General features: G+C 44.4%; 2 protein-coding genes across 2 annotated transcripts in view; both read left to right on the forward strand.

Moving 5' to 3' along the window:
- Positions 1–24,436: 24,436 nt before the first annotated feature.
- Positions 24,437–42,246, forward strand: Mcm3 (minichromosome maintenance complex component 3). Its single transcript, XM_041655789.1, has 17 exons — positions 24,437–24,569; positions 26,920–27,032; positions 27,400–27,608; positions 28,093–28,223; positions 30,642–30,880; positions 31,270–31,378; positions 31,834–31,987; positions 32,314–32,445; positions 32,967–33,175; positions 34,578–34,752; positions 35,086–35,212; positions 36,321–36,471; positions 37,883–38,023; positions 39,118–39,221; positions 39,667–39,743; positions 40,152–40,221; positions 41,582–42,246. Exons 1-17 carry the CDS (start codon positions 24,492–24,494, stop codon positions 41,778–41,780), a joined length of 2,418 nt encoding a protein of 805 aa, XP_041511723.1. The 5' UTR covers positions 24,437–24,491; the 3' UTR covers positions 41,781–42,246.
- Positions 42,247–66,569: 24,323 nt separating this feature from the next.
- The window catches only part of Il17f (interleukin 17F), a 5,660-nt gene continuing 559 nt past the window's right edge, over positions 66,570–71,670 (forward strand). Inside the window, exons 1-2 of the mRNA XM_041655197.1 lie at positions 66,570–66,596; positions 70,683–70,906. Of these exons, the coding sequence (XP_041511131.1) occupies positions 66,570–66,596; positions 70,683–70,906 (251 nt within the window). The remainder of the gene's footprint in view (positions 66,597–70,682; positions 70,907–71,670) is intronic.

Raw genomic sequence — 71,670 nt, forward strand, 5'->3', positions numbered from 1 at the left:
TAGATAAGATCACCTGCCAACACACACCCATTGCTTTTCACCAGGACACTCCCTAGACAAAAGTCAGCCAATCAGGGGTCCTGAACCTTAGAAATCCTTTGCTACTACAAAAACCCAACCCTAACTGAGCTCTGGGCTCTCCGGTCACTCCAATACGTTGGACACACAGACAGTTGGAGTTTGTAAACTTGTATAAGAATAAAGGCTCTTGCTGGGCGATGGTGGCGCACGCCTTTAATCCCAGCACTCGGGAGGCAGAGGCAGGCGAATCTCTGTGAGTTTGAGACCAGCCTGGTCTACAGAGCTAGTTCCAGGACAGGCTCCAAAGCCACAGAGAAACCCAGTCTCGAAAAACCAAAAAAAAAAAAAAAAAAAAAAAAAAAAGAATAAAGGCTCTTTGCTTTCACATACAGGACTCGGTCTCCTAGTTGGTTTTGGGGGGACTCTGTGATCTGGGCATAACAGGGTGAACCAGAAAGTTGGATGAGGATCATGGGAGCCCTGTGGAATGTAGTGCTGGTCTTAACAAACCAAGTTTTCAAGTTTTCAGGATTCTTTCCTTTAGAAACTGCGAAACTGCTGCAGTAGGAGCAGCATGTGGGAAAGTGGATCCAACCTTTCGGAGAAGGGCCAGGGTACAGCAGGCAGCACGACGGGGAGCTGTGGACCAGCCTTTGTGAGCAAAGCTGTGAAGCGGAATGAAAAGAGGAAAAGTGGACTTCTCACTTGTCCATCCAGCTCCTCCCCTCTCCTTTTCTCCCCTCCCATCTTTTCCCTTCATTTCTCCTCCCCTCCTTTCTCCTTTTCTCCCCTCCCCTCTCTTTTCTCAAAGCTATCTTTAGAGCCCATGCTTTTGCTATCTCTGTTCACCAAGAATTAAGTACAGAGATCTTATTAACAGGAGAATTTTCTCAGAGGAAGAATATAGAGCAGGGGTAGGGGCAGACACTAAACTGGAAACACCCACCCCGTTCTCCCTTGCATATGGACCCCAGTTAGAGCGGTCTAAAACCAGGGAGACAACTTGAAGGCTTTGTGGAAAGATTTCTTGCTGTCTAGGATGGCAAGTTGAGTGAAAGACCCCAGTTGCAGGGAGACTCTTACTCAAGTCTCGGGATAACACGACCCCCTCAGTAACTCATGAGAGACTGTCCTTGCTGCAATCACACAAGGTTTATTTGACAGGTACCAGTGCACTGGGGCTGAGACTGATAACCCAGGCAGGGGAGGAGTTCGACCCCGAGTAGCTGGGAGAAGGGGTATTTAAGGGAAGAAACCACAACCCAGTAATCCAAAGGATGTAGGGAGGGCATCATTGGAAAATTCTGAAAATGATCACAAGGGGGCAACTCCCTGTTTCTCAAGATTATAATCTAACTCTATCTTCAGCTAGTTCCAGAAACAAGTCATTGAACCAGCTAATCCTAGATTTTTGGCTTTTCTCTTCCTGCTAGAGGGCTCTGGATTTATCCAGGTCTTTCACTAGCAGGAGCAGAAACAACTAACTTGAACCATCAAGATGGCTCTGCAAGCCGGGCAGTGGTGGCTCACGCCTTTAATCCCAGCACTCAGGAGGCAGAGGCAGGCAGACCTCTGGGAGTTCGAGGCCAGCCTGGTCTACAAGAGCTAGTTCCAGGACAGGCACCAAAGCTACAGAGAAACACTGTCTCGAAAAACGAAAAACAAAACAAACAAACAAACAAAAAACAAACCAAAAAAAAGATGGCTCTGCCAGTAACACCTGCTGCCAAGCCTGGCAGCCTGAGCTGGATTCCCTCAGACCCACATGGCAGGAAGGAGAGTTCTGGCTTCTCTGGGTTGTCTTCCGACTCCCACACATGTGCTTTGGCACACACATGTGAACATTGAACGCCCCTGCAGTAAGTAAAATAAATGTAATTTTAAAATGTTTTAAAGATGTGGTTTGAATTTTAATGTGTGTATATGAACGTATCTGTATATAGGCATATACACATGAATACTAGTGCCCAAAGGAGTCCAGAATTGTCAGACACCCAGCTCCTAAAGCCCCTAGGAGCTGGAGCTTCAGCCAGGTTGTCAGTTGCCTGATGTGGATGCTGGGACTGAACTGAGGTCCAAACTCTTAAGCACTGAGTCACTTCTCTGACACTAACAAAAGAAAGTCTTTAAATAAGCAATGAGTTCATTTGTCCAAGTCATGAGTTAGGTTAGGAGAAGGTGCTGATAAAGGCTGATGAAGGAGATCTCAAAGAAGGTAGATTGCAACCCTGCATGTCCTCTGGATTGATCGTGGCAGTCATATTCATATTCAAAGGGAAGAGACCAAACCACAGTAAAATCACTGTGCGGACAGTGCAGTGAGCCCCAGGCCATAATAGTGACTAACAGTGTTTCCTATGTTGATTGTTTTAGGATATGTTTACTTGCTGCATGCAGTGACTCAACTAAGTCAAGAAGGGCCTGGGTGCCAGAATCCAGACAACCCTATGATGTAAGGAACCTCTGTTTAACGAGGCTGCTTGTTCATCCCGGCTGCCCAGAACCGAAATAATCACACAGAAACTATATTATTGAAATCACTGCTTGGCCCATTAGCTTTAGTTTCTAATTGGCTAGCTCTTACTTATTAATTTAACCCATTTCTATTAATCTGTGTATCTCTACATGGCAGAGGCTTACCAGCAAAGTTTCAGTGTCTGTCTCAGGCAGCGGGGCTACATAGCTTCTCCCTGACTCTGCCTCCTTTCTCCCAGCATTCAGTTTAGTTTTCCCTGCCTACCTCTACTCCCTGTGCAGACCCAAGACAGTTTTCTTTATTAACCAATGGTATACACAGCATACAGAGGGGAATCCCACATCAAACGTCTCCGATACGAGGCATGAACAGCTGTCCAGGAAAGAATGGTGCAGTTTCTGTGTGTCCCTTTCCAAGTTGCCGATGCAGTAACCCACAGATAAGTTAGTGGCTATAACTACTGACTTACTGTCTCCTGAGCCTGTCATAATGCTGGACACTAGAAAGACTCAATTAGCACGTGTGGAATGCACTCTTGAATCCTATTAAGTAAACTGTATAGGAGACCAGTGGTTTGAACTGAGCTCCAGCCCTGAGCTGGACAGAGTAAATCAACCTGTCCTAACCTGTCTAGCATGTGCTATCCTCATCACATCAAAGTCGGACGAACACAAAACAAGAATGGTTGAGTCTTAAGCTGGACCCACATCTCCAATACACACAGACACACAGACACAGACACACACACACACACACACACACACACACACACACACACACACACAAACATCCATTTGATTGTCCAAGAAAAGAGCAAACTGACAGCTAAAAGACCAATCCTCCATCAGCTCGGTTTCACAGTCTCCTCTCCTTTAATCTTATAAGAAAACTGACCTTGGAATCTAAGTTTTGTCCTCTGTTTCTACTCTCCTCGTTTCTGTTCTGAGTGTGAGTCCAGGCTCCCCTGCTTAGCTCACTGGAGAGTCCGCCTTGTTAACAGAAGGATGTGATACCATTCTAGACCTGTCAGTAGAGGCCATTTAAGATCTTTAAAGACGGAGGCTGGTGAGAAGACTCTGTTTAAGAGGTCTCGAGGATTCAAACTCAGTTCCCAGTGTCCCCATCTGGTGGCTTACAACTTGTCTAACTCCCTAACTACTTAACTTTAGCTGTAGTGGATCTGAGTGAACCCTCTTCTGGCCTTCTCTGGTACCTGCACTTATGAACATGAACTGTCCCCCATCCCACCCCCTCCACCCCCCTCCACACAGGCGCACACTTACTAAATCTTTATCTTGTTGTTAGTTTGTTTTTTTCTGAAACAGGGTTCCTTTGTGTAGCACTTGTTACATTCACTCTGCAGACCAGGCAGGCCTTGAACTCAGGAGAGCCGCAGGCCTCTGCCTCTGGAGTGCTGGGATTAAAGGTGTATACCACCATGCTTGCCTTTATAAAAGATATTTAAGCTCAATTTGCTTCATTTTATCTTTTGGTAATTCATAATACCTATTATATTATATTATACTACAATCTCTAAGTTGCTGAGGTAAAACCATTTGAGCTGACATCCTATGAGAGTTGACCCTTTCACTCACAGGCAGGAGACCCCTCTCCCCCAAAAGGGACCTATCTTAGGGACAGAAAAGCCCAACCAACTGGTTTCACAAGAACACTAACCACAGAGAAACCCTGTCTCGAAAAACCAAAAAAAAAAAAAAAAAAAAAAAAACACTAGAAGCACAGAGGAAAGTTGTTTCGTAAGTACAACAAATGGATGAAAAATAAAAATGAACAGAACTAGCCATTTCTTCATGTGCCTCCTGTGTGCTCACAAGTAGATTACGATTTATTAGTTGGCTTGTTTCACCTGACACTGGCTGGTCTCACAGTGGTTGTATGCAGTCTGGGGAGGCCCCAGAACAAACGGGGAAATAATGCAACTCTAATCTGACAGGGAAAGCCTGGCAACTCCCAAGAGTTACTGCTGCGAGTCTAAGCTGCAAGGTTCGGGAAGCATGAGGAGGGTGTCTGTGGGTGATCGCAGCCCTAAAAACTTCCCACTCAGGAAAAGCTGAGCACAGGTGCACACGTATGAGCTGTCCCCTTCTTCCTCTTTTTATTTCACAGGGTCCCCAGTCTTTGGAAGACCCCCCTCATCCAGGCATTCAGATCACTGAGTCATACACCCTACTAGACACAAGTGGAAATATTATTTATCAATTTTCTAGGCATTTGGCATTTCTTTTCTTTTCTTTTCTTTTTTTGTTTTTGTTTTTTTTTTTGTTTTGTTTTGTTTTGTTTTTTCGAGACAGGGTTTCTCTGTGGTTTTGGAGCCTGTCCTGGAACTAGCTCTTGTAAACCAGGCTGATCTCGAACTCACAGAGATCTGCCTGCCTCTGCCTCCTGAGTGCTGGGATTAAAGGTGTGCGCCACCAACGCCCGGCTTTTCTAGGCATTTCAATCCAATTGGTTGGACAGCTAAGATTAGTTACCATAGCACCGGTCAGTGAGGCCCAGCTGATGAACGATGAACTCGCTTCTTTTTTTTAAAACTGTGACTTCAATGTGTGGGAAGGGAGTTCATGGAGTTTTATTTGTTTTTGAGTTGTGGTCTCATTGTGTAGCCCAGGCTGGGTTTGAACCCGCAGTAATCCTCCCTCGATCTCTGGAGTGCTGGGATTGCTGGAGGGCATCACCACATCCAGCTTGTCCAAGCATCGGTTTGCTGAAGAGGGTGAGAAGGCTAGGAGAAACGGAAAGTCCTTTAAAAGGGACCACTCAGGAGAGGATGTCTGCTTGAGAAAAAAGGGACACAATCTGTCATTCAAACTGAGAACTAATCTAACCTGTATGTTTTAACTGACAACTGAATCTGAATGCAAACTGATGAAGACCCAGACATGTGGTGACACCCTTTTTTATATTTATACCCATGGACAGTTCATGGTGGAAGACCTGCTATTCAGCAGCTGTTGCAACCTTGAGTTTCCTGGTACCCACACTTACCCGAGTGAAGGCACTCAGAAAGGCACTAACCCAACCCAAGCATCCATACACAGTACTTTGGGTCAAACCCAGCAAAGGCTATAAACTGTCCTACAAATGGGAGTGAGTTGCTACTAGAGGCCGAGATTAGGAGGCTGAGGGGCAGCCTAAAGCAAGCCCTCCTTCATCCTGGCAGGACCCAAGTGAATTCTCAGCTCTCTGCTCATAGAGCCATGGATGCCTGCTGTCTTGAAAAAGAACCCAAAGGGCCAGGCCTGTCCCTATATCATCTCATCCTTGTCAGGACCACTGGAGAGGCGCACTATCTGTGGTAGCCAGAGTCAAGCCTTTTGGATGTCTTAGGAGACATTTTAGTGCATCTATGAAAAGCCAGCCCTGTATCTTAAAGGAAAGTCACCCATACCTTTCTTCTTGCGCCTGAGAAAGTAGCTTTTAAATATGTCAGCTGGCCTCTCCTTTCCCACTCTTTCTTGATCAGCAGTTAGATCCATCAGCGAGGTCAGAACTACTGATGTCTTTTCCATGGGATTGTGAACCCCATCTTGGACATGTGTCTGCTATCCTTTAATACCTCCTGGAGAAAACCAGCGTCGCATGCAGGGGGTCTTGGAGATTCTGGTTCAAATCTGGCTTCAGGTGTAGGCTGCAGATACCAGAGGAATACATATTGGGATAGCCAGCATAGACTAGCAGGATAAAACTGACCAGAACTGATATCGAGCAATCCTTCTATCCACAGCTGGTCTTTGACCTTTGCTTGTTTCAGCCAAGAGTTTTTGCTGCCTTGGACCCAGCATAATTCTCATGTGTTGAAAGCCTGTCTGTAAATGGATTTTTTCTTTGGACTGTCAGCTCACAAAAAAAAAAAAAAAACAACATGGAGATTTATTATTAATTTTGAAAGCTTGCCCTATAGTTTAGGCTTATCCCACTAGCTCTTATTACTTAAATTAACCCATTTTTATTCATCTACATGGTGACATGTGACTCGTGGCTTTTACCCTTCTTCTTGCATGTCTTGCTCCCTTTCTCTGCTTCCGGCTAGCCACTGGCCTTTCTTCTTCCCAGAGCGCTCGCTCTGTCTCCAGAAGCCCCACCTGTACCTTCTGCCTAGCTATTGGCCATTCAGCTCTTTATTAAACCAATCACAGTGACACATCTTCAAGGAGTGTAAAGGGATATTCCACAACACCAGCCAGCTTTGCTGTAGAGATGGCACAGTTACCACCTTTCCGCTATATAAAGGACAGGCCCTTGTGGGTGGCAGAACATACCTTCTGTGTTGGTTAATTCTTGTCAACTTGACATAAGCTAGGGTCATCTGGGAAAGGGGAACTGTACTTGAGGAATTGTCTCCACCAAACAAGCCCAGGCAAGCCTGCAGGGCACCCTCTTAGGTAATGATTGATGTGGGTGGTCCAGACCACTCCAGGTAGTGCAATCCCTGGGCAGACAGTCCTGGGAGGTACGAGAAAGCAGGCTGAATAAGCCATGGAGAACAATCCAGTAAGCAGGCAGGATTCCTCCATGTTCTCTGCATCAGTTCCTTTCTCCAGGTTCCTTGAATTCCTGCCCTGACTTCCCTTCATGATGGACTACAAGATGTAAGCAGAAATAAACTTTCTTCCTCAGGTTGCTTTTAGTTATGGCTCTTATCACAGCAATAGGAGCCAAACTTGGACACTGGTAACTCCAACCCCTGTTTACTGAGCAGTTGGGTGGCTCTTGGTTGTCTGGGGGACACAAGTAAGCTTTAGATAGCGGAAAATTAGGCAGCAATGTTTCCAGACAAAGGGCATTGTGTCAAGCAGTGCACACCTGGCAATACAAAACAGCGTTCCCAGACCTTCTTCAACAGGGCATGGCTCTCACTCATGAGCATTGTCTGTTCCGTCAGAACTTTAGGTGCTGTACTGCCCTGTTCTGCCCTAAGTTCAGTGAACAAAAGGAGATTTCCTTGGTTTCCCTGGATCCTCTTCTTTAACATGCCCTCTTTCATCAGCAGAGACTGGGCTTCAGCAGTCCGGACAGAGACTCAGAGTTTCCAAAAGCGAAAGGAAAATTGTGGACGGAAATTCTGCATGAATAACCATTGGGTTTCTCCTCATTCCGGTTTACTCTCCATCTCTCATGCTGTTTCCTCCAAGTGGGGGTACTAAGGGAGGATTTTCAGATGAATGACTATAACCAAATTAGAATGTTCTAGCTAAAAATAACTTACTTTTAAAACCATTTGAGGCACTACAGAGGTGTCTCAGTGGTTAAGGGCTCTTTCTGTTATTCCAGAAAACTGGGGTCTCTAGCACCCACATCAGATGCTCACAGTTACCTGTTTGTAACTCCATCTCCATGGGGGCCTTTTCATAGCCTTCATGGGAGTGTGAAATACATTCAGACAAACACACACACATAGACATAAAATAAAATGTAGTTTAACTACGTGGTGTGTCTATATATTCTTTGTCTGCTTTAGGAATTACAGGTCACCTTGAGTGGGGAGACTGAGGACAACCAATTTGCACACACACACACACACACACACACACACACACACACACGAGAGAGAGAGAGAGAGAGAGAGAGAGAGAGAGAGAGAGAGACAGAGAGAGAGAGACAGAGAGAGAGAGAGAGACAGAGAGAGAGAGACAGAGAGAGTGTTGAGGGGAAACATATGAACCATGGTTCATGTGTGGTGGCCAGAGGACAACTTTTTGGAAGCAAGTTCTTTCCTTCTGCCTTGCTTGAGATTGAGACAGGGTCACTCTTGCTCCTATCAGTGGACTTCATCCTCTAGCTTGTCCACAAGCTTCCGGGTTCAGGGTCACAGGAAATGGTAGCTTTTGTGCTGTTGAGATTATAGTAAGTTTTGAGTAAATCCTAAACTTTGGGAAGCTTTGCCAAGAGCCACAAAGTTCTACAACTTCTCCACGTAACCCTCTCTGCAACATGAGACAGTCACACCGTGACTAGCAGGTCTGATCCTTGCTCTAATTTCACATCGCTCCTGGTAAGGAAATGGCGTCACTGTGTATGCTCTTTAAAGAGCCCTGGGTATTCTCCGAGGCTTCAGAGAATTTTAAAGAAATATCAAAGTTGCTCTCAGTTCTTGTACTGGGACGTATCAGCAGTGTGGCAGTTGAAGAAAGGCAGGGTGGGAATCTGCTTCTCCTGTCTCTTGCCATTATTAACTGTCTAGAACCTTGTAGTAGAAGGCTGGCTACCCATAGGACTGGGTCATGGTCAGAGGGCAAAGCCCTCGTCTAAGAAGGGAACTGAGCAATCTACTAGAGGTTGAGAAAGTCAAAGGTGCAAAGAGAAGATTCTCCAATGGCATCATTACCAGAGGCAGCCTCCGCACCTAGTGAAGAACACATCTCCCTGAGTATCTTCAAACATCCTCTTAAAGCACCTCTCCTCAAACATCAGTTAGAAACAGGCTTTTAATGGGCTGTGCGTATTTGTAACTCTTCCTGTTTTCTTTTCGAGATTCTAGGCCAAGGGGGCATTCTCAGTAGGCAAAGGTGCCTGCCACCAAGCCTGAGCCTGATGATAGTTTAGTTTCTGGGACCTACATGGTAGAAGGAGAGAACCTATTCCCACCAATTGTCCTCTGATCTCAAAGACGCTAATGCCTCCGCACACATGGATGAACATGTGTGTACACACATACATAATTAATTAAAATTAATACATTTTTTAAAAGCCATATTCTCACTTCATCCACAAGTAATGGAAGGGCTAAGGAAGATGAGACCTTTGTTTATAATGACATTACTAGGATGTGAATATGGTTTGTCCCCACCAAAATTTACCTGACTTTAATTCCCCAAGGCATAGGATCAGGGTCTTGGGGAAGTCATTCAGGCATGAAGGCACTTCCCTCATGAATGGACGGATGTTTGAATAAAGAGACTAGCTTCTTCTAGGAATAGGTTAGGTGTTGCAGGCCTAGCTCAGTTCTCACAGATACACTTGGTTAGTGAGTCTTGGTTTGTCTCACATTTGCATCGCTTGTACCTACTTCCTTTTTCTGTTTCCTCTCGTGATGCAATGCATCATGAGAACTTTACCAGAACCTTAGATGATAATGGCTGCCTAGCTTTGGATAAACCTATTTTCCTTACAGCTTATCTAACCTCAGACATTTTGTTACAGCACCAGAAAGTACCAGAAACCTAAAATAGATGCTAATCCATACATGAGCATTCTGCGCTCATGGCTGAATTACCTCTCAAGAACTGTATGCCTTTAGACCATCACATTAGGGGTTAGGTTTCAGTATAGGAATTCTGGGGTACCACAAACATTCTAGCTATAACACAATGAAATGAAAACACCCCTTTGTCTCCACCCCAATTCTAGCCTCCAGTAACTGTTGTTCTACTACATATACATATATGTAAGATATAGATGTATTCTATACATCCTCTATACTTGTAAATTTTCCTGGGGGATGCATTAGCAATTGCCATTTGCCTCAGGCATTAGATAAAACTAATGATTTAATCATTAGATAAAATTAATGCTGCCGCCCAAATCTACCTTAGTGAACCAATGAGTTTTTTGAAGGATACTTATGGAGTATACCACCTTGGGTTACTTCTTGGAGTGTGGGTAACCCCAATCATTTGCATTAACACAAAATCCCATCTCATCATGAAGGATAACCTCATGGAAGCTGCATCATGGAGTTCTGCCTTCAGTGAATTTTTGTTTTGTTTTGTTTGTCCAGGGTTTCTTTGTGTAGCCTTGGCTGTCTTGGAATTCATTCCATAGACCAGGCAGGCCTCGGGCTTAGGGATCTGCCTGCTTTTGCCTCGTGAGTGCTGGGATTAAAGGCATGTACCACCATCACCCAGTGACCTGCGGTTAAACTTCTAACTCAGTCTTACATCTCGTCTACCCTCAGTTTTTGATGGTACAGTCTAACATAGCTGCGAAGGCAAGGCAGATGGAGCAGCGTGGTCTGTGTTGGTGGGAGCTTGGAGTGGGGCTTGGGCACAGCTTGGCAGAACTGGAAGAACAGAGACTCAGGTCACCACCATAGACCCTCAAAGTCCATCCCAGTGACGGTCTCCCACTAACTATGTCACAATCCCAGAAAGTTCAACAATGTTCCAAGACAGCACTACAAGCTGGGGACCAAACACCCCAAACAGGAGACTGTGGGCCCTTATGAAGCATTAAAGTCAAGAAGGCATAATTTTCATAAATGGACTTTGTGTCCTTATAGAGGGACCAGAGGATACTAGAAACCATCCTCTTCTGCTTTTCTGTCTTTGCCAAATGAAAACACATTATTAAAGATGCCATCTTGAAAATAAAGATGGGGCTTCACCCAACGCTGAATCTGCTCTTGTGAACCTTGATCTTGGACTTGGAGCTTCTTCTGTTGCTGTACAAACTTCCTACTGGGGTATTCATGAGGCTGTGGGAAAAGACTAAAGGGTCTCTCTTCTCTACAACCCAGTGACTGACAGGTGGGCTAGGCTTAACCTGCAAGGGCCTGCATCCTGTTTCCATGGCTATTCTAGACAGTGGCTGGTCTGGGAATAGGAAAGGGGCATTGGTACTGAGGAAGAGCCCTCTGGGGGAGCCTCTGCTACAGTCACATTTGTTTCTCATGTTCCCTTAGCTGCTGGAGATCATTAGGAAGGCTCCCAGCACCAAAGAAGAGCTTTCACTGGCTCTAAGATGGTTGAGTTTTACGGTGTCCCCGGCTCTGTGCTTTGCTACCGCTCACTGCTTGGCTTAAGCTACAGCCTATGGTAGAGAGGAAAGAAGCAGAAGGTTGTGTTTCCTGACTCCATTACCTACACCAACCATTCACAGATCACAGACATCCGTCACCCCATGTTTTCTTCTCTACCTCCACATTGCCTCCTTGACCTGTCTTGAAGACAGACTTTCTGTAAGTAGGGTAGTGCCTCAGTACAGGAACAGTGGGCGGGGCCTCACTGTGGGTGTAGTGGGTGGTGCCTCACTGCAGCAACAGTGGGTGGTGCCTCACTGCAGGGACAGTGGGCGGGGCCTCACTGCTGGTACAATGGGCAGAGCCTCACTGAGGGTACTGTGGGTGGTGTCTCACTGCAGGAACAGTGAATATCCTATAATTTGTGGAATTTCTTGTACAATGAAATTTGTGAATATGCAAATATCCCTGCTGAAAGGTCAGCAGGTTTTGCACACTGGCTGACTTTAGGTGAGGCCAGGAGCTCTCCCAATGTGTGCCCAATGTCTTCCTTGAGCTACAGACAAAGAGAGCAGACGCTCCCACAGCACAAGACAGAAATGGAATGCATAGCCAGGTTGCTCTTTTTGTTTACCTGTTAAGAGAGTACCACCCACCAATGTTGGCATGGCCGACATCTCTTGAAAGGAAAAGCATTATCATCAAGACCTAGGTCAGCTTTGAGGCCAGAGTTAAAGTGAGTGGCTGCTCATGGGGCTAACTTCAGCCTGTATCCAGGGAAGGGTGTGTAACGAGACTGTCAAAAGTCCTGCCCTCTGCTGTTCCCACTGTGGCATCCTGTCACAGTGTTCATGGGGTGGAAAAGGAAGCCTTGGCTATCTGTGACACCCTGGAGCTTGAAAACTCTCGTTTCCACAGTCTGTCTTCCTGACAGGACACGATAGCTGCCTGGAAACTGGTTGGAATGTTTCAGTGTAGAGACAATGGAAAACCTTAAAGGTTTCAAAATTTGAAGTTCTAAATGAAGGACCCACAAATGCCATGGCTTGGTGTAGGGGAATGTGGTATAGTAGTGGTGTTGGGATATCCTGACTTATTGGGAAGCCAGGATATACTTAGAGCCACAATAGGACAGCTCTGGAGGCTGGAGCTGCAATGGGACAGCTCAGCCCTGGAGGAAAGGTGTCCTGACTATGGATACCTGAAGCTGGGGTGCGGTGGGGGATGGTCTCCCAGCAGGATATAAGAATTCTGCTTTTTTTCCTGAGAGCTGCTACAGTTGAATTCTGCTCTGTGCCCTTACAGGAGCATCCTAGCAGAACCGTCTGCTTCTTCTCTGGCCCAAGATGTTTCTTCTGCTAACACTCTGCTAAAGGGAAGCCCCCTGCAGAAATCTCCTCTGGCTCCGGAGAAAAGTGTGTTTCTTTAACACCAGTTTCAGAGCCAGGGCACAAGTCTTTAGTCCTGGGTTCAGGGATAAAGATGTTTCTCTCCCCGGCCCAGGTCTCAAATACAGGGTGTGTTTCCTTCTCTGACTCTGGGTTCGGAGTCAGGGTGTTCAGTGATTGGGTGGTTTCCTTCTCAGTTGTCCCTTTTACCCTACACTTGGAGGTCTGACAGGTCAGAAAGAAGCTGTGCAAACGGAAACGAGAGGCTAAAACATCAAGATATGAATGTCTCAGTTACTGTTCTATTAATATGAAGGAAGACACATCATGACCAAGGCAGTTCATACTAAAGAAAGCACTTAACTGGAGAAATTGCTCATGGTTTCAGGGAGTTAGTCTATTATCATCATGGTGAGAAACAGGCAAGCATGGCACTGGAACAGAAGCTGAGAGTTTTACATCCTGATTCACAGGTGCAGACAAATAGATAGACAGACAGACAGACAGACAGATAGATAGATGATAGATGGATAGATAGATAGACAGATAGATAAATGGATAGATGCTAGATATGGAGAGACCAAGACATATCTTCTAATTCTTTCCGAAGAGTACATCAAGGCACCAAGCATTCAAACAGATGAGTCTATGGGGGTTATTTTCATTGAAACCATCATGGTAGGCATTCAGTGTTAATTGACCAAACATTCCCAAAAGCCTATTCCTTGCCAGGTACTGTGCTGAGCTCTCAGATTAAGAAGAAGAATAAACACAGCTACTGGGAGAGTCAGGTCTCTACAAACCAATTGTGATAAAGTAAAAGAAACACCCAAGGAAGAAAGTCAAAGCAAGAGGACATTGTCCTGGTTCACTTTATTCTACGGGGACATGTTGCTGCTGGCTCCCTTCAGCAAGGACAGGGCAAGCTAGGAGCTTTCTACTAGAATCCTTTCTCCTTCGTCTCCTAGTTTCTCTCTCTCTGTCTCCCTCTTTCTCTCTCGTGCAAGTACGCACGCAGACACATGTGCTTGTGAGTGTGCATGTGTGCATGTACGTGTGTGTGTGTGTGTGTATGTAAGGGGGTGCATTGTACATATGTGCTATTGTGTATTCAGACCAGAAGTATCTGGTACCATCAGGTATCTTCCTCAATCACTCACTTATTTTACTGAAACAGGTTCTATTATGTCATGGCTAGATTGGATGGACAGCAAAGGCACGAGCATCCTCTTGCTTTTGCCTTCCCAGAACTGTGACTACAGACATGTGGTACAGCTCTAAGATTTTTCTTTTTTTTGCTGCATGGTTCCAGTATTCTTCTTGTGTGGCAAGCACTTTGCTCCTTCAGCCATCTCTTCAGCCTTCCCTTTCTGCCCAACTTCCCCTGTTATCCGAAGGCTCCCAAAAGCACACACTGGTCTCGCTGAGGGAACACAGTGTCAGATGAGTTGGCAACCTCTGTTGTCTCTATTCTAGAGAAACAAAATTTCCCAGTAGAACTGTGTTACCAGCGCTCCTTAGTCCTCTGTGCGAGGAGGGTTCATTATGTTGGCTTTTTTTCTTGTGAATAAATGCTTCCTAAGAAACAAAAAGTCTGTTCAATCCCTAAGCTCTAAACACATTAGATAGAAACAAGTCAAATCCAGAGAAAAGAGAGTAGGAGGGAGTGAGGGGGTGTAGGAGAGCAAGGTTCTCACTTTCCTTTCTCTTTTCCTTTAAACAAAGAAGCAAACAAGCACACAAACGACCACACTGGCGCATTTGAAAGGATAAAGAACACACCCCAGAGTAGTACATAAGCACCAGAGCTGGGTGTTGGGAACAATTCCCAGAGAGCTGAGAAGGGTACAAAGGCCAGGGGAATGCCCACAGCTTCAAGTTCCTTGACAGTTTCTACCAGCTGAGCAAAACATCCTCCTCATCCACACTCACCAGGAACTTGATGGCATCATGGCCCACAGCATGTTTGAGGCAGTCTGTGATGAAGACACCTTCAAGAGCCTCTAATATTGGGCACCTGATGTGCTTGTGTCCAAACACGTGAAGGGAGACATGCTTAGAGAACCGGATTTCAGAGATGAAGGTGGGTAGGTCCCAGATCCTGAGGATTGTGCTGACCTGGTTAAGTGATGCCTAAGGGTGCCCTACTTGTTGGATAGCATAGTCTCATGATGGCATTATGTAGCATTATGTAAAATTGCTAGAAGACTGAAAAATAATAGGCATTATCTAACCAGATATTCTGGTAAAGAACAGAGAGATACCATTAATCCCTCCCTCAAGAGTTAATCCAAACAAGATAAATAAATGAGTGAAAGAGTTAATTAAAATTGGGCTGTCAATCACCCAGACAATGTCCCTCAGGAGGCTGTCTGTTTCAGAAACCTTAGAAGCCAAATGGTGGTGGTGCACACCTTTAATCCCAGCACTCAGAAGACAGAGGCAGGCAAAACTCTATAAGTTTGAGGCCATCTGAGTATACAGACCTAGTTCTATGACAGTGAAGGCTACACAAAGAAATCTTGTCTCAAAAACTAAACAAAAAAGAAGAAAAAGGAGGAGGAGAAGGAGGAGAAGGAGGAGGAGGAGGAAGAGGAAGGAGAAGGAGGAGAAGGAGAAGAAGAAGAAACTTTAGAAAATAAAAATACTAGAAGGGCTGGAAAGATGGCTTAAGAGCACTGGATTAATATCCTCCTAACCCAGAGGATCCACGTTTGATTCCTAGCACCCTCATGGTGGCTCAAAACTACCTGTAATTTCATCCTAGAGGGTCTGATACTCCCTTCTAGCCTCTGAGGGTAGCAGGCATGCATGTGGTGCATAGCCTTACATGCAGCCAAAGCACCCAAACACATAGTGTAAATTGAAGGAAAGAGAAAATATGAGGAAGCCTTTCTGAAAAATGAACAATGGCGTATTTGTCTCTCTGGCCATTAACAAATCTCACCCATGAAAGTTTGCGCTACATAACAGTCTCTCTGGCCATTGTCTACTGTTGCTGTGTCCCAGTTGGCTTTCTATTGCTGTGATGAAAACCATGATTAAAGCCACTTGGGGAGGACAGGGTTTATTTCATCGTACAACTCCCAGACCACAGTTTATCACTGAGGGAAGCCAGGACAAGAACTCAAGGAGGAAGGAATCTGCAGACAGAAACTGAAGGAGAGGCCATAAAAGATGCTTCTTGCTGACTAGCTTTTCCTCCTTAGTTTATTCAATCTGCTTTAACTTTAAATTATATAACCAAGGACTGCTTTCCTAGGGGTGGTACTGCCCTCAGTGGGCTGAGCCCTCCCACATCAATCACTGATCAAAAAATTCCAGACAGACTTGCCAACAGGCCAATACTGTTCTGTTGTTTTTGTGTTTTGTTTTCTTCTTAAGACAGAATCTTGCCATGTAGCCTGGAGCTTGTTATGTAGACTATAGACCAAGCTGCCCTTGAACTTATAGAGAAATGCTTGCCTCGGCCTCCCAAGTGCTGGAATTAAAGGCATCCTCCACCATGCCAGACTCACAAGGCCAATCTTACACTAGTATTTTCTCAATTGAGGTTCCCTCTTTCCAGGTGACTCTAGCTTGTGTCAAGTAGACAGAAAATTAACTAGAATACCCAGTGAAAATCCTTCCACGGTTTCTTTGGCTGTCACCCACTCTCATCCACGGAAGGCCCGCCACTATACTCTGTAATGAACTCTGATGTCTATGCTACACTGTGTACACCTTGTCTGAATTCATTTGACGAAGATCACAAGGATGTGGTAGACAACGGCAAGCCGGAGCAAGATACTGATAATGCTAACGGGGTCTTACTATGATGTACAGGCTAGTCTCTAACTCCTGGGCTCAGGGACCCTCCCGAGTGACTGAGACCATAGGGGGCTACAGGCTAGTGCTACCAAGTCCAGCTTCCTCATTTTAAATAAATAAACAAATATCACTGGCACTTTGTATTTCTAGCCAATGAGGTGGCACGGAGGCATGCTGGTGAAGGAAGGAAGGATGGCTATTTCCAAAGCGCCTTCCCAAAACTCTAAAGGCCTCCAGCCATGGTGTGCAATTTTCTCATCTCTTTGTCCTAAACTAGCACAGGGAAGAGCAGGTGGCTAGCTAGGCAGACACGGGCCAGGAAAAATTTCCATCGGGTCTGGTTTCCCATTAGAGAGGCATTTTGGAGGCTCATCAAAGAATCTGGTGAAAAACTGGGGGAAAGAAGGGGCATGTTAGACTTCTCGCCTTCTCAGAGATTTCGGCTTTGATCATTGTACTGCATGAACTATAAAATGAAGAGTGCCAGCTGCCTTTTTGCCCTTTCTAAAATTGACCCATTGGAAGGCAGAAAGGATAAAAAGGCCCAGTTTCGTTTCATGGTTTCATGTAATGATTTCTACAGTTGGGTTGGAAGGATGCGGGGAGAGGCTGGAAGGGAATTGCCCGGGGAGGCAGGGGAAGGGAGCTATTTATTGTATTTCACTAAAGGGCAAGAGCGAATGATCAATAGGATCATGCTGCAGAGCGTATCTCACAATGCCTAAAGCACCCTTTTTCATATTCTGCTCTTGTCTGGTCAAATGTTCTGGACTGGAGCTCCTAAATACACAAAGCTTTTCGATTTGCTATTTTTACAACTCAACCAAATATAATTTCCCTTCCCTTCCCATTGTCCCAGATAACGTTTTGAAACTAATTGTTAGTGTTTCTCTTGACTACTGTTGGTTTTGGAGAACTGATTTTCTCTTAACTCTCTTTTCCTGTGCATAGGACGTAATTGCTATTCTAAATCAAAACCGAAAGAGAGATCATTCCATTTACTTGCCATTGTAAGCTTTTGGGGCACTATGTCCAATCTAAGCCACATACACATAGTTTTTACCTCTTCCTCTTTCACATTCCTATGTATGTAAAGATACATGGTTTTAGTTTAGCATTGAGTGCTAACTAATAATTCTGGCATTGGACCTCCTCCACACGGAAAGATTTCACACATTAACACACACACAATTTTCATATTAGCTAGTCTTTTCTGTGAAGTCAGTCCCCCACCCCACCCCTTGATTTCTGATTGGTCTTAATAATAAAAACCGGGAGTCAGATATTAGTGGGCGAAAGCTGAAAGATCAGAGACGCAGAGCAGCCAGCCACTAGTTCTTACCTCTATGAAATTCTTAGACCGAATGATATCCCATTTCTACAAGTCCTCAAACTGAATGCCTTCTCTACGAAACCTCACACTGAATCCTGAGCTTCCTCTCTCCTCCCAGCCACATCACTACCCATTTCCACCTCCCTAGCGCCCGGGAGTAAAGGTGTGAGCTGCCACCTCTTGACTCTGTTTCTCTTTTAGACTGATTCAACCCTGTGTAGCCCAGGGTGGCCTTTAACTCACAGAGATTTGTCTGTCTCTGTCTCCTGAGTCTGGCATTAAAGGTGTGTGCCACCACTGCCTGGCCTCCATGGCTAACTCTGTATTGCTAGCTCTGCACTCTGATCTTCAGGCAAGTTATTTGTTAAAGCACAAACGAAATATCACCATACCCTGCTCCCGCTATGACGGGGTCTTGTGATGCGGCACAGGCTCTTTAACTTGTGAGTCTCCTTCCTCTGCTTCAGAGGGCTAGAATTACAGGTGTATCCCATCGGGCCTATTTCAGTCCTTTTTTCTGACTTCTTTTTGAATATCCTTTCCTGGCCTCTTTTGTTTTTGTTCATTAAAAGGATCCCCTGTAACTGTTGGAAACAGATACAGAGATCCACATCCAAGCATAAGGCCGAGCCACGGAAGTCCAGAAGAGAAGGAGGAGGGATTATATGAGCAAGGGGGGTGGGGTCAAGATCATACCTGGGAAATCTACAGAGGCAGTAGAGCTCAGGGACTCATTATAAATACTGACAGCTGGCGATCCAGGTAGCCTCTCCACAATTACTTAGCCTAGAAAATCAGCGTGGGCCCACCTATGCCCAAGGCAAAAAGCCAACAGCAAGGAAGTGAGAAGATGTGGGACCCTCAGATCTACTCTCTCACCAGGTTGTATGCCTGTCTTCATTTTGAGTAAGAGCACAGGGGAGCCATTGGCAAAGCTCACCTGGACTTTGAGAGACAGATGTACTTATGCACAGATGGACTTATGCCTTTCTTTTTGGCAGTGCTGGCGATTAAACCCAGGGCTTGTGCATGCCAGCCAAACTTTCTATCAGCTGAGCTGCGTGACATTTTTGTTTTGTTTTTTTTCAAGACAAGGTTTCTCTGTAGCTTTGGTGCCTGTCCTGGAACTAGCTCTTGTAGACCAGGCTGGCCTTGAACTCAGAGATCCGCCTGCCTCTGCCTCCCGAGTGCTGGGATTAAAGGCGCGCGCCACTACTGCCCGGCTCGAGCTGCAGGACTTCTCAAGTTTCTTATGGGCGATCTGATTGCTCTCTCCGGGCAGTTTGGAGGAGTGGGACATAACCAAGGAAAGATGCCTCTTCTGCTTATTGATCTCATGTCCTTAGGAAGGCAGGGAGAAACACCAATTACATTTCTCTCTGTCTTCGTAGTTGCAGCTGATGGCAGAGCAGATCAAGTCTGTACTGAAGACAATAGCATGACTGATTTATTGGATGAAATTTGCCCTTATGCCATTTCTAATTTGCCATCATCTCTTGGACTAATAGAGATAGCTGACTGGAGACTGCAGGTTCCACGTTTCATATGCGAGGAAACTGAAGGCCAAAAATAAAATCTATTTATGGAGAAGAGAGAGATGGGGCAGTGGATAGTGTTTGCTCCACATACGTGAAGACTTGAGTTCAACCCCCAGTATGCATGTAAAAAGCCAGGCCCTGTAGTAAAGGCCTTTAATCCCTGTAGTGGGGAGATGGAGATGGACACCTCTGGATTCTAGCTGGACCAGCAAGCTCCATGAGTTCCTCTTTCAAAAATCTAAGGGAGAATGACAGAAGAAGACACTATAATCAACCTCTGTGCTTATATGTACATGTGCACACAGGTTTAAAAAGATATGGTATCAATGACACGGTTTCCAGTTTCACTTCTTCGGGCTTTCCACTGCAAATGATTATTTTTCTGTTTGGTTGGTTCGTTGGTTTTTGCTAGTTTGAGCCTAGCTTCCTGGCTCTTTTTAGTGTTAATTTCAAGTTGTTTCAAGAACAGAGACTATTCCCAGTACTGTATTCAGCATATTCAGAAAGACTTATAATTAAGTGTGAGAGACATTAAGTTAATAATTATCTCTTACTTTATAATTTCCAACAGGATAAAACCATGTTCTTCACCCCTCCCACTTGCTAGTATACACAAAAGCATGCCCACTAGGATGACAGAAAGCATACATAACATACATTGAATGATCATAATTAGAAGGACATATGCACACACAAAGATGGCAGAGATGTCCTATTCAGGCAGATTATGCTTAGGGTTTTTATGTGCACACAATGAGTTCTGTAGATCTTTAATACAAAGTTATGATGGACTGGCAGAGATTTTAGACACGAAGCTACCAAATGTCTTGCTGGGCAATCTTGCATGTTAGCTTTCTGTCCAATAGCATGAAAACTAGATCAATGTATGAAACACGTGGTATTGTTACTAGTATTCTCGTCAGCATTATTATAATTTTGAGACACAGTTTCATGTATTCCAGGCTGGCCTTCAACTCCGTACAATCCAGAATAGTCAAGGATTCACTTGAGATCCTTCTGCCTTTGCCTCTTGAGTGCTATTATAAAAGACATGCGGTGTGGGCACTGTAAGACTGGCCCTATGTGGTGCTGGGGATTAACCAATGCACACCAGGCATACACTTGACTAACTGAGTTATGTCTCCAGCTCTATTCTGTACAATTTAATATATGCTAGTAAGCAAAAGGGGAAAATACATGCTGGGGCAACAGTCATCTTCTATTGTGTTCTGAGCGGTCACTTAAGGAAGCTTTCATTGAATGGTACTTCTGTCCATCTGAGCGGTATGTAAATTATCCCTCATAAAATAAAACCATTATTAATAAAAATTGTAACACCCGATTTTGTGTTAAACCCTTGGTACAGTTCGCACGCCACTGTACCGAACGCGAGTCGGGCAAGGGCCTGGAGATTGAAAAGAACACACAGAGAGACCAGGGTCATTCGGAAGGAGAACAGCCAATGCCACTTTATTCAGCCTTTGGGAAGTCCTTATCTACCTAACTGCAGCACAAGGATTTCCGCCCAGGCAGGTGGGAAAATACCATATTTACAATGGAGTGAATGCCCTGCAGCTAACCACCAGGTGGGGCAGGCATAGCACAGAAACACACAGGAAGCTTAGTTGGTTGATCATAAACTGTCCCCGAGAATGCACCACAGGAATAAGGGAGACCAGGACCCTACAAAAAATGATTGGCATGACTCACTAAAAACAAAGAAAAGCCCCTTGGGTGTGCAACTGACCTTTTAATAATTTCAGACTTTTACAGGATCTTAACTACTAGTTGATAATAATAGAAGGAGGAAACATTTCTTTCCCATGGTAATCTTTTGATAAACTAAAGCTAAGTTACTTAAAGGATTTTTTTTTTAAAGATGCATTGAAAGACTTCATTTGGGAATGGTATGGTGGATTGAACAAAATGTCTTCTATAAGTCTTGGACACTTGGGCACATGTTCCACGGTTGGTGACTGTGTGGTGAAGTTAGGAGTTATGGCCTTGTTAGAAAAAGTATGTCACTTGGGGCAAGCTGTGAGGTTTCAAAAGATTCCCCACCTCAAGGTAGCTCTGTCAGCTTCCTTTTGTGGCTCCAGCGGTGAGTGCTCCTGTGCTGCTCCAGCGGTCTGCAGCCTATTGCCTCTACTCTTCCATCATGGCCCCTAACCCTCAAGAACCATACATAAATAATCAGCCAACTGAAAACAAGCCCTTTATTTTATAATAAACCAAAACAAACCATAATAAACCAAACATCATAATAAACCAAAATAGACCCTTTCTTTTATAAGCTGCCTTGGCCATGGTGTTTTATTACAGCAATTGAAAAAAAACTAATATGAATGACTTATTTTTTTTAGATTTTCAGATTTTAAAAATTTGACTTAATATCTAATCACATCACTTCCCTCTTTCCCTTTCTTCCTTTTGACCCATCCCACGTCCTCCCCCTTCACTTCCTCCCATGCTGTACCCCCACTCCCTCTCATATTAATGGCTTTGAGATTTCAACTTACCCCAGTCAAAGTAGCTGAGGTCAACAAAATAACTGACAACAAGCAACTCCTGGCAAGGATGTGGGGAGAGGGGAGCCCTCATTTACTGGTGGTGGGAATGGAAACTTGCTATGGGACAATGGTCTGTACCCTGTCAATTGTATTTTAGTAAAACACTGATTGGCTAGCAGCCAGGCAGGAAACAGAGGTGGGGCAAGAAAAATTCTGGGAAGAGGAAAGATTCAGTCTGAAGTTGTCACTCAGACAGGGAGGAAGTCAGACACAGAGCAAGCAAGATGTGACTGCCTTGCTGAAAAAGGTACCAAGCCCCATGGCTAACACAGACAAGAATTATGGGCTAATATAAGTTATAAGAGTTAATAAGAGTCAAAAGCAAGCTTACGTGATAAATTTATCAGTGGGTATAAGTGTAAGTACTGCAAATACAATTAAAATTTTTACTGGTTTAAATAAAAAAGAGTTAATAAGAAGCCTGAGATACTAGGCCAATCAGTTTATAATTAATGTAGACCTCTGTGTGATTTCTTTGGAACTGAACGACTGCAGGACTGGGTAGGACAGAAACCTCAGTTAATATAAACTGGTGCAGCTACTCTGCAAATCAGTATGGAGACCCCTCAAAAAAGCAAAAACAAATTTACTATATGACTCAGTTGCACCAGTCCTCGGCATATGTCCAAAGAGTTCAATACCTATTCTGCAGACAACATTCCCTGCCAGGAGATGGAAACAATCTAATTACCCTTCAACAGATGAATAGATAATGAAAATGTGGAGCATATACACAATGGAATATTATGCAGCTATAACGAGGAATGAAATCATGAAAGTTACACATAACCACGATGAGCTAGAAAATATTAAATTGAGTGACGTAACCCAGACCCAGAAAGACAAATGCTGCATTTTCCCTTTCATCTGTGGTTCTGAGCTCCTTATCTGGAGTAAACACAGAAACCAGGGATGTATAAAAGGACCATGTGGGGGTGGGAGCTTAGAGAGGGGAATACAGATAATATGGAGGACCAATGGGATTAAAGGGGAGGGGTACGGTTAGGGAGGGGGAGGGAGGTCAGTACAGGACAGTGAGGGACAAATAACAAGGATGCTTGAGAAAGCCAAAAGATATCCCAAACTGTATACAGAAATGTGTGTTTTACACACACACACACACCTTAGATGAAGTTTCACCACTTGAACCAACAATGCTACCCACAGGAGTCATAGACTCTCTAACAAAAGCTCCAGTCCCGGGCATGAACAAAAACTCCTTTGGGATGGTTGGTTAGAGTTCTCCAAGTGACTCCTATAATTATAGGCTATTGCTATTGCTATTGCTATTGCCTTTTGCTGCCCCTTTAGAGGTCGAAGGCAAGTGCCTTCAAACAGGACTTGGAAGAGTCCAGCTGGATCTAACCTGAAAGCCTCCTTCCTGTGGCATAGGTTTCATAATACCAGAGTGTTAGCACAAGCTGACACGGGAGGGAAGTGGCCGATAGTCCTACCCATCCGCGACTTCTACGTACCACAATGACCGACTTGGCAAGATACCACTAAAGGTGCAATACTGGCATTCATATCTTGGCGGTAACTAGTGCTCTTTTTACAAGGCGAGACAGCCTTTTTTTTTTTTTTTCTTTTCCGAGACAGGGTTTCTCTGTAGCTACGGAGCCTGTCCTGCGACTAGCTCTTGTAGACCAGACTGGCCTTGAACTCACAAAGATCCGCTGGTCTCTGCCTCCCGAGTGCTGGGATTAAAGGCGGAGACAGCCTTTAATTTACCTGTGTGGAACAAGGTGTTGAATGCCAATCTTTGTGTAGGAGCACAGAATGGTCCCTTGAGCTACACACCCAACCAAGAGTTTTACTTCAGGCTCATCAGTGGTCTGATATTTTTACAGTGTATTCAGGTAAGAAATGAATCTTTAATGAAGTAACATTTTCCATCTACATTCAATTTCATTTTCTGTCCGAAATAATCTCAAAAGCCAATTTTCTGGAAAGATGCTGTTAAAGCCAGCAACTTGGATATATTTTAAAAATTAAGCCGGGCGGTGGTGGTGCACGCCCTTAAGCCCAGCAACTGGGTGGCAGAGGCAGGCAGATCTCTGTGAGTTCGAGGCCAGCCTGGTCTATAAGAGCTAGTTTTAGGGCAGGCTCTAAAGCTAAAGAGATACCCTGTCTCGAAAAAAATTATTTGCTTTTATGTTTTAACACTCTATGGCTAAAAACTCTCTTTCTCTAACATTTACTTTATTTTCCACGTAAGTCCGATGGGGCGCAAACTTGGGACCCTCAGTAAATCCTAACTTCCCAGAGGACGAAAAGGCCTACAGTCAAAAATGGTGGAGGGACCACAACTCCCAGAATGCAGTGCTTTCTAAGTTTCCTGTTGCTCAATGATAGGGGGGCGGGTCCTGAGTCTCCTCTCTGCTCCATTGGACAACCTTTCTATTAGGGAGGAGAAAGAGAGGACAGGCCTCTCCAATCCAGGTACCGAAGGGAAGGCTGGAACAAGAAGAACCTCGCTATTGGACAGTTGCAATCCGGAAATTAGGAGGATCAGCCAATCATAACGCGTTTAGGCTCCCCGTGCCCTCCACCGTAAACTTCCGTGGCGGGAAAACTTGGGAAGTTTTCGCGCCAGGGCGGAGACACGCGGGTTTTTTTCGGCACTGTTTGGCGGCCGGTGATTTTGGGGCAGCGGCATGGCGGGCACCGTAGTGCTGGACGACGTGGAGCTGCGGGAGGCGCAGAGAGACTACTTGGACTTCCTGGATGACGAGGTGAGGCTCGGGCGGCCGGCTTGGCTGGTGCTGGGGACCCCGCGGGTGACCCGGCCCGGCAGCTCGGGTGTCTGCTGGTGACCCGGCCCGGCTGATGGGTCCCTGTAGTTAGCCTGGGCCCGGCGGCTGTCGTCACCGCGGATGACCCGGCCGGGCTGATGGGGTTCCAGTAGTTAGCCTGCGTCCGGCGACTGGGGTCCCCGAGGCTAACCTGAACTTGGCTGATCGGGTTCAGTCCCTGATATCTTTGCCGAGGGTCATGGCCTCTGGTGCTTCTTTTTGCTGCGCAACTTCCTGATTTCTTTTCTTCTAATTATTGCTATTATTCTTCCAAAACAGTATTTTTTCATGCCTTAAATTTGCATAAGTTAATTTTACATATGACTTTCATTATGAAATTTCATAAATAATTCATTTTGACTGTATTCACTCCTCATCATCCCCTCTTCCCCTCTTTCATTTTTTTTTTGTTGCTCCCGCTGATCCCCTTCTTCTATTTTCATGTCTTTTTTTTTTTCTAAATGAGTCAATGAATTTTTCCCATGGGAGATTTTTAATTTTTATGTAATGATGTAGGTGGTCCCCAAGACCCTTTGCTTGCGGTCTTCCCTTGAGCTACGTATTCTTCTTGAAACTTCTCTTGGTTAGTCGATAGAGTTTTCTTCAAAACCCTCTAGTTTGTCTCGTGAGGACCCAGCTTGCTCAAGGTCCGGTGTCAACAAATTGGTCAAGCCCATCTTAGCAATTGGATGGAAAGGAGGAGGTACTGCCCACAGGGTGCACCGAGGGCTGTGGCAACTGGCTCAGAGTGCTCATATTTTAGTTACTGAGTTACTGCTGGGGGGTGGGGAGCACTTCCACCAATCTGACTGTTTATTGATGTCAGACCAAAAGTATTTTGTGTGCAGGTAAAGTGAGGTTTCTGTGCAACCCAGTTTAAAGCTACAAGATGTTGGTGAACACAGAAAGTTTGTCGATCAATGAAAAGCAATTTTAAGTTGAATTTTAAGAGTACTTAATTTACATTTTTTATGTATGCTTGAAATACACATCATGATTTTGAAATAAGTCTGCAATCAGACATGTTAACATCAAGAATTTAAAATGCAATTTTCATATTAGTGAGTTTTTTTTTTCACTTACTGCTCTTTAAGAGGTAAGTCATTTTAAGTCCCAATTAAAATATCAACATATATTGATCATGACAGTATGGGATAGGGGATGCTGGGCAGGAAGAAAGGGCTGTATGCAGCCATTTGCTTCCTGGCAACCGTTTGAGACATATGAGTACCAGTATGCTGGTATCCTTATGTGTGTTAATTGGTGGTCATTGTCATCTTCACTGGTGTCGACTTCGAGTAGCTCCCAGTTCCCCACTTAGGACTTTTGAATAGCTTAGTGTTGATATCTTCTGACATAAAATAGTATCCCCACAGTCAGTAACTGCTTTACAAATGGATCTGTCAGTGGCTAATAATGCACTATTGATGTAGACTGCGGTGTATTTTCCTTGTCCAGAAAGGCCTAGACCTCGTTCCATGACGGGGGAAGCCTTTATAACCTAGGGAAGACTGTCCTGCAGTTGAAAGAAGTATGTCACACCAAAGAATGAGAACTCAGAAATGACCACCCTTCTCTCGTGCGCTATGTCCTTAAGTACCCCAAGTTCTAGGCACAGCTGCAGACCCCATTGCTGAGCCTGCTTGTGTTCTGACTTCCACCGCTTTCCAGGTACCTTCTAATACTTTCCCGAATCCCTATCTGGCTGTCACTTAGATTCAGGCCCGCCTTATTCTCACTGAACACTCCCCCCTCTTGCACCAGTTTTTGCAGATTCTCGCTGTAAACCCATCTGCTTGCTTGTTCTTTTGGTTGTTGCTCATAAAATGGTCTTACTCTGTACCCTCACTTGAACTCAGTGGTCAGCGGTGATCTCTGCCTCCAATACCTGAGTGCTGGAATTTCAGTTTACCTCCAGTGCCCTACCTGACTTCTGACTAAACAAAACTTTTCCTCTTTGTATTTCCTTCTGGAACCTTTGGAAATCCAAGCTTGCTATCTCCTAGTAGGTTGTAGGTGAAATCCGAGGCTAGTGTTTTTTTTTTTTTTTTTTTTTTTAATTTTCGAGACAGGGTTTCTCCGTAGCTTTTGGTTCCTGTCCTGGAACCAGCTCTTGTAGACCAGGCTGGCCTCGAACTCACAGAGATCCGCCTGCCTCTGCCTCCCGAGTGCTGGGATTAAAGGCGTGCGCCACCACCGCCCAGCCGTTGGTCACCAGTTTTGAATTTCAGTTGTTCCAAAACACTTTGAGTTGCGTAGCTGTTTTTGATATGTCATGATTGCCCCGCAGGAAGACCAGGGAATTTACCAGAACAAGGTCCGGGAGCTGATCAGTGACAACCAGTACCGGCTGATTGTCAGTGTGAACGACCTGCGCAGGAAAAATGAAAAGAGGGCTAACCGGTGAGTGGTGATGGTTTGCAGAGGAATAGCCTGCTTTGGGCTGAGAAAGGCGTCGTCTTGTTTAGACCAGAACAGGCTTCCCTGGAAAGGACCTGGAGTTTATGGCTGTCGTTGTCTCACAGAGAGGAGATGGTGGACATTTTGCTCTTTCGTGCTCCCATTTTCCAGCGTTTGCTGAGTACCATTTTTACATCTTTGATGAACCGAAGTAAAAGTCAGTTCGGATGTATTTCCTGAGTCTTATACAAAGTAGAAATGGGTTTTTTCTTTCACTGCTCGTAATGACCTAAGACTGTTTCTTCTTGTTTTGAGGGTCAGTTTCCTGAACTCTGTGTAATTAATGGTCCTTTGTCTTGGTCTTATGCAGCCTCCTGAACAATGCCTTCGAGGAGCTGGTTGCCTTCCAGCGGGCCTTGAAGGACTTCGTGGCCTCCATCGATGCTACCTACGCCAAACAGTATGAGGAGTTCTACATAGGATTAGAAGGCAGCTTTGGCTCAAAGCACGTCTCTCCTCGGACTCTCACTTCCTGCTTCCTCAGCTGTGTGGTCTGTGTGGAAGGCATTGTTACCAAATGTGAGTGGGTTGTAGGCTGTGCCGGGATCCTAAGGAAATGGTAGGATAGAGATGTAGGAGGTCCTGGAATTGGAAGAGTTGTAGTGGGGCTGGGGAACTTGAAGATTCAGAGAAGTGAAGCATTGACATTAAATGGTAGAATGTGGAGGACCTCAGGATCCACAGCAATTGGGGGCGTGGGGGGCGGGGGACACGACTGGAAGTGACCATCAGTGGTAGCCGAACTGTGTGTTTCCGAAGCTGGAAGAGTCTGGCTCTTCCAAACTTACTGCAACCCTGAGCTGTCCCTTAATTGACATCAGTGGTACTTAAAATTTTACATGGATACACTGATACCCTATGTGTAAATGTAAAGACAAATAAATGACAAGTGTTATTGAAATAGGTTAACATAATTGGAAGAACACAGTAAAGTCGTTGCATGGGTTGAGAGCCCTCCTGTGTCTGCCACTGTGTGACTTTATACATACCTTTGCATTCCCAGGCTCTCTAGTTCGTCCCAAAGTCGTTCGCAGTGTTCACTACTGTCCTGCTACTAAAAAGACCATAGAGCGACGCTACTCTGATCTCACCACTCTGGTGGCTTTCCCGTCCAGTTCTGTTTATCCCACAAAGGTGAGGACTTGCACCAGTTGGTCCTTGGGAGCTCGGAATCAAAGAAGATTGTTTTAATTCCAGTAGTTGTAGAATATCTGGAGTCTTGGTTCTAAAAGTAGATAATGTGAGATAAGGATTAATTCTGAAGAAAGATGGGATATAAAGTTAATATAGAAATCCCACCAAAGTTAAGGACTAGAGTTGGCTTAGTTGGTACTTGTTCTGCGAGCATGAGGACCTTGGTTCAGATCTCTAGCACCTAAGTAAAAGGCCAAGCATACCTATGAATGCCTGCTAACCCAGCTGCCTTTGGAGAGAAGAGATAGATATTCCTAAAGGCTTCCTTGCTAGCCGGCTAGTCTAGCTGAAACAGGATACCTGATGCCATACCTAATCTCCACGTGTATGGTATGTGCACCACACATACAGAATAAAATTGAGAAATGTTAAACTATAGAAGGCTGAAAAGGAGACACATTGGGTGACAGGTATTTTAACAGAGTTGTAACAATTATATAATGTGCTTTCTAAAAGTAAAATGGAAAATGCTGCTATTATTTGATGCTATTGTATAATCTGATATTTCAGTGGATTTAGGAAAAAGACAGTAAAAAGCTTTCTTGACAGTATTCAGGGTGAGATAACTTTCTTAGGGAGACAAGAGATCATTAATATTGATTACTTGATGTCTATACTCATTTAATCACAGGATACCTCTTAGGAAATAGTTTTGTCTGGGAAGTAGAAAGTACTGGCTCTGAGAAGCTGATGATAAGTGCATGAAGTTGTAGCACAGTCCCTGGCACATAGTGAACACTCAGTAAGCACACCTTGGCTTTTGTGGTTTTCAGAACTTCACATATAATGGAAGCACACCTTAATGGTTTTTTGTGGAAGATTAGTATATGTTAATACATTGTAATAATTATATATAACCTGTATATTATATAGCATGAATATGTAATCTACCATAAAATATATTAATATACAATAAAGATTAATATATTATGATCAATACATAATGGATATTTATATATAATTATATATAATGTATATAGCAGGTTAATGTATAATTATAGCAGGTTAATATTGCCACACATTAATTGTATTACTGCATGTTATATATTAATAATCACTTATTGATATATTATATATAATATATAATTTTGTATTATAGCTATACTATATGTTTATAATACATGTATTAATAAACTTACAGTTTTCATATATATGTACAAACTCTTTAAGTGCATTATTTGAGATTTTATAAGCAGATAAATATATGAATATTTATAAAAATATAAGATATATTTTATTTTATATGTGCTCATATAACCAACATGCAAAGTGAGTAGCAAACTTTCCAGCAAGTAGAAGTCCCTATTGAAGGCTGTGCTATACTGGTGTCTACATAGTCATGGCTGTCCTGGAATTTACTGTGTAGACCATGTTGGCCTTGAACACAGAGAGAGTCACCTGTCTGTGCCTTTGAAGTGCTGGGATTAAAGGCATGTAGACCACCATGCCTGGTAACCCTGACATCTTAACAGGAGGTGTTCTTGCCCAGTGGTTCTCATCCTTCCTGATGGTACAACCCTTTAATACAATTCCTCATATTGTGGTGACCCCCAAATATAAAATTATTTCATTGCTGCTTCATAACTGTAATTTTGCTACTGTTATGAATTGTAGTGTAAAATCTGTGTTTTCCGGATGACCCCTGCCCAAGGGTTGTTACTCCCAAAGGGCTCACAAGCCACAGGTTGCAAACGACTGCTTTTGCCTGTTTTGCTGTGTACATGTTATTGTGTTGAGCAGCCTTGGCGTAACATTGTGTATGATCACAAGTGTGCATCTTATCACAGTTTTCGTTTGTGTGACTCTTCCACATGTGTTTATTACCTATTGTCTTTAATTTTGCTTGCTGTAAGCAGTCAGTAGCTCTGGTGCATATTTCTCTTGGGTATTTCTTGGAAGTGGAAAAACTACATTAGAGTTGGGCGTGCTGGTGCACACAGCACTCAGGAGCCAAAGGCAGATGGATCTCTTGAGTTCAAGTCCAGAGTGAGTTCCAGGACAGTGAGGGCTACACAGGGAAACCTTGTCTTGAAAAAAGAAAAAGGAAGAAAGAAGAAAAACTGCATCAAATTGTAATCACAGATTCAGCATCAGTTCGGGGAGTCAGGATTTTGATTTAGGTGTTAGTACAGTCATGGTCCCATTGGTGAAAACTGACCCTTTCGTTGCTTGGTTTGTTATTAATTCAGGGATCAGGCTAGGAAAGCTGTAAGAGATGCATACACTTTTATCATGATTCTAGCTGGTAAAGTTTCAAATTTTCTGAAAGATGTTTTCCACATTAGATGAATGCTACATTTTTGAGACAAGACTGAAATGACTTTTTCTGTGGCTTTTTTTTTTTTTTTTTTTTTTTAGGATGAGGAGAACAACCCCCTGGAGACAGAGTATGGCCTGTCTGTCTACAAGGACCACCAGATCATCACCATCCAGGAGATGCCGGAGAAGGCCCCCGCTGGTCAGCTTCCTCGCTCTGTTGATGTCATTCTAGACGACGATCTGGTGGATAAAGTGAAACCTGGTGATAGGATACAGGTGGTGGGGACCTACCGCTGCCTTCCAGGGAAGAAGGGCGGCTACACCTCAGGTACCTTCAGGTAAGGATCTGCTGTGGACTGCAGCACCGTTGGCAGTTTCTGTCCCAGCAGTGCTTAACTGGTGGATAGTGTGCACTGCCTGCTAGTAGGATGGTCTGATTCTAGTACTCCTCCTTCTCATACAGCACTGGGAATGTTGGCCATCCTAGGCCAAACATGGGAGTCATGGTGACATAAATACAGCCCTGGGACCAACCTCCTTTCCATCCCGCCTCCTTTTCATCCACACTTGTTTGTTGGGCATTCCATCCTCACTGTGGCTCATGGACAAAGTGCTCATCTAGGTTCAGGAATTGCACCTCCCCCCCCCCATATTCTGGTTTAGTTTAATAGACCAAGAACTCTTAGTGGTGCTGGGGTCCAGCGGGCTTCCTCTTGCTGTGCTGCAGGACTGTCCTGATTGCCTGCAATGTGAAGCAGATGAGCAAGGATGTGCAGCCTGCCTTCTCTGCCGACGACATAGCCAAGATCAAGAAGTTCAGTAAAACCCGTTCCAAGGTCGGTGAAGAGTTGGGTGGGTTTGATTTGAAAGTGTTGTGTCCTATGTGGCCATCTTTGTGCTACATCTGGAAGAAGGTGGGATTTTATTTTCCACTAAAGTATTTGTTACTAGCATCCAGTTTTGTTGCAGCTGGCAAGTTAAGGGTGTTTTTGCCATTTGATTGGTAATACTTGTTCTGTCTGCTCGGCTCTCCAGTTAAACCTAATGCAAACAAGAGTGTAGGAGTTAAAATATCAGTGCACCATTGAGCCTTTCATATCACTGGTTTGGTTCTCCTGTGGAGACAGTCTCATGTAGCCCAGGGTGTCCCTGAACTCCTGATTGTCTTGTGTACACTTCCATCTCTGCTTTTACTTCTTATTTTGGAATAAAAAGAGTTTGTATTTTCTGTCGGCTCCAGAAACCCTGCTGGGTCTCACTAGGCTTTTTATTCTGGTTCTTCCTGCTGTAGGATGTGTTTGACCAGTTGGCCCGCTCATTGGCTCCAAGCATTCATGGGCATGACTATGTCAAGAAGGCAATCCTCTGTTTGCTTCTGGGAGGGGTGGAACGAGAGCTCGAAAATGGCAGCCACATTCGTGGAGACATCAATATTCTCCTCATAGGTATGGTGCTGGGGGACGTGTTATATATACAGAGGCTTTTTTACCTTGAGGAGTGGGCTGTAAAAACGTGTGTATATAAGATTGTACCTTCTACAGCTGATCATATTTCAGTTCCATCAAAGTGCAGAGGGCTAAAATGGATGTCTTTAAAAATGATCCCTGAAATTCGTGATGTATTATACCTAGACTGAATTCTGAGAATGGGAAAAAGGAAAGAAGTAACATCAGGTTACTGTGGGACTTGGCCAGGAAGTGTGCTGTGGAAGCCGAATTTGCTGGGGTATGTGGGGACTTTCCTCGAGGTTCACCACTGCCTTGTTCTGTAGGTGACCCCTCTGTTGCTAAATCCCAGCTTCTGCGGTATGTGCTTTGCACTGCTCCCAGGGCCATTCCCACCACTGGCCGGGGCTCGTCTGGAGTGGGTCTCACGGCTGCTGTCACTACAGACCAGGAAACAGGTAAGGGCATGAGGCTTCCTGGCTGAGGACCAGCATGAGTGTGAGCAGACTCTCCAGGCTGGCTGTGGGCACTGGCTTGTGTTGGGACTATTTGAAAGCTTAGTGAGGTGTGTTGTAAGACTGAATGCTCTAGCTAAGTGGGTCCATTATTTGAAGGCTTTAGGTCTCTGTTGCTAAACATGTCTTCTAGAAGATGGCTTGAATGATGGCAAAGGGGAAAACAATTTAGGAGGAAGGTAAAATTGAAATTGGGGGAAGATTTGAAGAGCAGTAAAGGAGCTTTGGTTGGCTGTCTCCGAGGGAGATGAGCGAAGCGAGTGCAGCTGAGAGGCTACAGTGAGGGGGGCTCAGCAAGACTCAGGGTGGAGCTGAGAAATAACACTGCCTGGCTTCCTGTGAAGTCCCCCAGCTGAGGCTCTTTACTGTGTTCTCGCGCACTCTGGTGACAGGTGCCTTGGAAAAATCCTTCTCTGTCCTCTGACTTAGACCGCGCCATATGTATTTACCTCTTCTGTTCCCAGGGGAGCGTCGCCTGGAAGCTGGTGCCATGGTCCTGGCTGACCGAGGAGTTGTTTGCATCGATGAGTTTGACAAAATGTCTGATATGGATCGTACAGCCATCCACGAGGTGATGGAGCAGGGTCGAGTGACTATTGCAAAGGCTGGCATTCATGCTCGGCTGAATGCCCGCTGCAGTGTTTTGGCAGCTGCCAATCCGGTCTATGGCAGGGTAAGTGGAATCCGGCCTATAACCTCTATTCTTGGATTAATTTGGTTTTGCCTAATAACTGGGCTGAGAGGTTTATTATAGAGGAATAGTAAATCAAAAACAACTCGTCTTGTTACTCTTCTTGGATTATTAGCAGTCATTCTTCACAGTTCTTTATAACAGAATAACTTGTGTACGCATGTCTGTGCCTGCATGTGTGTAGGCCAGAGGTCAATGTTGGGTGTCTTCCTCTCATTCTCCACCAGAGGTCAATGTTGGGTGTCTTCCTCTCATTCTCCACCAGAGGTCAATGTTGGGTGTCTTCCTCTGTCATTCTCCACCAGAGGTCAATGTTGGGTGTCTTCCTCTGTCATTCTCCACCAGAGGTCAATGTTGGGTGTCTTCCTCTGTCATTCTCCACCAGAGGTCAATGTTGGGTGTCTTCCTCTGTCATTCTCCACCAGAGGTCAATGTTGGGTGTCTTCCTTTGTCATTCTCCACCTGAGTTTTTGACATAGGGCCTGGGAATGAACCTGGATTTTGCTGTTTGGCTGCTGGCCAGCCATAAAGGTGACACTGGGAAACCTTCAAGAGTATTTTCTTGGTTAGGTCATTATGCTTTTCTAATGTTAGGGGAGAGCTTGTAGTAATAGCAGTCCACCTCCTAAATGCTCTCAGATCTGAGCTGTGCTCTTTGGGGCAGTGTTGGTGTGGAGTCGTGACAACACATACAATGAGAATGCACAAGTGTGCAGGGAAGAAGGCTGTGTTGAAGTGTGGAGCCGCTGAAGCCAGCACTGTCAGAGACTGCTCACAATCATCCTATGCTTGCTTTTCAGTCAACTCCCACTCATCGTGCATCCAGAAACCTGCTCCTAAGGAGAGGTTTTGTGAATCCCCTGATGTTGAGTGTTCGATCCATAGTTAAGGAAGCTGTGATATATGTGTGTGTTTATTTATTTATTTTGTTTATCGGGATGGGGTCTCTGTGTAGCCCTAACTGTCCCAGAATTTAACTGTGTAGACCAGGCTGGTCTCGGACCCAGAAGTCAGAGGCAGGCAGATCTCTGTGCATTCAAAATTGTCCTTGTCTATATAGTAAGTTTTAGGATGGCCAGGGCTATACAGAAACCCTGTCTGAAAACAGAACAGAAATTTAGTTTTGTGTGTAGCATGCATGCGAAGGGCAGAGGACAGCTAGGAGTCATTTCCCTCCAGCCATATTGATACACTGATCCTGAGGATTGAACCCAGGACCTCACACATGCTAGGCAAGGACCACTGAGCTATATTCCACTATGTATTTTCTGCTTGCCTGCTGAATTTTATGTGGCCTAGCCTTACATTCCCACCCCCAGATTGATTTGCCCTTGATGTTCTTCCTACTGATGTTTCCTCTACCTGATTGTCTTGTGTTCTTCAGTATGATCAGTATAAGACTCCTATGGAGAACATTGGGCTGCAGGATTCGCTGCTGTCACGATTTGACCTGCTTTTCATCATGCTGGATCAGATGGATCCTGAACAGGATCGGGAAATCTCAGACCACGTCCTTAGGATGCACCAGTACAGAGCCCCAGGGGAGCAGGATGGTGATGGTGAGAACATGGAATAGCATGGGTGGCTTGTGGAAGAGGGCCTGACAGATCCCCCCGCCCCATACCTTTGGCCCAGCCCCAGGGCTTTGGGTGTTCCGTCCTGGGTTAACGTGCTGGGTTAACATCTCTGTCCTTCTCCCCTTACTTTACTGCTCACTGGGGTTGAGTTTGTCTGTTCATTTTGCATTCTGCTATATTTCTCAGCATCTTCTGGGTGTCTTCTGATTTGTGAAGTCCACGTGTCTGTTTCCTCCTGGGTCTTTGGCTATAGAAGAGGCAAGTTGGCTTGGCTGAAACTCCTTAATCTCCTTTTTCTCAACTTGTGTTTCCTAGCTTTGCCGTTGGGTAGTTCAGTGGATATCCTGGCCACAGATGATCCCGACTTTGTCCTGGATGACCAGCAGGATACCCAGATTTATGAGAAGCATGACAAGCTTCTACATGGGAGCAAGAAGAAAAAGTGAGCACCCCTCTTAACCTCTCTTAAGAGAACCTGAGCTATTGACCTAGGTTTTCTTTTCTGGGTCTGCAGGTAAACCATCTATCTTTGCCGGTTGCCTTGCATGTGTCTGGGTGATTTAGCTCAGGGTCAGATCTTTCCTGAGATAACAAGTTTGAACAGAGCCAGGCATGGTTCACACTTACAGTCTCAGCATTCAGTTTGGAACTGGCCTGGACTACAGATAACCTGACTCAAAATTGTTTTCGACAATATGCCCAAGTGCTAGTGGTGTATGATCAGTCCTCTAAGGTGCCCTCTCGTTCTTTGTGGTAGTTTTTGGTGACTGTTAGTAGGTAGCAATCAGTCTTGGAGAGTGAATTTGAGTAGAAGAGACTTGATTGGGTCTCAGAGTATATGTGAACTCCGGTAGCTCTGTTTGGCCATGCTGTAGCAAGAAACATAATTGTACTGAATTTGAGTTGACTTTTTCTCTTGAGCCAGTATTCCCACCTACAAAATGTGGCTGTTGTCAGGTGTGGTGGTACATACTTTTAATCTCAGCACTCAAGAGGCAGAGGCTAGTGGATTTCTGTGAGTTCGAGGCCAGAGTAATTACATACACAATTGAGTTTCAAGCCAGCTATTGATAGATAGTGATACTGTTTCCAAAAATGGGGGCCAAGGGTCTGGAGAGATGGTACAGTGGACAAAGGCAGTTCCAGAGGACCTGTCTTCACTTTCTGGCACCCACATAGCAGTTTACGAAGGTCTGTAGCTCTAGTTTCAGGGGATTCTCTTCTAGCCTCCATGGACACAGGCACACACAGGGTGCACAGACATACATGCAGGCGAAACTCTATGCACATACCATTAAAATAAATCTAAAAAAAAAAAAATAAATAAAATAAGACTTGTAATACCAGAATGTCTTCTTCCCTAGATTACCTGAGTTACAGATAACACCTGAGGTTGAATAGACGATGCTTGAAATGCTCTGTGTGTGTCCCTGTTATGGTGGTGGGCTCTGGGCTTATCTCCGCACTGCCATTGGTCCTTGCCTTCTCTGAGAGCTTAAACCATTGCCCAAGATGGCTTAGGAAAATGACGTGCATTCTCTTGGATCCAGGGAGAAGATGGTGAGTGCAGCTTTCATGAAGAAATACATCCACGTGGCCAAAATCATTAAGCCCGTCCTGACACCAGAGTCTGCAGCCTACATTGCAGAAGAATACTCGCGCCTGCGCAGTCAGGACAGCATGAGCTCAGATACTGCCCGGGTGAGTGCACAGAGAGTTTTGGTCCTAGAACGTGAGGGTAGGGGATCCTGCTCTCTGGGAAAATAGGGAGGTTTTTTTTTTTTTTAATAATTTATTTTCATTTTATGTGCATTGGTGTTTTTCCTTTGGTCTGTGTGGAAGCTGGAATTACAGACAGTTGTGAGCTGCCATATGGATGCTGGGAATTGAACCTGGGCCCTCTGGAAGAGCATCCAGTATTCTTAACCACTGAGCCATCTCTCTAGCCTTCAAAATATGTTTCTGTTTCTTTTTGATTTTTCCAGACAAGGTTTCTCTGTCTATTCCTGGCTGTCCTGGAACTTCCTCTGTAGATCAGGCAGGCCTCTAACTCACAGAGATCCACCCACCTCTGCCTCCCAAGTGCTGGGATTAGAGGTGTGTGCTGCCACCACCACCACCCAGCCACATTCCTGTTCAGAACCTGGGATTTTTAATTTGACTGTCCTTCCTGGTCTGAAGAGCTTTGTTAACACACATTTAATTATCTCTTTTCTGGAGAAGGTGAAAACCAAGACCTCAGATGTAGTGAGAATCTCCCCCGGTGAACCATGGCTAGATTCCAGGGAATGGCCTCGTCTCCATTCTCACATGCAGTGGGAAAGGAACTGAGTGAGTGTTCAGGCTTGAGGAAGAGGCAGAAAGGTAGATAGGAAGATCATATATTTATCACGCACCCAGTGTGGTAATTAGAAGAGCATGGGCGTGAAGGGCTATTTTGAGTCCAGATGTGAAGAGAAGTAGGTTTTGCCAATGAGAGTCTCTAGAGGGGTGTGAATGTCACTGATGCTCTGAATAGCTAGAAGTTGAGCGCCCGTGATTCAGAGCGGTAGAGTGGCCCTTGAATTTATCTGCATCTTCCAGGGACAATATAGTTCATACAGGACTAAAAGGAGAGAGTCCACAGTTCAAAGCCCTGCTTCTGTGACAGACCTAACTGTCCCCTAATAGGTGTTTTGTCTCTGGGTTCTATTGGTACTTTCCTCCCCCCTCTGCCTGTGATAGCATGCTCAGGACATCACTGTGTCTTAGAACAAGTTCTTACTTAGCTTAAACCTGCTCCCCCACGGCTCTCCATGGGTTCCCTAGGGATCACAGGTCACTTGTTTCCATACTAAATAGCTCCTTTCTTTAGCCCCACTCTTCTCCGTGCAGGAACTGTTTCAGTGCGTCTGTGTCAAGGACCTGCTCACTGGGGCAAGAATTGAGTGTTATTGTCAGTATGTTGTGCTGGTCGATCCCTCAGGTTGGATTGTCTAGCTCTGTTAGTGCACATGAAGATTTCACCAGAAATCTTGTGTGACACCGAAATTGGATCTTGGAGTGTCTAAACTCCAAGCTCATGGTGTTCCATGTTCCCTCAGAAGTAATTCCCTCCTGTTTCCTTCCCTAGACATCTCCAGTTACGGCCCGAACACTGGAAACCCTGATCCGGCTGGCCACAGCCCATGCAAAGGCCCGTATGAGCAAGACCGTGGAGCTGCAGGATGCAGAGGAAGCTGTGGAGCTGGTTCAGTATGCTTACTTCAAGAAGGTGAGCTTTCAGGCAGCCCCTCGGAAGAGGAGGCAGAAAGTGTAAGCCAGACGTAATGGAGGACACCTGGAGAACAAGGCCCTCTAAATCAGCTGTGTAAAGGGCATGCGAGATCCCAGAGACTGAAGCAGCAAGTACAGGGCCTGCAAGGGTCTGCACCAGGGTCTCTGTGTATGTGTTACAGCTCTCAGTGTAGTATTTTTGTAGGACTCCTGAGTGCTGAATGACTGGGTCTCGGATTCGCGGACCTTTTCTCGAAAACTCTTCCTTCTATTGCTTTGCCCTGTCCGACTTCAGTATGATGGCTTGTTATATTTTATTTTGTCATGTGTGATTGTTATCTCTTAGCCTGTTCTTTTCTAGTGAGAGACAGAGAGTGGATCTGGGTGGGTGGGAGGGAGGTGGGAGGAACTGGGAGGAGCAGAGGGAGGGGAATCTATAATTAGGATATATTTTGTGAAAAAAAAATTATTTTAATAAAGGGGGAGAAAATAAGGTAAATAAGGTGAGCCTTGTCGCCGTTGCTACTGCTCACCTGAAGAGCTATAGACCTCGGAGGTTTAGAGCTATGGTTCTGCCATCCTTTTCCTGTTTCTCTCTCCTTACAAAGTCGGGAGCTGTGTTGAATTTCAACTAAATACCTGGTCTATAAAGAAATGATTATTCTTAGCCGGGCGGTGGTGGTGCACGCCTTTAATCCCAGCACTCGGGAGGCAGAGGCAGGCGGATCTCTGTGAGTTCGAGACCAGGACAGACTCCAAAACCACAGAGAAACCCTGTCTCGAAAAACCAAAAAAAAAAAAAAAAAAAAAAAAAGAAAGAAATGAATGATTATTCTCCCCTTAACCGTAATGATTTGGACACCCCCCAAACATGCCTTTTTACTCAGTGAACCTGGGTACCTGCTGTGACAGGCTTCCTGGTGTTGGTGAAAGTCTAATAAGCTTCCCCTGCCTCTGGTCCTGGGATGTGGACTGGGAAGGACAGAGAGATAAGTCTTAGATACTTGGAAGTCATTTCTGCTGGTGATGCAGAAGAGACTCAAGGTTCCTTAATGAGTTTTGCACCAGTGATGTCCATTGGTTTGGTTTTAGGTTCTGGAGAAGGAGAAGAAACGTAAGAAGCCAAGTGAGGATGAGTCAGACCTGGAAGATGAAGAGGAGAAGAGTCAGGAAGACCCCGAACAGAAGAAGAAGAGGTACAGTGGGGCATTGAGAAGTGAGACGAGAAGCTGTCGGGGTGGAGAGAGTCTAATTGTTGGCGGCTGGTTCCTCATGGCCCTGCAGGGTTTCAGAGGAAGGTAGTTGGGCACAGGAGTGGGAGGAGAGCCTCTGTTTTGTTCAGGATGGTTTCCTATAAGGGATGCTGAGTAGCAGAAGTGATGCTATCATTAGGTCATCAGATGTTCTTAAGGCAATTTTCCCCCTCCTGCACAATCATTTATTAGGTTGGTATCAGGGACCCAGAGCACTGGGTGGCAGGGCCTGGAGAATGTCTTTCAGGAAATACAGTGGTTTGATCAGGCCTGAGTGATTCCGATGTTTCTTGTTGGTTGTGCATTGTTCTGGTATACATGTGGTCAGAGCCCCAAAATGGAGCTCCCTGAAGCCATGTCAGTTTCTTGACTGCTACGGTTATTTCAGGAGGAGGACCGATGCTGCGGATGGGGAGTCCTATGACCCTTATGACTTCCGTGAAGCTGAGAAGGAAATGCCTCAAGGTGAGTGAGCTTGCCTCGTGATCTTCCAGCTGCATTTTGTGCTGCCTTTTTTTTTTGTGAGTTCTTACTGACTTTCCAAGAGACCCTGTGACCAGGGACGTTTGTCTCAAGAGAGCCTTGGGAAACCCAGTGCAAACTTAAGAAAAGAAGCCTAACTTAGCTGTTGGCTTCCTCCTTTATTTTATATGACCCTTTGCCTTGCCTGGTTTAAGCATCCTGGATAATGCATTGAGGGTCTCCTGCTTCACTCAGTTCCTCTACCCATGGGGAATTTCCCTGTATTTATTATCCTGCCCGGCCCTGTAAGAACCATGGGAGGCAGCAAGACAGGGAGGGTGTGGCTTTTCAGTGTTGCTGGAAATGACTTCACGTTGCTGTCTCCCCCACCCCTGCATTGCTCCCCTGAAGTGTACACTCCAAAGACCGACGATTCTCAGGAGACCACCGAATCCCAGAAAGTGGAGCTGAGCGAGTCCAGGTGAGTCATCTGCTCGTGCTTGGGAATTCCTGCTGCTGGGGGACTAGCTTCCAGGCAGAGTGCCAGCCGCCTCTGTCGAGCTGAGCTAGAACCCCAGGGGCTTTACAACACTCCACTGCTCCTAAGGCCAGGCTCACAAAGTCAGGCCAGTGTCTGAACGCCCGTGACAGTTGCAGTTCTCGCCGGTTTTCTGTACTTTCTTTGTGGAAATGAAGTTGTTACTTTTAAGTCAAGAAGAGGTGACTTAATTCACCAAGGACAGATTTTGATTTGTATCTTAGCTTTGGCTTCTTGTAATTGTGTCTATTTGATTTGACACAGATTTTCACTAGGGCTTCGAAAAATATTTTTCAACCTGAAATTTAATGTTTACTGGATACCAAAGAAACTCCATAGCTAAGGCTAATTTGTTAGAAGATACAGAACACCATGCAGTCAAACGTAGAAAAATATTTAGAGAGGAACACTAAAACCGGTTGTAATTCCATGCTCCAGAAACTGTCACTAAACCCTGTGCTTTCTGGGTCGACTCAGATTTCCAAGGGGTGCTGTGCGAAGAGTTTTGGTTTTAAAACACTTCACTATACAAAGTAGACTGGCCTTAAACTCAGATTCCTCCTTGCCCCTGCATCCTGAGTGCTGGGATTAAAGGCATGTGCCCCCTCACCTAGTTTGATGTATAGATTTTTTTTGTTTGTTTTAAGACAGGGTTGTTCTGTTTAACAGCCATGGCTGTCCTGGAACTCACTTTGTAGACCAGGCTGGTCTCAAACTCACATAGATCAGTCTGGCTTTGCCCCCCAGTGTGTGCCACCACTGTCTGGTAATATATAGAATCTTAAATAAGCTCTTGAACGGCATTGAGGTGGCTCCTTGTCACTGCCATTTACAGTGCAACATACTTAGATTTGTTGCACAGCACACTCGTGTGGCATGGTAAGGTTCCTAGACTGGTGGAGAGGTGTGGGCTCTTTAACTACTGTGAATAAACTGTCCCTCAGATACTGTGCCAGCCGATCTACTGTGCCGTGTGCAGGGTTGCCGGTCTCGTCAACAGCCTCCAGGCTTCACCGGCCCCCTCATGTTCAACTTGCAGGAAGCTCTGTGAGCAGTGTAGGTTAGCATTAAAGAGAGCTGCTTAGACTGCTGGGAGAACACTAATGTTAATGCTTCATATCTAAGCTTGCCATAGAGCTTCAGGTTTGTGTACGACCATTTTGTTTAAGACTTGGTCTCAACATGTGGTACAGACTGCTTGTGAATTTAGGGTTTCTCCAGCCTCAGCTTCCTTAGTGCTGCTATTGCATAGGTGCTGCAGTGTGCCTGGCTTTTCTGCTCATGGTTTTCCTCTCTTGGGCAGGTTGAAGGCTTTCAAGGCGGCCCTCTTGGATGTGTTCCGAGAAGCTCACGCGCAGTCTGTGGGCATGAGCCACCTCACAGAATCCATCAATCGGGATAGAGAAGAGCCCTTCTCCTCAGAGGAGATCCAGGCATCACTGAGCAGAATGCAGGATGACAACCAGGTCATGGTGTCTGAGGGCATCATCTTCCTTATCTGAGCAGGGCATGTATGAAGTCCCTCTGCCAAGGACTGCCCTGTCCCTGCCATTGTCTCCATTCTCCAGTAACTGTTTAGTGATGGAAGCTGCGGAACATGGGTGATGAGGCTGTCAGGACCTGGTGGACGCTCTGAGAATGGCTGCTGCTGTGGGCTGGAGCGGGGAGAGGGCGGGGGCCAGGACTCTGGTCACACACCTTCCGGCCTTAAACGATGAAAGTTATTGCAGGACTTGTTGGGTTTGGGGGCACAACTGTTTTTTGTGTTTATTGCTTGTGTTTTTAATTCCTCCGCCACCCCCAAGCACTTTAGGACAAGCCTTGAGGTCTGTTTGCCAGAGTGGCTCGAGCAGATCACAGGTGGATTGGAGAAAGCTTTCTTTGCAGTCAAATAAGACTAAAATGTAATAAGTGTTGTTGACCTAAGTATCCGAGATATTGACACCCAGTAAATAGAACTATTTTATACATGTGGACTTTGTATTCTGTGGTTTAAAAATAATAACTGTGTGTGTGTGTTTGTGTGTGTGTGTGTGTTGGAGCTGGGACATGTGTTGTGTGGTGGTCAGTGGGCATCTCGTGTGTGTTGGTTCTCATCTACCATGTGGATCCTAGGGATCCAACCTGGGTACCAGTCTTGGCAGCAGGCACCTAGGCACCTTTACCCTCTGAGCTGTATTAGGCCCCGGCCTCCTTGAAGATTTTTTTTTCTTTTTAACTCCATTCTAAAAACATTCCAAATGAAATCATACGCTGACCAACCTGGTCTATAGAGCGAGTTCTAGGACAGCCAGGGCTACAAAGAGAGACCGTGTCTTGAAAAGTACAGCAAAATAAATAAATAAAAATCACACACTGAGGCCGGGCGGTGGTGGCGCACGCCTTTAATCCCAGCACTCGGGAGGCAGAGGCAGGCGGATCTCTGTGAGTTCGAGGCCAGCCTGGTCTACAAGAGCTAGTGCCAGGACAGGCTTCAAAGCTACAGAGAAACCCTGTCTCGGAAAAACTAAAAAAAAAAAAAAAAAAAAAAAAAAAAAAAAAAGTCACACACTGAAATTAGCAAGACCCAAAGACTGTGCAGCTCAGTGAACCTTCTCTACCTTCAGAGTAGCCATTGGGAAGGGAGGCTGTGGAGGTCACCCCAATTCTATGCTTTCACTACTCAATTTATTTTTATGCACTTAATCCACCACCAACAAAGAAAACATCATGGCAGAGTTAAACTAGAAAGAGCTCATATGCGTTAGTCCTCCCCGTGACTCAGCATCCAGTCTTTTGTTCTCCTGTCCACATGTTACACCGTACCCTCCTGTGTACTGACAAGGTTCCATATGTGAGGGACAATATGTGCTTCCTTTTCCAAGGTTGTGATGCCACGTATGTATTCTATGTGTTCCTACAAACTTTATGATTGCTTTTCCTTAGAGTGGAGTGCTACTTTATTTTTTATATATCTCAGATTTTATCTATTCATCTGTTGATGGACAATTGAATGGATTCCAGTTCTTTGACACTGTGAATAAAGCAGCAATAAACATGGGTTTACCTCTGGTAGGGTACAAGTATCTACCCCACTTGTATGGGTATGAAGTTCTCTGGGGTGTGTGCCCAGGATGCAAAAGTTTGGGTCATATGGTAGTTTTACTTTTAATGTCTTGAGAACTCTCCAAACTGATCTCCCCAATTTTTATAAGGCATATTTAATTTCATTTGCAGGATTAGCTTCTGCATTTACATCGGGTCTCCACAAGGTGGCAGTGGCCTGCTGTGATCTCTTTTGGGGATTTTATTTCTGTCCTGTAGTTTTTTTCCTCAGTAGACTATTTGTCAGCTAAAACAGATTGTGCACACCTGACCTTGCTGATTTGGAAAAGCTAAATAAACACATCGGCCTCCAGAAGTCCAGGGAAACTGGCTCAACCAAGGTTCCTTTTTAGGGGACTGATGATTTACGTCAGAAACTTAAAATGGTTCTTATCTGTAGCCTTGCAGGGTACTTCCGCAGTTACTTGGCATTGAGACATTTGTTTGTTTTTAGGTGTGTACAGAAGTTGGTGGGGCCAGCACAAATTTCTCTATAGAGTAGCTTTCGAAGAACTTTTTTTTCTTTTTCTTATTTTTCCAGGGTTTCTCCATGTAGCTTTGGAGCCTGTCTTGGAACTCACTCTGTAGACCAGGCTGGCCTTGAACTTCCAGAGATCCACCAGCCTCTGCACACGGAGTACCGGGATTAAAGGTGTGCACCACCACCGCCCGGCCACTTTTCAAAGAACTTTTAAATTTTCTTATAAACACAAAGCATGTGTTTGGGGTGTCACAGACTTAAGCTGTTGTCCTGGTGGCAGATGAGCCCTAGGGGGTATGTCATGTTGGCTGGGGGTTATTCTTTATCCTGAAGCCGCGAAGCAGATGCTTCGGTAGCTGTTCATGCCAGTGTTTTATTCTGGTGTGAGGATGAGGACAAAATTATTGGTGAGATTTCCCCCTACACACAGCACACACACAGATCTGAGCTCCTAAGTTCTACTAAGAGTAATTAGAGCCCAGGCCAAGAGAGTGTGTGGGTACCGGCAGTGAGGCAGAGGTCACACAGTGGGCTGCAGTTGGCGCAGGAAACGCTGTGGGAATAGAGACTGGGCTAGAGGAAGAAGGTGGGGGCAGCTGATGGATAGTTCTGTAAAGGAAAGTTTCAAGTTTTTAGGGGGTCTCAAATGGTCTGTTCCAGAAATCTCAAAGGTTCCTTCAGCGAGACTGTTTCCACCTCTGGGGAAACAGACACAGTGTGGGAGGGCAACAAGCATTAAGCACGGGCCACTCTGGCCGTCTCCTGCTTAGCTAAAAGGCAGAAGAGAAGACGGTGATGTAAGTACCAAGGGCACCATCATGTCATTGTCTAGAGGCCTTGGGCAGAACCCATGGCAGACACCTAAAAGTGCTGTGTAGGGGACCAGGAAGATGGGTCTGGATAAAAGCTGGCCATGCAACTCTGATAACCTAAGCTGATTGCCAAAAGCTTTATACAAGGCCAGATCTGACGCCTCCCTGTAACCTGGGCGCTCCCGTGGTGAGATGGGAGGTGGAGATGGGAGATTGGAAACTCGTAGGTTACCTAGTTTGGAGTACATAGCATGGGCACAAGTGTGGCCCACGTGAGAGACCCTGCATCAAAGTTGAAGAATCAACCGGAAGGCTGTTGTCTGACCTGTACATGTACCGTGAGCTACGTGTGTGCATGTGCATGCACACACGGTGCTCAGCCTGTGACCAGATGCTCTTAACAGAGTGATTGCAATGTACTGACTTGGACTCATTAGAAAAACTATGCTTAATCCAGCATATAAATAAACTGAAAGAAAAAAACCATATGATCATTTCATTAGATGCTGAAAAAGCATTTGACAAAATTCAACATCCATTTATGTTAAAAGTCTTGGAGAGATTAGGGATACAAGGGTCATACCTAAATATAATAAAAGCTATATACAGCAAGCCGACAGCTAACATCAAATTAAACGGAGAGAAACTCAAAGCCATCCCACTTAACTCAGGAACACGACAAGGCTGTCCACTCTCCCCATACCTCTTCAATATAGTGCTTGAAGTTCTAGCAATAGCAATAAGACAACATAATGGAATCAAGGGGATTCGAATTGGAAAGGAAGAAGTTAAACTTTCGTTATTTGCAGATGATATGATAGTGTACATGAGCGACCCCAAAAACTCCACCAAAGAACTCCTACAGCTGATAAACAGCTTTAGTAATGTGGCAGGATACAAGATCAACTCCAAAAAATCAGTCGCCCTCTTATACACAAAGGATATGGAAGCAGAGAGGGAAATCAGAGAAGCTTCACCATTCACAATAGCCACAAACAGCATAAAATATCTTGGGGTACATCTAACCAAGGAAGTGAAAGATCTATTTGACAAGAACTTTAAGGCATTGAAGAAAGAAATTGAAGAGGATACCAAAAAATGGATGGACCTCCCTTGCTCTTGGATTGGGAGGATCAACATAGTAAAAATGGCAATTCTACCAAAGGCTATTTATAGATTCAATGCAATCCCCATCAAGATCCCATCAAAATTCTTCACAGATCTGGAGAGGACAATAATCAACTTTATATGGAAAAACAAAAAACCCAGGATAGCCAAAACAATCCTATACAATAAAGGATCTTCTGGAGGCATTACCATCCCTGACTTCAAACTCTATTACAGAGCTACAGTAATGAAAACAGTGTGGTACTGGCATAAAAACAGAGAAGTCGACCAATGGAATCGTATAGAAGACCCGGATTTTATCCCACAAACCTATGAACACCTGATTTTCGATAAAGGAGCTAAAAGTATAAAATGGAAGAAAGAAAGCATCTTCAACAAATGGTGCTGGCACAACTGGATGTCATCTTGTAGAAGAATGAAAATAGACCCTTATCTATCACCGTGCACAAAACTCAAGTCCAAATGGATTAAAGACCTCAATATCAGCCCGAACACACTGAACCTGATAGAAGAGAAAGTGGGAAGTACCCTACAGGAGCTGGGCACAGGAGATCGCTTCCTATGTATAACCCCAGAAGCACAGACATTAAGGGCAACATTGAATAAATGGGACCTACTTAAACTGAGAAGCTTCTGTAAAGCAAAGGACATAGTCAATAAGACACAAAGGCAACCTACTGATTGGGAGAAGATCTTCACCAACCCCACAACAGACAAAGGTCTGATCTCCAAAATATATAGAGAACTCAAGAAACTAGACTTTAAAATGCTAATTAACCCAATTAAAAAATGGGGCACTGAACTGAACAGAGAATTCTCAGCAGAGGAAGTTCAAATGGCCAAAAGACACTTAAAGTCGTGCTCAACTTCCTTAGCAATCAGGGAAATGCAAATCAAAACAACTTTGAGATATCATCTTACACCTGTCAGAATGGCTAAAGTCAAAAACACCAAGGATAACCTTTGCTGGAGAGGCTGTGGAGGAACGGGTACCCTCATCCATTGCTGGTGGGAATGCCATCTTGTGCAACCACTGTGGAAGTCAGTGTTTCGGTTTCTCAGGAAATTCGGGATCAACTTACCCCTGGACCCAGCAATACCACTCCTGGGAATATACCCAAGAGATGCTCTATCATATGACAAAAGCATTTGTTCAACTATGTTCATAGCTGTATTATTTGTAATAGCCAGAACCTGGAAACAACCTAGATGCCCTTCAATGGAAGAATGGATGAAGAAAGTATGGAATATATACACGCTAGAGTACTACGCTGCGGTAAAAAACAATGACTTCTCGAATTTTGCAGGCAAATGGATGGAAATAGAAAACACTATCCTGAGTGAGGTGTCCCAGACCCAAAAAGATGAACATGGGATGTACTCGCTCATAATTGGTTTCTAGCCATAAATTAGCGCCACGGAGTCTACAATAGGTGAACCTAAAGAAGCTAAGTAAGAAGGTGAACCCAAGGAAAAACATATAGTTATCCTCTTGGCTAAGGGAAGTAGACCCAATTGCCGGGGAGAAAATTAGGATCTTGGGGGTGGGGTGGGATGGGGGTAAGGGGAGATGGGGAGAGAAAAGGTAGAAGGGAAGGAGGGGGGATTTGGGGAATCAGGAGAATTGGGATAAAGGAAAGGTGGATAGGGGAGCACGGAAACACAATTCTTAGTTAAGGGAACCACTTTAGGGTGAGCAAGAGATTTGACCCTAGAGGGGCTCCCAAGTGCCCAACATGAGGTTCCCAGTTAGTTCCTTGGGTAGCTGAGGATTGGGAACCTGAAATGACCCTATCCGAGAGCAATACTGACGAATATCTTGCATATCATCATAGAACCTTCATCTGGTGATGGATGGAGACAGAGACAGAGACCCACACTGGAGCACTGGACTGAGCTCCCAAGGTCCCAATGAGGAGCAGAAGGAGGGAGAACATGAGCAAAGAAGTCGGGACCACGAGGCGTGCACCCACCCACTGAGACAGTGGAGCTGATCTACTGGGAGCTCACCAAGGCCAGCTGGACTGTGACCGAAAAAGCATGGGATAAAACCGGACTCTCTGAACATGGCGAACAATGAGGGCTGATGAGACGCCAAGGACAATGGCACGGGGTTTTGATCCTACTTAATGTGCTGGCTTTGTGGAAGCCTAGCCAGTTTGGATGTTCACCTTCCTAGATATGGACGGAGGGGGGAGGACCTAGGACTTACCACAGGGCAGGGAACCTGGACTGCTCTGTGGACTGGAGAGGGAGGGGGAGAGGAGTGGGGGGAGGGGTAGAAGGGTGGGAGGAGGGGGAGAAGGGTGGGAGGAGGGGGAGGGAAATGGGAGGCTGGGAGGAGGTGGAAACTTGTTTTTTGTTTATGTTTTTTTTTCTTCTTTTCTTAATAAAAAAAATTATTTAAAAAAAAAAAAAAAAAAGAATTGTATGCACGTGGTGTACAGACATATATGCAAGAAAAACATCTACCTAAATAAAATTTAAAAAAATTAATGAAGTCTTTTTTATAAAAAGAAAAACCCAATTTTCAGAAGGATGGAAATCCTTCACCTCTGGACTGGCATAACAAAATAAGGGTGCTTGGGAAAAGCCCAGTGTTTTCCCCAGCTCACCAATCCATTCCAATTCTCAGAAGTACTTTCCCTTTCTTAATAAACTGTTTGTATTTCTATTCCTAACTCATCCAATTCTTTGTCTTGGAACAAAACCTTGGAACTTCAGTTTGTGTCTTGGGACCTAGACCAAGCCTGGTATTTTTTCTTAAATTAAACATAGTTCCAGAGAAATGACCACCAGACTACAAAAATGGCATGGAGAAAGAGTTTCTAAATCAAATTTACTTCCAGGATGGGACACTGCATTTGGACAGCTGAAGTGTAACATAAAAATACTTGAAGTTGGACCAGTACCAAAGTAAAAGTGGAGGTGCCCTACAAGAGAAATTATATATGCTGAGGAACTAGGCTCCAGTTTTGTTTCTGATACCTGTGATGTTTAATATTGATTGTCAGTTTGAACAGATCTAGAATCACCTAGGAAATAAGCTTTTAAGCATACTGGGATTTGCTTTGTTTAGTTTTGTTACATGTTTGGCAAAAGGATAGAGGAGTCTCTGAAAACAACATGGCAGGCAGAGTGCTAATCCAGAGGAAGCAATAAGTCTTATCCAACACAACTCAGTGGCCAAGATTGGTTGAAACTTCTAGAGTCTGACACTGGGTAGTTTATTTTAGGCACATTTAAGTACAGGACAATTTGGGAAAAAGTTTTCTAGTGATAACTAATACAATCCTGTGTGTACAAGAAAGTTTAAACATGATCACCTCAAAACTCTTGTAAAGTACAAATGAGAGCTTCCATAAAAACAGATTATATAAATTAACTAAGAAAGCAGGCTCAGGGTAAGCAATGTTCATGATAAGGGTCTAGCATGCCTTTACTATTTCTAAAATCATACCACTGGTTTTGTGATACCTTTCACCACTGTGGTATCTCTTTCTACATATTTAAGTCACATATATCAGTCATCTCATAACTTCAGCCTGAAATGCTTCCCCTCACTCCACAGTTCTTTTTTATTAGCACATTTTGAGTAGACTCAAAATTTAACCAAGTTATTGTGAGCATTTGAAATTTTATGCTTCTAGGGTTTCAAGTAAGTATAATTTATTTATTTATGAAGCATTTCGTTTTTCCTTAATCTTTTATATAAGCATTAATGTTTAATCTAGAATCAATTACAATCTTTTCCTTGGATGCCTCAGATATTAAATATGACTACTTGATATTAGTACAGTCTTTCTTTTCTAAAATTTTTAAAAGTTGAAGTAACCTTTTCCTGAATTCTAGATGTGTATTGTTTACTAATGTACTGGGCTTATTATAGCAATACATTAAATGAGATAAATTCGATAAACATGCATGATTTAGTTTGTACAAAGCCTTACTGCGTGTGCTGCTTTGCTTCCTATCCTTTAACAAACAGATTTCATTCCTTTTAAACTTTGTTTTCTGGCATAAAAGTTTTTTATTATGGAGAATGATATATAATAAGTAGGGAAAATGACATAATAAACTCTCATTATATGACCCAGATTTACCTTCCATTACCTTCTCCACTTCCTTCTCTGCTACCCGTAATGATTTGAAGCAAAAAGATAGAAATTTGGATTATTAACATGTTCATAACTTTGTTTAAAGTCATTAAAACAAATAAAAATATGGTCAAAAAAAAAAAAAAAAAAAAAAAAAAAAAAAAAAAAAAAGAAAAACTATGCTTAAGCTGTTCGGACTGCAGAGATCGCTCGTGTTAAGAGTGCACGGTGTGCTTACATAGGATGTGAGTTTTGTTCCCAGCACCCATGTTGGACTGCGTACAACCTCATCTGACTCCAGCATTCCAGCAGTGCACTGACACAATTAAAAAGATAGGAAACGTTGAAAACGCATTGCTTTCAAAAGACTACTAAGCTGTCTGCATTCCTCATTCCAAAGAAGCCTGCTTACATTTAGGTATGCTATCTGAAGTAGCTAAGCAGGTTCTGGGGCTTAGAGAAGTAAGGTTTTTCTGTCTTGAGAAATTAGGGCATCATAGATAGGGCCCTGGATGGATGAAATGTTGGTTTTTTTTTTAAAAAAAGAGTGAGCCCGGCAGTGGCGTATGTCTTTAATCCCAGCACTCGGGAGGCAGAGGTGGGCGGATCTCTGTGAGTTCGAGGCCAGCCTGGTCTACAAGAGCTAGTGCCAGGACAGGCTCCAAAGCTACAGAGAGACCCTGTCTTAAAAAAACCAAAAAAAAAAAAAAAAAAAAAGTGATTTTCAAAGTAGCTTGGGAAGGTGCTGGGATTGAGTATGCCACTGAATGCAGGTAACTAGGTAACTAGAGAAAAAGCTTGTGCTGTTTGGTAATCTGTAAAATGGGGCTATACCTTTGCAGGTTATTTATGAGCCACGTGGGCCTCTATTTACACAAAACTAAATTACTAGGGGCTGGAGACATAACTCTGCTAGAGTGCTTACTTAGCTTTCGCAAGGCCTTGGGTTCAATCTCCAGCATCCTCTTTTAATTCATGCCCCTTTTTTTCTGTCCCTTGGTAGTCCCTACTCTACATGCATTGTGGGCCTGGCTGAAGTACCTCCCTTGTGATAGGGTCTTTAGCTCTCCCCATCGGACTGCTATTTCCTGTAGTGACAGGCAGTGTTAGCAGCCCTGTGAGGTAGGTCAGGGAAACCTGGAGAAGAAACGGGAAATATGAAATCAGGTTTGGCTGCCTCGTTCCTACACATCCTTCCCCCACCCCCCATATGACTGACTGTAAGTCTACACTAGCTGTCATAATGGTTCTGGACGTTTAGATTTTTTTAAGGTGTGTTTATGGTGCCTGTAGATATATCCATGTGTGTATGGGGTACACTTGGCCGTATGTGTATGCGTGTGGAAACCCAGAAGTTACCTCATGCCACTCTCATCATAATTTCTATTATTCTTTCTTGAGACAAGTTCCCTCACTGACCCCGGAGCTGGATATTTCTGACTTGACTGGCTGACCAATGGACCCCCGAGAATATGTCTGTGTCTGCCTCGCTGGACTGTGGTTGCACCCAGCTTTGACATAGGTTCTGTGGATCTGAACTCAGGGCCTCATATTGTACAGCAAGCATTTTACCCACTGATCCATCTCCACAACTCCAGGAAACCTACTAAGGTCCTTAGATCAGAGTTCACCCTGGGAAACCAGTGGGTTTACTGGACTTCCCTACACTGCAGGGGGAGGAGAGGCCTAGCTTGTGTGCTTGGAAGACTGCATTCTCCAAAACCAGCCCCATGATGCCAGACTTTCCGAGATAAGGCCTACTCAAAATGTTTGGTCAATGGACTAAGGTGGGTAGGTGGGAGTCGCCTGTGCTCTGGCTGCTGCAGCCATTCAGTCTTTGGGACAGCTCTGTGTGGTTGCTCTGCCTTGCTGCTTTCCTCGGGGACACTGTAACTTTTCTGGGTGTGGAGATGGGAGTGGAACTGATCACACAGGAAATGTCACTAGAGAGCTACAGGCCGCCCCAGGGATGTAAGTCTTCATCAAGGTGTTCGTGTGCTTTCTCTGACACTGCCTTCATCCTAGTGAGGCCAGCCACATCCTTAGAGGAGAGTGCATGGTTTCTTAACCAAAGTATTTGTTGTGTGATTCCTCGGGAGATGCCACAGACACATGCCTCCCCATCCTAGATTGGGAGCCCACAGCAGATCAAAGTCGGGTCTACTTCTGAAGAGCTTGATGAACTAGTTTTATTGGGTACTTGCGGGAACATTGGTGAGGGCTTCCTTACAGGAGCAGAAATGACTCAATGACAGCTCATCACCAAAGCCCACCCCAGCACAGATGACAGCTCACAAAAGCTGGGGAGCCTGTAGCCAGCAGGACAGGTTGAGAGTGTTGTTTCTAACTGACCTCGTTAGTCTAAACCTCTTGCAGGCCACTCAGCCAGTCACTGCTTCTTCCAGGCTCCCTGACTGCCTTGACAGTCTTTGGAGCTTGAGTTGTCTGCTCTGGAGAAGAAGGGGCCTCGTGAATCTGGTCAGTTTCAGGGACTTCCTGAAGCCATTCTGAGCTGTTGACCTTCCTTTTTGAGGAGCTTCCTTACCAAAGGGAAGGCTTCTCTCTCGAAACTGCTACACAACAGGATTTCAATACCTGGTTACATACAATCATTCCAAAGCTGTGGATGATACCAAAGTCTGAGAAAGCCCAAGTCCCTTAATGTAAAATGGTGTCTTACCTGCAGATTCTCTACATACATCCTGTTGCACACTTTAAATCATCTCTAAATGATAGCCAATTCCATACAAATGCTCTATAAATAGTTGTTATAGTGTATTGCTTAGGAAATAATAAGTCAAAAAGGTGCCCATTTGGGGATTATTTTCATTTGGATTGATTGGCTGCAGACACAACCAGCAGACACGTAGCCCTGTGTCTTAGCAGAGGCTTCTCTGCCTCCATATTCCATGAGCAGTATCCAGGACGTTCGCAACAACCTCAAAGGGCTTTTATTTAATTCCTAGGAAGATTTTATCACAAAACTAACTTAAATTCCATTTTAACTTGCTGAAATATAAACCTAGTTTCTGCCTCAGTGGAGAGTCTTGGAGTCTAGCTCATTCAGTATTAAGCAGCATGGAATCCTAGCTCATTCTCTTCGGTCTCCTCAGGGGAGGGAATTAAGATTCTAAATTCCTTTTCCGGACATTTTTACTATTAGGTCCTGAGTATTCTTGCACAGCCTGTAGGAGGATATTAGCGTCTGCTGAGATTTGCCATCCTGATAATAGCTGTCCCAGCAGGTATCTTTTGTAGTAAGCAAACCAAGCCTTCCTGCTTTAAGTGCCACCATTTAACCTTGCAGTAGGAAGGTCAACCTATGCCCTCACACAGGAGTGTCTCTGGAATCAAAGCCATGATCAATTTGATAAAGCATTCCCAAGCAAAGTTTAGTTATAAACTATAGTTTCATGTTAGTATAGTATAGTTTTGTGTTAAACAATTATTTAGAAAGGTAGGCAACAATAATAACAGAAGGAGCATTCTAATGCACCTGCTATAATTTACTTTGGTGAACTTTAAAACCAGTTTGGAGGCTGGCAAGATGGGCCATTAAATTAAGGCGCTTGCTGCCAGGTCTGTCCCTGGGACCCAAGGTGAATGAGGGCCGACTCCACAGACTCGGATTTTCTGACCTCATGCACAGCACGAGTCAGTTCCCGCCATCCACCTTGGGCTCCAGCAACAGAACCCGAGTGATCAGACTTGGCAGCAAGATAGTTTGCTCTGGGTTTATAGCTAGTTAGTGGTGGAATCAATTCATATTCAGGGCTGTCTTGGTTATTAACTACAGTTCTCTTGCAAGGGTTTGGAGGGCTCTGTGAGCTGGAGGGGTCAGATCTTTATCATTGACAAATTTTGTGGACAAGACCACAGAGTTCTAGTGTGATGGGTGACTGGGTACCAGTGTCCGGAGATGAAACAATCCCTTCCATAGGTAGGTGATGCTCTTTGAGAAATCTCAGAAACTTTCCCCAAGGGGAGCAAAGCCTGTGTGGCAGTGATTGGCATGTGCTATTTCATATCATGAAGCTGATGGCTGTGGTGGGCACTAGGGTTACTAGGAAACTTGCTCTTGGGAGCTGGCTAAAAAGTTTTAATCATGAGAAACTCAAATATTTTTCTTTTTATTTCCAACCTAGAATCGTTTTCATTAGTGGAATACTAGAAAACACCCATAGTTATCAACCCAGATATGTGTTTGATATGCTGTCCTAGGTCTGCATAACTGGACATTGTCAGTTTTCATGGTTGTAGACAATGCTATGAAGAACTGCCTTGCTGTAAGTTGGTGCACACACTTATTCCTTATGACAATTTCCTAGAAGCACAATTATTTTACACAAAATACGAATGCTTTACTGCATTTCCAGTATATGTTGCCACATGTACGTTTGAGGACTGTGTTTTGTCTTGTACCCTTGCTGATACTAAACACCATCCCCATCGCCCGCTCTTTTTCGAATGATCGATTTTGGCGTGGTTGAGACTTGATTTGTAACATCCCGTATTTCTCATGTTGTACTTTCAGCAGTACCTGAAATTTAGATTTGTGGAAGTGGCTGGAGACTGTTTCCTACCTGAAACACACAGGAAGTAGAGAAAGGACAAGCCTTTCCCACTGTTTACTTTTGAGGACTAGATGTGACCTTCAGCAGAGTAGGAGTACTTCCTGAAGTGACCTAGCCTGATCCTGCATTTATCTTGTTAATTCAAAGGAAAAATGCCCAGAAAATATGTGTAACAGCTAAATAGGGCTCCTATTAAAGCATGGAGTAGACCCCAATCAAAAAGCAGGATTGAATTCATCGCTCATTATCTTCAGAGAGCAGGCAGAGTTGGTCAGATGTCTCCAACATCTCCAACATATCTTAGACATCTGAGTAGTCATCTAAATACTATACCATACCATCCCATACCATGAATATAGTCTTCTTGTCAAAGAACTGATTGTGCTGGCACAGAGAAAAAGGGCCCTGAAAGAGTTTTAGGGAGAGATCCCTTTGTCTGTGGATTAATGTTAACAAACCTATAATCCCAACACTTAAGTGGTAGAGGCAGATGGATCAGGAGTTCAGTGATAGCATTGCCTACCCATGAAGCTGTAGTCTAGCTAGTGTTACATGATATCCTGTCCCCCAAAACAAAACACCCCTCTCCCTACATAAAAAAGGATGGAGGAAAAGGAGGTAAAGAGAGAGATGGGAAGAATGGGAGACAGAGAAAGAGAAGTAGACAGATTAGAGGGAGTTAAGAGGCCAGGGAGCAGAATCCTTCAAGGGTGGTTAGCTGTAGGAAAGCTGTGCAGTCTCCGTGAGTGTCCATGAGAGCTGGAGCAGAATGTTTTGAAGTTCTGGGCAGCTTCTGATGTCTCCGATGGAGCAGGCAGTAAGGGCTCACTTAACTCAGAAGCCAGGTCTAGGGTTGCTCGGTATGGTGCCAGGTGTCGCAGTGGAAACATTCTTGGGTCGCTTAGTTAAAATAGACCCTTCATAGCTGATACCAGCATATTTATTTGGTTTTTCTTGATCATTCTCTTTCATCTCTCCCCGTGTCCCAGGCAGAGTGGGATGAGTTCCAGCTCTCTGCCTGGAAGACAAAAAAGACAAAGGCTGCCATGTTTCTTCTCCAGGTGCCTCCTCCCTCCCTTTCTTCTTTATCCGCCTTTCACGTTCTCTTCTCTGCGAAGACGAACTGTTTCACAAGAAACCCTATCGCCCTGTGTTCTACAGCCTTTCTACCCAAATCAGGAAACCTCAGGACAACTGTCCGGAGTCATGGCCATGCAGGGTGAAAGTGACACATGCCCCAAAGTGGCCATTTAACCCCCTTTTCTCTTCTCATTTGATTGTATTTTCATGGAAACAGTGTTAGGGCATTTAGAATTCCGAGCATTTGGAGCTGATGCTGTTGTTTTCCACAAGAAGATAGGAAGAATGACCCGAAGAAGGGACCAGGGACCCCATTCCTCACATAAATGTACGTGCCCGTGTCCTCGCACACATGCCCGCTTCCCCGACTGTGCCCGGGAGGATAATTAATCATAATATTCATTAGCATCTTGCCACATTATCTACATATTTAGCATGTGTGTCACATGCTAAGGTGCTCGTATGGAGGTCAGAAGCGTCCGTCCTCTCCTTCCATTGTGTGGGACCCAGGGATCAAACTCAGGTCATCAGGCTTGGCAACAAGCATCTTTTCCCCCACTAAGCCATCTCACGGGCCTCAGTCAATCTTCTGTTTGGTGTTCCATAGGATCCTAAAGTGCAAGCAGCTTTGGAGGAGATTCGGTCCAAGAGCATCTCAAGTCATGCCTTCCCCAGAGCGTCACTACCAAATGCTCATCAAGACTTGTGGGGACCCAGCTGCGGTGTTGCACAGTTCATATCCCAGTCAGATCTGAGTTTCAAGCCAGCCTGGTCTGCACATGGAGACTCAGGACAGCCAGGGTTACATAGTGAGACACTTAATCTGAAAATAAAAAAAAGGGAGAAAAGACTCAGATAGAGACCAATATTTCTCCATCTTAAAAACACAAATATTTGAAAATAATATTCTGTGTCTTCAAACCTTCTCGTCCCCCAAATGCCCCCATTTTAGTCATTTAAACTGGGTGAAGGAGAAATGAAACAGAATGGACAGAAAGTGAAGTCAGGTGAGTACCTGCTGAGCACTAGCGATAGCAGGACGCCGGCTAGGCTAGGAGCCTGGGCATGGTGGAAGTCTAAGAGGCTGGATCCAAAGCAATCCCCTTCAGAGCATCGAAGATTCAGAGAGCAACTTGAGAGCCTTAGAAATCCAAAGCCCATGCAAACAACCATTCAAGTGGCCAATATGAAAACCACCTCTGGTTGTCTTTCGTTAATGGCTGAATGAGCTGGCATAAGAGAGAGTTTTGGGAGGAGGAGCTGGATGTGGGAGATGCTGTGAGTTTGGGAGGAACTCAGAGAGCTGAAGTGGCCACTACAGGCAAAAAGAACACGTTGGAGTGAAGGAGGGCACAGAACACAAAACTCAGAATTGAGTTTGCTTGTGTGAATGTTTTGAGAATTGGACACATCCATGAGATTTTGAGCCAATACATGAGAAATTAGCGATTCAGAGGTTAAGAATGGGGTCACAGACCAGGTTTTTGCACCCTGACTTATCATACGGAAACTCCGTTTCTTGTCAGTATTGATGATTGGGGGAAAGTACAGGGACAAAAATTGCTGATTCCTGGTTCCTCAATAACCCTGGTGGAAGTACACTGAGGAACGATTTGGTGGGAGGAAGGCAGGAACATTTAGAGGGTGTTCGACCTTAAATTGACAGACGGTGAGCCGGGCTTTCCCCAGGCCCTGCGCTTGGGCAGTGCACTGAGTAATTGCATCCAGCTCAGAGCAGGAAGTCGGCCTGCAGCTGAGCAAGTGAAAGTCTGCACGGAACCTGCAGACTGCAACTGCAGGCAGTGGTACCAGGATAGACCACCCCAGGACTCCGAATCAGCCTCACCTTCCCATGAGATTTATCCCATACTTGTCAAAGAACCACCCAGAGCATAGAAGGAGAGCCAAGATGCTTCTTAGATATCGGGATGTACAGGGAGCTTAAGATGTCTCTTTTCTTATCCAACGGACTTACAAGGACATTTGATTGTCAGTTTCCCAGTTTCAGAAAATGTCACACCTTCCGTGAACCCACTGCCCTGCTGTGTGTCGGTTTTACTATGTAGACCAGGCTAGCATAGTCATGGTTCCCTGGCCTCAATTTATAAGGACTGGGTTTACCAGTGTTGGAAACCACACCACATCCCGATGTGGCTTTATGGGACATGCAGCAGTTTCTCTAACATTCGAGTTTGGGCCACCTCGACTTCCTACAGGAAGTCTGTGATGTGGCTACTCGGGTAGCTGATGAAAATGAAGTCTCTACTGGACATGGTGATTCACACTTTTAATCTCGGAACTTGGGTGGCAGAGAGGTGGCTGTCTGCGGGTTCGAGGTCTACACGGCGAGTTCCAAGACAGTCAGTACTACATAGACCCTATCTCAAAAAACCTAAATCAATAAATAAATAAGAAAAGAGAAAGAGAAAGAGAATGAAGCCTTTGCTTTCAAATAGGCTCACCGGGACTAATAAGTTAGATGGTTTTGAGACCCAACACTGGGTAAAAAGGTCTTTCTAGATGGCAGGCTTGAGGTAGCAGTCTGAGCTTCTCAGACCAAATCTTGGTGCTGGCTGACTTCCTCCTGAGATGATCTTGTCTTCTCTGTATCGCTTTGCTCTGCATAGACATCATAAGACTGTTTTGTGTTTGTGTAACCTTACTTGTAGAACCCCTATGCTATGAAAGCACAATGTTGGTTTGCTTGGAAACGGTCTGAATCCTAAACTTGTGCCTCAAAAGCCCCTTGTCAACTCAGACACTAGGGGTGTGTCAGCTGAGATCTCATTTCCTTCCAGGGCTAACTCAAATTTCTGTTGTTTTTATGCACAAGGTCTATATGCTGTGCCATCTATCCTGGAAGAGGCTCTGTCTTTAAAATTCCTAAAGGGGCCGGGCGATGGTGGCGCATGCCTTTAATTTCAGCACTTGGGAGGCAGAGGCAGGCAGATCTCTGTGAATTCGAGGCCAAACTCGTCTACAAGAGCTAGTTCCAGGACAGGCTCCAGAGCTGCAGTGAAACCCTGTCTTGAAAAACTAAAATAAGTAAATAAAAAATAAAGTCCCTAAAGGACCACAGGTAAATTCTCTCTGAAACAGCAATGCTGTCTGATCTACCACAAAGTGCACAGCTCCCCTGGATTTAGAAGACACCTGTATTTCTCCAGTACAATACTCAGCTGTTCCTCTTTACCATGTCCCAATTTTATCAACCTTTTCTTAAAGCCAAGCTTGATTTAATGTAGTTGATGATAGAGCACCGTTATGGTGGCTTTCTTGATTTAAATGGCACCCAACCATTTAAGTGACATATTCACTTTATTTTATGTGCACGAGTGTTTTGCCTGCAAATATGTGGTTATGTGCACTGCGCGTGTGCCTTGCACCAGAAGAGGATATCATGTTTCTTTGAACTGAAGCTATGCATGGTTGTGAGTCATTGTGTGGCACTGGGACTTGATCCTGGGTCCTCTGCAAAGGCAGCCAGCTCTCTTAATCACGGAGCTATCTCACTAGTCTCTCTTGCTTTTTATTTTTCTTCTCCTTACCCTGTCCAGAGTGGATGCTTAATAAACTGCTGCTAACAAGGAAATGGAAGTGCAATGTCGTGGTCTCCATAGAGATCTAAGAGAGCCCGCCCTCGCCCAAATTGGACCTTTCTCCAGTGACCTATAACTTCTTCCACCAACAGTTCTCTCTCTGCATTCTGCCGAAACTCTGTTCTTGCTTTTCTTTCTTATTTTTCTCCCAGAGCTTTTGTCTTCTCCCTTACACCAATTCTTTCTTTCCTCCTGTCTGCTTCTGCCCTTCTCTTTTTTTCTCCCTCCCTTTTCCTTTCCTCCCTGCCCCAGTTCCCTTGTTTTCCCTTCTCTCTCCCCCACCTTCTTTTTCACTCCTGCCTTGGTCTCTGGCAGGATCTCTAGCTCCCTATGCAGCCTAGCGTGACCTAGAACTTTTGACCTTTGAGTCTTCACCTCCTCAGTGCTGTGATTGCAGGCAAGAAGCACCGCACCTCATTTGTGGCCTGCTCGGGATACTTTAGAGCTTTGTGCATGCGAGGCCACCACTCTACCCTGTGAATACATCGCCAGCCCACCAACCCTTTACCAGAGAGAAGGAGAGAGAGAAAGGCTAAAGAAGAAAGGCGGAAAGAGAAAACCAGAGCCACAAAGGCAGAAGGGAAAGCAGGCGTCTGTGGTTTCGTTCTGTTAGCTCACACTCAGTAATTCCTAGTCTCAGAAACATCAGCACATGGAGACTCATGCACACCTTCTTTATGTGACAAATAATCAATAGATTTGAAAGGAAGGACTGGCTGGGTATAGGGGCACACATGGAGGCCAGCAGTGTGCTTTTGAGGGAGGCCTGGTCTCCACAGTAATCTGAGTTCAAAACAATAGAGAAATCTTGTTTCTACAAAGAGGGAGAGACAGAGACAGAGACAGGTTAGTCAGCCACAGTGAACTGTGACCTGGTGTTGCTTCTAAAAAACACACGATGGGGTTCGTTATTTATTTCAACCAGATAAGAAAAATTAACAAAGCACCCTGAAACTGGAATTATTCCACTACATTATATTGGGAAGAAAGGATTATGTGGACGTGGTGGGGTCTACAGGGGCTATCAATCACATCTCGACATCTTTATATTCAATAGGAGACCCAAGGTTAAGGTGTCTAGAGGAAATGGAGTCTGGATTTCTTGTGCTAGGGATTAAGAAGACAAGCTATATATTTAATTAGCTCAAACAACCTAAGGGAAAGAAGAATCTTTTGCTTGAGGGAGCAACAAGATGCAAGAAGCACAGGGTTAGAGAACAAAATGCAGGATATTCTGATGTCATTCTAGTCTGACTCTGACATAAATATATAATGCCCAAAAAAAAAATAAATCACTAGGGGATAAACACAGGGTTAAAATAAATCACATACTAACAACTTTTGTTTGTGAATAGGTAATAAAAGACCTCAGTCTAAAGTTTGAATTTAATTCTAATTTATAATACCCTTTAAATGTAGTATATGATAAAATGGCTTGTCTTGTCTTCTGAGAAATCAGAGCTCAGATAAAAAGCAAAAGGAAACAGAAAAGACTAAATTCCTTGAATGTCCCCACCAGTCTGCTTGGATTAGGTTAGGAGACAAATAATGCCTGGGTCCCAGTGGCTTGTGAGAGCAGATGCCCTGCTGCCGTGCCCAATGTGGGTCAGCTGGGAGACAGCTCACTGACCCAGCTCTGAAGATGCAGGCTGATGGAGGGGCCGCCCTCTCGCCACCTTATCATTTCCCCACACAGTCCCACAATCCCTGAGGCAGAAGAAGAAAGTCATGGCGAATGACACATGGGTTTTACACTCTTTTGCCTGGCAGTGACTCACACGCATTTCATGGGCCAGAGCAAGACAAAGAGTAAGGAGGGGAAAAAAAAAGCTACACCATATTCCTGGAAGCAGAGAACAGCTTTTTGATGAACACATTAGCGCCTTCCAGTGTCTACCTCTCTTTCCATCAAACACTTTGTTCTCCGTTTTCACAGTGTTTTGACGTCTTCCCTAAGAAAAAGCACCCGAAGATACCAATCACTCAATTAGAGTATCTAGTGCAAACCTAGAGTTTATTACATAACGTCTGACCGTCTGGCTGATAGACAGTAGGTCATTAGATAGACAACCGCACAGATAAAACAGAAGCAGGAAAACAACAATAAATATTTCAATTTGGAAAGAGGAATGGGAGACGAGCATGTATTTATTTGGGTTTGGGTTTGTAGCTTTGGCATTTTGCTTGGCTGGGTCACAGGCACCTCTTATGCTTGACATATATATTATCACAGGATTGGAACTTGGGTTCTGGATTTGGAAGGAGCTCACTTTAGTTTTACTCTGTGGTTCCTGGTGGTACCTGAAAATTAATTTTTCCCCTCCTAGTAATCTCTTTGATGCATATAAAATAGTGTTGATAAAGAATCTTTGCTAGAGCTTTCATACTTGCCCCTTGATGGTTAAGGTATGGGAATCAGTTCCTGGGTAATTTTGAGAATGCTTGCAAAAGTTGAGAAATTTCTTACATATGTTAGAATTCTCTTTCGAAGCACAGTTCTCAGAACACCTATGTGTTGACAGAGAACTGAATGGTCTTGCAGCCATTCAGTACCAAAGGAGAAACATACAGAGGCTTACGTTAATTATAAACTAGTTGGCCTATTAGCTCAGGCTTATTATTAACTCTTATAACTTACATTAACCCATAATTCCTGTCTGTGTCAGCCACATGGCTTGGTAGCTTTTTATCAGTGAGGCCTTCTCATCTTGCTTCCTCTGTGTCTGGGTGATGACTGCAGACTGAGCCTTTCCTCTTCCCAGAATTCTCCTATTTTGGTCACCCCCCATATTTCCTGCTTGGCTACCATTCAATCAGCATTTTATTAAACCAATGCAAGTAACAAATCTTTACAGGGTACAAGACCATTGTCCCACAGCACCTATGTTTCTTTCTACGTTCCCACATCTCTCCCTTCCTCTCTTGACTTGGTGGAAGATTACTAGAAAGGCATCCACACACATTTTATCTGAGTTCCTGCATCCAGTTATTTCATGCTTCCTTCCGATTTTCATCCTTGGGAAAATTGTTTGGCTGAGAGGTGTGTCTGTGCCTTTCTTCAGAAGCTTTTTTGCAATTGTCTTTTACTTTTGGTGGGTAGGAGCAGATGTTTCTTTCCCATCTTGCAGGACTCTAGACTTCCGGACTCAATTCTCTGTTTGCAAGCCTTTCAGGCCTGCTCTGAACTCAGTTTCTTGGTTGTGTAACTTTTGTCAATTCAGAAAAGTCTCACATAGACAAATAAGGTTCTGGTTTCTAATCTCTTTCTTTGAAAATACAAATTAATTAGATACAATATCTGCCTTTCAAGTATTGCATTTATTTTTGCCAAATGCATTGTGTTATAGAACATAGATTATAATTTATCTGGCCTGTAATTTAACTGCCTCAAGTACAATTAAATTGTTTAAGCTTTTGTTATGTTAGCACCTCATTTTCAGACATTAATTTCTGTGTTTTCAGATATGCTCCTCTGCTATTGCAGTCTCTCTCACTCTGTCTGTGTGTATTGTAGTGTATTTGCACTTGTGTACTGGGACACACGCACACAGAGGTCAGATAATGGCTTCTGGAGTCTTCCTCTATCATTTTCTACGTTGCTGTTATTATTCTTTTGAGGTAAGTTTCTCCCTGAGCCTACAGCTTGTGTTTTGGCCAGGCTGGCTGGTCAACAAGTTCCCAGAACCAATCTGACTTTGTCCCTTGATTCTGGGGTTACAAGTATACCCAGATTTATGTGGGTGCTGAGGATTCAAACTTAGGTCTCCATGCTTTCACAGCAAATTTTCTTACCTACCAATCCATCTTCCTCTAGCAGACTAGATTCAGCTGTATGGAATGAGGATAAAGTTTCTTGAAGTTGGATTTGTAAAATTAAATGTTTAATTTATGCCGTCAAGATCACCATCAATTTCATGCTGCTATTTTATTTAATATATGCGTGATGGTTTTCACTGTATAACCACATTTTAAACTTCTTAATACAAATTTACAATAGTACATAGACTTAGTACAGACTCTTACCTGGAACAAAAGTCCATAGAAAGCATTCGTGGAGTATGACTCCAAACACATAGTAGGACATATTGGCTAAAACACTGTTTATCACAGGTGAGCTGTGTGTAAGCCACTCCTGGGATTGCAGTTTTCTGTTGCTTGCTCTCTCTGCACTCCGGAGCTGAGTGTGGACTGCTTGCAGAACAGACCTTGGGCATTTCTGAGGCTCTCAAGGCTAATGGGGTCGACATGAGGTTAGAGAAGTGCACACACCAGAGTCGGCTATCTGTTTATCAGATGCCATAAACACCTGATTTTCCTGGGAAGAACTGCTGAATCAATACAGGCTAGTTTAAAGATCTGGATGTGTTGGCGCTAGGCTATCAGTCTGGCCACCTGGCAGGCTGTTTTCCCTCTGCAGCAGACAGTATTTTGAGCACAGACGTGAAAGTCAATGCTGCTTCCTTCACATGGAAGGTGTGTTTTACTCTTCTTTTGCGGCGGCAATCCAGCACATCCTCCCATATTCAGTCTGGGTGTTTTATGCTTTTCCTTTCAGGGTGGCTCTTATACTCTTCTATGCACTAAAGCACAGCCATGAGGGAAGAGACTCCTGAGGAAAGTGGGCATGGTAACAAGCCTTCTGTTGCTGTGGCAACACACCTAGCAATCAACCTAAAGGCATAGAGACTTATTTTGGCTCATGGTTTCAGTGTATGATCATGTAACATCATGCTTTTCTGCCAGGATGAGACAAGAACATTGTGTGGCTTTCTTGAGGGGAAAGCTGTTCAAACTGTCTCCAAAGGAAAATGTGAACGGAGGGTGGGACAGAAGGAGAGAAGGAAGGACGTGGAATAAAATATTTTCCTCAAATCTATTCTTCCAGTCACCCACTTCCTCTTATTAGTCCCTATCTATCAGAATTTCTGTCATTTTCTCATAGTCCATTAAGTTATAAATTTAATACATTCATAAGAATGTCATAATGAAGCCAGGCAGTAGTGGCACATACCTTTCATTCTAGCTTGCAGGGGCAGAAGCATGTGGATCTCTGAGATCGAGGCCAGCCTGATCTACTAAGAGAGTTCCATGGGCTGGAGAGATGGCTCAGCAGTTAAGAGCACTGGCTGTTCTTCCAGAGGTCCTGAGTTCAATTCCCAGCAACCACATGGTGGCTCACAACCATCTGTAATGAGATCTGGTGCCCTCTTCTGGCCTGCAGATGCACATGCAGACAGAACACTGTATACATAATAAATGAATAAATAAACTTTTTTTTTAAAAAAGAGTTCCAGGACAGCCAAGACTGCACAGAGGATCCCTGTCTTGAAAAAAACCAAAATAAAAACCCCAAACAAACGGAAGAATGTCATAATGAAGTCTATTATTTTATATGCTAGTCAAAAATTTATCTCTCTGTGTATAATATAGCCAATATCAGAGTTCTAAATAATTCACCTTAAAGCTAATAAGTAAAAATTTAAAAAAAAAATCTATAAGCTTATAAATAAAAAGTTGTCAAACCCACTTCCCGAGTTCCTACTTCTGAACTGTGCTGCAGTGGTCAGCAAGCCATCAATACATAACCCTTTGGCAGACAGTGCAGATCCAGAAGGAGTAGTAAATGCCTCAGTTTACTCAATTTATCCCAGAATTAAGAGCCTCACTCATATATTTGTTTGATAGCATGAAAGATACAAGCAAAAGTTGAAATCTAAAAGCATGCTGCTAGCCTTCACGAAGCCAGTTTCACTGTGCTCATGAGCTGTCATATGTGAGGCCTCAAACTTCTCTGTGAGAGAAGCATGGGGATTTCAGTCTGGCTAAAACACTTGTATGGACCCCGCGTGTGCACAAAAACTATACCGTGTGATGTAGATTGCATATTTGAGAATGTGCATTTGGGGAGGTGCTGAAGAGACCTATATTTATTAATATCCTAGAGAACCGTCCTGACCAGAAGCAGGCAAAAGACAGATGGGATTTGATCTTACCAAGAATGAGAAGAGAACAATGTTGAAGAAGACACTTGGAGAGTCATCTGGTGGGAGGTGAACTTCTGCTGGCTGCAGAGAAGGACATAAGCCTTCATAGACAAAGACAGGAGCCATGTGTTTGTACGGCATGCCCTGGCAGAACTGTGATCAGTGCGGAATGCTCTCCAGTTAGTGGAGATTTAGTCAAACATGTTAACAATGGACAACAACAGTTTTGCATTCTAGACCATACTCTGAACTTGGGAAGGCAAATTTACCTAATTGTTAAGAATTTTGGTTGTAGAATTTTATATACAAACATATAGTTTTGATCAAATCCACCCCCACTCCCTGCATTTGAGGAAGCTTCATTTTGTAGTTGATGGTAATTGACACAGGCTCATAACTGGTCAAAGTGTAGAAATTTTTTAAATTTACTTATTTTTATTTCATATGCATTGATGTTTTGTCTGCAGGTATGCCTGTGTGAGGGTGTCGGACCCCCTGGAACTAGAATTACAGACAGTTGTAAACTGCCATGTGGGTGCTGGGAATTGAACTTGGGTCCTCTGGAAGAACAGCCAGTGCTCTTAACCCCTGAGCCACCTCTCCAGACTCCAGGAATAATTTTTCTTTTAAGAAGTAAGCTGCTGTTTTTGAGAGAGGGAAATGATTGTGTTTCCCTAGCATAAATGCCTGTGCTTGACAAATGCTCATTGCCTTGATCCGAACAGAGACAAACGAATTTCACACAAGTCCACAAACTATGCCCCAAAGCATGTCAAGTCTTCTGTTTGTGCTTCACTTCACTAACAACAATGGTCCCCAATCAGAGTTAACTAATAGTCACATCTATCGTGTGAATGATTATTTGTTAAGCACAGTCGGGGTCTAGTCAGAGGGTTAAAACAATGAGTTTAGGGAAACCCCCAAACTACCTGTGGATGTAATTTCTGCATCTCTCCGGCACCAGTCATTCTTTGGTTTTATTTTCCCCTCCATAGTGTTTAAAACCAAGCCTTGGTAAGGATGACTTTACCCTCAAGTCACAGGGATTCTCCTGCCTGACCTGAAAGTAGAAGCCACAGTGTATGACAAGAACGTTGACGATTTGCGGAAGAATTAAAGATTGTGACAGTAATCTGTGACTCGGTTCACCTCTGTCGTGAAGATAATGAGAGAGGAAAGGGGGGAGTAGAAGGAAAGGAAGATGGGTCCATTTTTCCGTCATCCCCTTTAGGGTCCCCCTTAGGTTCCCCTTCAGGAAGTGGAGTAGAAAAAAAAAACCCCGCATTCGTCAGTAACTTTGGGTCAACCACAACTTACAAATAGTAAGGAGGTCAATGGAAACAGGGACAGTGATTACTATAAAACCAACGGGTCCCGTCGTTGATGTACCCAGGGAGGCGTGCTCAGAAGAAAGTGTTTCCTGAGCAAAGAGGCAGCCCGCTGGAAACAAGCATGCAGAGAACACGCGAGACAGCCGTGGTGAGTGGTGCTGGTATCTAGGATGAGGGTAACTGCGTCTGCACTTTATGAAAGGTAGATTTCCAAGGCTTTAGATCTTCTCGGAGTCTTCTGTGAGCTAGGTCTTTTAAAAACAACAAGGCTAACTATGGTAGGACTTTGAGTGGAGGAAATAGAACTGTCCAGTTAAACTTTCAGATAACCTCCTGGAGAAGTTTTTCATATCCTTGATACTGGATTAATTAATTAATTAATATGCATGGTCTTATTCCTTGTAGAAGCTAGTGGAACGTTAATGAGGACTGGAATTCTACTTCTCACTGCTTACAACTAGAATCGTGCCTGTCATTAATTGGATAAACCTGGGAAGGGTTTGCTATAGAGGCACGTGGACCAGGCTTAGGAACTCCCACGCTGTGTTATCGGTTCTGATGGTCTTCTGATTTTCCTTGTATGAGTCTTGCAATTTCAAAAATCTTGGCTTTTATAAACGGCACCTGTTCTCTGACAGTGGTGGTTTTTGCTTGATTGTCAGTTTGTTATTTTAGAGATTCCAGCAGGCCACCAAAGCACAGTATTTAGGGACAGAGGCTTTGAAGTCACAGGTTTGGCCCTGCTGCCTGCTAATGTGGGATTTGGTGTTAGTCACTGACTTTTGTGAATCGACTTTGCGCAGTCGTGTGGCAACATATTGACAGTGTCTCCCTTATAGTGGTTTGTGAAGGGAGAACTGATATATTGTGATGAATCTCTGTTTGTGAGGTAGATCATGGATGCTTAGTTTTTAGTTAATTTGAGCACTCTAATTTGCTGGAAGAGATAAAAGGTAGAAAAGGCCATGTAAATGTTAATTCTTAATATTATTGTTTTTGTTGTATGTTTTGCTTTTTGAGACAAGATCTTCCTGTGTGGCCCAGGCTAGTCTTGAGTTTGGTATGTAATTTGGGCTGGTCTGCAATTGGCGTTCCTTCTGCCTCACTATCTGGAGTGCTGGAACTATAGGAGTGTGCCATGAATTCTGGCTCAGACACCCTCATCAAACCACAGAAACAGACAACTAACATTTTCCCCATTACACAGTGAAAAGGAGCTCAGTCATCTGCTTTTTGTTTGCTGTCATTAAACCCTGTGATGCCGAACCGAGACTGAGCCTAGCAATAGTATGCTTCTTTGTGGATGACAGAAAGGCAAAGTTCTTTTTTTCCTTTAAATAATTTATTTACTTTTATTTTATGTGCATTGGTGTTTTTCCTGCATGTTTGTCTGGGAAGGCGTCAGATCTTGGAGTTACAGTCAGTTATTAGCTACCATGTGGGTGCTGGGAATTGAACTCAGGACCTCTGAAAGAGCAGTCAATGCTCTTAACCCCTGAGCCATCTCTCCAACCCTGAGAGGCAAGATTCTTAACCTAACACCATTGTGTCAGAGCTAATCATTTGCATAGTTCAATGTTTCAAACCATGTCTATTTCTCTGAGGGGGGGGGCGGGAATCAGCTGAACTCTCAGCAAGAAGCATGGCAGTGGAAGCAGCGAGGAAATGGGACTGAGTTAGAAGGGGCAAGCAGAGAGGACACGCTCGACGGTAATTGAGATCAGTCTGGCTGGGGCTTAGAGCTGACCAGGTCCTGTAGCCCATCCCTGCCTGGGGAGGTTCCAGATGACAGGTGAGTGTAGGGGCAGTGTGCAGATGTTCTCACAGCTGGGCTCACACTGGAGTAAGGTACAAAGCTCTACTGAAAAGGTTCAGAGTCTCTGACTGTTCTCCCACAGCTTCAGTGTTTTCCTGCCTGTTTCCCCTTCTACAGGATGAAAACCCTATCTATTAATCTTCTTTACAGGGGGGATATAAAACACTCTCAACTTCCCTGAGAAGTATTGTTTGTCTCAGTCTTTGACTTGGCACCAGCCTTATTAGAGCTCAAAAACACTAAAAATGATAATGACAAGAAGCAAGCGGTGATTTCTGATATTATGTGATTTCCTGATAAAGGCCATGGGGCTTTCAAGTGCCTCTCTATTCCAGATACAAGGGGCAGATATTTGGAATTCTTCACTCCTGTAATGACACACAGCTAAGGTTGATGTGAGTTGTAGTTGTCATGACCTTCAGTGGCTGTGACCAAGCATCGCCAAGGAAGGTGGAGCCTGTAGACATTAAGAGGCTGGGAAATGCTGGTGAGATAAGTAGAATGAGTTTTGTCTGCTTCATGAGACAGTGGGTAGAACCCAGTGTTTACAGAGGGTTTTCTAAAACACTCCAAGAACATTGAGTGAAATAGTAATGACTTGTTAGGGGCACAAGAGTTGTCTCTTTTCCTGTCGCTGTGATAAAGCAAGATAGAGCCAGGCAACAACTGAGAGAAAGTGCTTACTTTGGGGCCTGCAGTTTCTGCGGGTTGACTCCACGATCATCCTGGTTTCAGGCAGGTAGGCATGGTCCTGAACCAGTAGCTGAGAGCATATATATCTTGAGACACAACCACGAGGCTGAAAGAGCTAACTGAGGATGATGTAAGACTTGAAAAAAATCAAAGCACACTCCAGTGACACAGTTCCTCCAATGAGACCACATATCAGCCTCTGGAGGGCATCACCTAACCCAAGTTATAGGAACTTTCAGTCTTGATAATGAAAAGTGGAAGTGACTCATGATACACAAGAGGAGGCTCAGAGAAGAAATTAATATTTAAGAAACCTAACTAGGTGGTTGGTAGGTGTGTGACTATGTTTTCTAAACTTCCAAGCACTTGTGAAGACTACATTCCACATCCGTCTCACACACAGTGTGTTGTGTAACATCAATCCAAAGCCAACAGTGATTACCTGAATCAAACCCTAACGGGTATCTTTGGGATTTATGTGGATGCAGGAAACCAAGTCACTGTGGTGTGAGTTCGAGACTTGAGTTCTGGACTCCACACAGTTGACTCCAGAGATAATGCCATAAACGACAACACTGCAGCCCTAAGGACCAGTTACGGAGTGAAAGAATGATTGCGGAGGTGAAAACACACGGCTGCTGATTATCTGGAGGCAAATCTGCCCCATTCTGCATTTGATTTCCATTTATTACCGGTGATCTTGGGATAGCAGCTTCCATGAACTTTCTGCTTGTCCTGTGCATTTCTTGCATCCAGCATGAATGAAACAACATGCAGGTTTTTTAAATCAACACGCACATCATCACTTTCCCTACCTACACAGTATGAACCTGAACAATGCCGGGCCCAGAAATCGAAAACTCAGCTTCAGCTTTTCTGTCCATCCCCAGGGATGGTCAAGCAGGGATGGCGGTGTGGGCAGAGGCTAGTCACAACAAAGGGAAGCTGGAGTGCCTGGCTCCTCTTGTGGGTAGGTCTTCATGGAGTACTTTCTTTGTGCGTTCTTGTAACACCAGATAAACCAATATTTCAATGTTCGTATAGAAAATACAAATGCCTGAGCTTAAAGAAATGGCTTCTATCCTGTGCCGTTGTGCACCATTAGTGCCTCTGCTGCTTTCAATTAGCATTGATAATTGGAAGTTTGCTTTGGTTGCTTTCTCAGAATCTTTTCCTCAGTGAGCTGAGCTCAACCACATTGTTTAATTTAACGGTGTCGCCCTGTCCATTCATCCCCTTATCCATTCATTCATTCATTCATTCAGAAAGGTTTCATGGAACATCCTTGCTGTGCACATTCTTTAACAGGAAGCTTTCACTCTAACATGTCTGATATGAACACAGATAACGCCTTTCTAGAGAACATAAAAAAAAATGCTTCTTGAGTGATAACCGATAACATCTTTAGTATTTCATGTTGATAAATGTACTTCTCATTGAACTACATATTATGAATCGGGCCTTGATGGTAGCGTGGACCTTGGAGGGATGTCCTGGAAAAAGGCTTTCTAGAATATAAAGCGGGAGATAAGTTCAAGAGGGTTTTAATCTTCAGTCTTTCTGTTTTGCACCTTGATAACAGGTATGACTGTTCTCATTGCCAGTGATTACCTGTACTGCAGAAAGAAGAAACCTTGATCCCATAAAGAGACCCCACATACAGGGCTGGGGTTCAGCCACACTGTGCCAGGGCTCTCACCCTCGGCAATCTTCTCTGTTTTCCAGGTCAAGTCCCTGCTGCTGTTGATATTGGGGCTTGCCATCCTGAGGGAGGTAACAGCTCATCCGAAGAAACCCATAGCACGGGCTCTTGTCCCCCAGAAGGCTGGGAACTGCCCTCCTCTGGAGGATAAGAGTGTGAGAGTTGACCTCCGCATCTTCAATCAAAACCAGGGTGTTTCTGTCTCACATGACTTCCAGAACCGCTCCAGCTCCCCATGGGATTACAAGTAAGTCAGGGAAGACGTGTGTGTGTGTGTGTGTGTGTGTGTGTGTGTATGTATGTATGTATATGTATATATATATATTCCATTGGAAAATGTGCTAAACCAGATGTGGAGGTGCATGACTTTAATCCCAGCACTCAGGAGGCAGAGGCAGGTAGATCTCTGAGTTCAGGGCCAGCTTGATCTACATAGTGAGTTCCAGAACAGCCAGAACTACACAGTGAAGCCCTGTCTTGAAAAAAAAAAAAAAACCAAACACTAAAAAAAAGAAAGAAAAGGAAAAGAAATGTGTTCTAAATTCTTTTGACTGTGAAGCCTCATTCTCCTGAGTACTCAGCGTCCACATTAGCTCTCTTCCTGAGATGGAGTTCTCACACTGTAGCCCAGGTTGCCCTAGAACTTCTTGGGTAGCTCAGGCTAACTTCAGATCTATGATTATCCTTCTGCTTCAGCCTTCTGAGTTCTGGGATTTTCGGCATGCGACACTATGCCTGGCTTCCCATTTATCCTTTCCAATAGAAATTCCACTTTTTCTGGTAACTCAGGTTTTTCTTGCTTTCTTGCCCCGGCTCACCTGTGTGGTTGAAAGTCTTAGTAGTTTTCAGCCTGCGATATTACCACTGTGCGAGGCTAAGTGGAAACCAGAGGTCAGCTTGAGGATCTGCTCCGAGCAGATGTCACTCTTTGAGTAGCGAGGGTAAGGGATGTGTGTGGAAGAAAACTCAGCTTGGGACATAGATGTCAGCCATGTGGGGTAGAATCTTGTG

Source organism: Microtus oregoni, unplaced genomic scaffold (assembly GCF_018167655.1).
Source record: "Microtus oregoni isolate MIOR12 unplaced genomic scaffold, Mior012 000007F_ref0000211, whole genome shotgun sequence".
Lineage (NCBI taxonomy): Eukaryota > Metazoa > Chordata > Mammalia > Rodentia > Cricetidae > Microtus > Microtus oregoni.

Bases quoted from the DNA above. Each gene is read 5' to 3' on its own strand.
- Mcm3 (XM_041655789.1), top strand. From the start codon at position 24,492: ATGGCGGGCACCGTAGTGCTGGACGACGTGGAGCTGCGGGAGGCGCAG. The intron at 32,446-32,966 runs GTAAGGGCATGA...TTCTGTTCCCAG, and splicing joins CACTACAGACCAGGAAACAG to GGGAGCGTCGCCTGGAAGCT. The intron at 36,472-37,882 runs GTGAGTGCACAG...TTCCTTCCCTAG, and splicing joins TGAGCTCAGATACTGCCCGG to ACATCTCCAGTTACGGCCCG.